Source organism: Trichomycterus rosablanca, chromosome 7 (genome assembly GCF_030014385.1).
Source record: "Trichomycterus rosablanca isolate fTriRos1 chromosome 7, fTriRos1.hap1, whole genome shotgun sequence".
Classification (NCBI taxonomy): domain Eukaryota; kingdom Metazoa; phylum Chordata; class Actinopteri; order Siluriformes; family Trichomycteridae; genus Trichomycterus; species Trichomycterus rosablanca.
The window spans coordinates 5912682-5973818 of NC_085994.1; the positions used below are offsets into that span (position 1 = coordinate 5912682).

The following is a 61137-nucleotide window of genomic DNA, read 5'->3' on the forward strand; positions in this document are numbered from 1 at the left end:
TCGATTTTTTTATTTTAAATTAACAAGGACACATATACTCAGTCACTATTAAAAATGTACAAATGTGTTCACCCAGCAAACACAACTATGAGTTAGCCACTTGGTGGTGATATGCCATGATGGTAACGTTGTGAGAAAGTAAAGCACCAGAAATAAGAAATCGGAGTGCTTAATTATTAAAAAGTATCGGTATTGGATTGATATCGTTGATACTGGCCCTGTATTTACTTGGTATCGGATCGATACCAAATTTTGCAGTATCGCACATTACTAATGCCTACCAATGTACTGATGTCTGTTAGGATTATAACAATGTGACGGTACCACAACAAAACACAGCAGAGCAGGAGGGGAGGAGCGAGGTGAGCATGTAAGATGTGAGAGGAGCTTCTACTGTCTGTACAGACATGGTCTTAATTTTCTGATGAAACGAGAGAAACGTGCTGAATGTAGCGGAGAAAAAGTTAAACTAAAGTATCGATCCCATCACACTAGTATCGATCCGATACCAATACCAGTATTGGTATCGATAATATCGATATTTGGATCGATCCACCCACCACTAATGGTCACTCACTTAATCTCATATAACACGCTGTAACTTTACACAAACTTCAGTCTCTGAATCAAGTCAACTTATAACTTAATTGCAAAAACACGGGTCACAGCAAATAACAAATCATAATCGCACAAATGCAAATATTTAAAGCAGTGAAGCACCCTGCAGTTTAAAAGCATTAGCTTAAGCTTGTGTGACAATAAAAAAGAGGATCTACGACCTGCACCTTTTCTTGTTGTTGGAAAAAGGAGAGAGTGACTGATCCCTGAGAGGCTTTACTCTACTCTACCTTATCCAGCCTGAATATGCATTAATGAACATTGAAATAAAAGTCTAAGTAGCAGCCATTTGTTCTGAAAAGCTCTTAAGGAAATATGGATTTGAAAGGCCGAGTGATACATTATGTGTTTTAAATAGCTTGGAGGCTTTTTTTTCCCGCTCTTGGTCCTTTCTCTTGAAGGAGAAAACCTGCTGAGGTTTCAATATGCATGAACCTCCTTTCATGTTGGGCATTCACTTTCTTTGTCTGGCCCTGCAGGTGGCAGGACGAGGTCAGTCCGCGAGCTGGCATGGCGAGAGGCCTAACAAAGCCTGGCACAGAGCTCTGCCAGCGCGGATGCGTCGCATAGGTTTAGTGTTTCAGTAGAGAATGCTAATTCATGAGTTCAGCTTAAAATAACTTTAAATGCATCTAATTTATCTTGATTTAAAGTATATTCTGGTACATAATAAACAGTTAAAGAAGCCAGTAATGACTTTCAAACTTTTTTTTTCAAGTTCTTGCACTTGATAAATCATAATATAAGTAATAATTGGCATATAGGAGTGGATTTAATGAAATGGAAACATTCAAAGTCAAGGGAAAAGTCAAACTATGTTTAGTTCAAGTAGCTATAAAAATACAGTTGACCTCTTGTCTCTTGAACAGACCACATTGCTGTCATGGGTCTAAGTTTTATGCCTTTTATTCTAAGTAATACAATTTTGCACATTGTTTTTGATTCAAAAGCCCTGGTATAATGTCCAACATTGTGAAATGTACAAAGTATAGTTTGTTTGAGAGGCTTGTTAAGGTGCTTATTCATTTTTATAGGCGTTAAATAATTTAACTTTATTGGAACTCAGTTGAGTTGGGTTTGAATCCCAGTTTCTTTCTCTGAGGTGTTGGAATGTTCTCCCCACCTATGTGTGTTAATTTCATCCTACATTCCAAAGCTCTGGTGCAAGTGAGGTGAATTGGAAATACAAAATTGACCATGACTGTGTTTGACATTAAACTGTGTAACCAGTAATTAACTGTCCTGTCATGAATGTAACCAAAGTGTGTAAAACATGACTTTAAAATCCTAATAAAACAAAAAAATTGGGGCACTCAGGTGGTGCAGGGGTAAAACACACACTAGCACACCAGAGCTGACATCTCGAACTCAAATTTGTTTTGAATTTCAGCTCTGCTATCAACAGGCTGGGAGGCTACACAAACAACTATTGGCTTGTTGTTCATTCAGGGTGGGTGCCGGAGGGGATTCCTCATAGCTGATGTCATAGAGTTGAGGGATAATGTGCATCAGGGTGTGTCTCTGATACACAAAGCTGATCCGCATATGAACTCGCCTCGTGCAGGTGAAAAGATGCAGTCAGCTAATGCCAAGTACACACTACACGACTTTCCAAGTTGTCAGGTCTCTGTACAGTTCACACTACACAACTGGATCTCTTGTAATCGGGAGTTGTTCAAGTCGGTGTGGCTTTCAAACTACACGACTGATCAGTGATAGGAGGTTTCACACTACACCATCTATCACTAACTGGAATCACAGGCGAGCTTCTCTGGTCTCCCAAACGACGTTTTGTCATGAAAACAAAGCGAGAAGTGACGAGGGGTTTAATGATACCACGTCCAAAAATGCACGTCAACAAGTAGTGAGCGATCAAAGTTTGTGCGCTTAAAAAATAAATGAATCTGAGCAGATTTGGCTACGTGAACAGCAGGGATTGTTCTATAGTGAGTTGGAGGTTAATCAATATTTTTTGCAATGCAACGTTGGTGTTTTGTAGAGGACGATAAGGTCAGAAATACTGTAAAACTTGTGTGTGTACTGATGTATTCTGATATAAACAATATTATGCCCCTGTCCCATCTTTTTACAACTCCTCCCCTGCTTTTCCCCTCACACCGTATATTGCGTTCTCATTGGCTGTTCGACATGCTCGCCGAGCCACTCGGATTGAGTTGTTGAGTAGTTCACACATAGCGATTGAGAGCAGAGTTTCAATCATCGAGTTAACGCCGAGTTGCTCCCGAGCCGGCAAATCTATCGCAGACCAGTCGGCGAGCGAAAATCAGGGCAAAAATCATGTAGTGTAAACTAGGCATAAGGAGGGGGTGTGTGTTAGTCATGGCTCTCCTCAGTTAGAGTGAAGGTCAACATCAGTAGAGAGGAAGTGTAATGCAATCAAGAAATGGATATGCTAAAAATCTGGAGAAAAAGAGCAGAAAATGCATAAATAAAATACCAATAAAAACCCCTAAACAATTAAATACATGATATTAGTTAACAATCAACCAAATCTTATTCTGTGAATCTGATCAATCGTTATTCAGTCACTTCAACGTAAAGAGATTTTTATTATTATTATTATTATTATAAGCATTTGGGGTCTCACTCAATACAGCCAGTGCTTTTGCTTTACATATGCCCACACAACACATCATACACTACACCCCTCAAGGATCGGGCCAAGAGAGTAACACCGAAGAAGACCGACCCCACGGCGAGAGAGTCTGCGGCTGCTATTAAATCCTGCAGCACAGGCTTAATTAAACAGCATCTCTCTCAGTCTTTCCTCTGCTACACTGGTCCTTAATGAAGCAGTCTCCTTCATTGATCCCGCTGATGGTGGGGTCTCTCTATTCTGCTGGGCTGGCTTGCAGCCATTTGGCTTTGCTCCGTCAGCTCCACGCGTCTAATTAGCTCTGTTGTTCTTTTGCTTTCCTGAGATTTCCTCTCTGTTTCCAGTTCAGGAGTAAAGTGAGAGCCGGGCTGCTTTATGCTCAGCTTATACAGATGACGCACCGCACAGCTGGCGCTTTTGAAGTGAGGTGTGTGTTCGACCCTGTAAAGACTCCAGTTTTGCCACCGCTGTCAACATACAGGTTGAAACACTGAACTCTACATTGAGCTAAACAACAGTGGTTCATGTGTAGGGCAAGCAGTAGCCTAGTGGTTAAGGTACTGGACTGTAATCAAAAGGTTGCTGGTTTAACCGGGTCCTTTCTGTGTGGAGTTTGCATGTTTGCCAGGTTTCCTCCAGGAGCTCCGGTTTCCTCCCACAGTCCAAAGACGTGCAGGTTAAGACAGTGAGTGAGAGTGTTTGTGTAGACTTTATTGTAGTGGTGGTGGTGGCAGAAGTAGCAGACTTGGAAAAAGGGGGGTTGTAAATGACAAAGAGGTCTCTACTTCGTAAGCAAGGCTTTGTTTTGTGCTTTCCTGTCTGTGAGGGTCGAGAACCAATGCATCGTTAACACACACCAAAAAAAATCTATGTAGAAATGTAATTCACACTTTCAAATGTGATATGTCAAATATACATAGCTCATCCTGTTCAAATGTCTATCATGAAAGATGTAGTCATGAACTGAACTTTGAGGCAACCAAATCTAGGGGTGGGGGTGGGGTTCGGGTCAGTGATGGATCCTACCATGATGCAAAGCTACTGAGTAAAATATTTATAATTAACCATTTAAAATTATTTATTTATTATTATTATTTTTACATTAGGATTTTGGGGGCATATCTGAATATGGGGGGGGGGGGGGGGGGGGTTCCTCCCAATATACACCGATCATAACATTATGACCACCTTCCTAATATTGTGTTGGTCCCCATTTTGCTGCCAAAACAGCCCTGTAACTGTGATACACTGTGTATTCTGACACATTTCTATTAGAACCAGCATCAACTTCTTCAGCAATCTGAGCTACAGAAGCTCGTCTGTTGGATCGGACCACACAGGCCAGCCTTCGCTCCCCACTTGCATCAATGAGCCTTGGCCGCCAATGACCCTGTTGCGGGTTACCACTGTTTCACCCTTGGACCACTTTTGATAGATACTGACCACTGAAGACCGGGAACACCTCACAAGAGCTGCAGTTTTGGAGATGCTCTGACCCAGTCGTCTAGCCATCACAATTTGGCCCTTGTCAAACTCGCCCAAGCCACTGTGCCGCCCTAAACAATGTAAAAAGACCCCATAACTAATCCAGTATATCACCACCTTACAAATAGAACTGTATATGTGCCAGTGTGTGTTAAGCACGCTTCACACACACATACAAATTCAAACAAACATGCATTGCTTTACAAACATCACAGAAAAAATTTAGCCAATCCACCTTTACATGTTTTTGAGAGGATGGAGGAAACCGGAGTACCCGTATAAACATGTACTGGGGTAGAACTGTGTGTGTAGTGTTTTGTGTGTTAGGCTCCCTCAGGCTTAATTTGAGCCTGATTTAAACTATCCCCATTTCAATCAGCACATCAAATTAAAACAATGAATCAGGTTAATTTAAAAAGTAACCAAACCAACCAGCACAAACACACCAGTATTTAACCACTAGCAAACACACAATGCCTTCTACGCATCAACTTAAGCAAATGTGGATTGTTTAGCTATATGTGTTCTTTTCTCCAGTAAAAGATAGTGACAGAAACGGTGATAAAGAAATATGCGGGGGTTACCTCAGATCAGACAAATTGCAGCCGAGTTGTCCTCGGGGCTTCGTTCACACCCACCGAGCCAATTTAGCATGTGGAAAGCAGCCTAATAGCCAGATACACAATTATACGCTGGACTGACTGCACACGAAAACACTCAGTTCATGTGCTATGTATGTATTCAAATTCCTGGTGAGAAATCTCCATATGTGGGCAAAATGAGACGCTGACAGGCTGGGGAAGGATCAATAGGAAGAGAAGAATTGGAGCTTCGGTACACTTCGCCTTTCGTGCTAAGGCTGTGGCTTTTGTAAACTTAATTCCAGTGAGATGTAGCTGTGAATATTTTAGCTTTATTGGCGGAGCTCTATTTTACCTTATTAATGTCACAGAGTCCTGAATAACTTCTTACAGAAATGTTCATTAAATAAATGCCACATTGTAAGACAGTAAGGATTTAGGATTCTTTTATCTTTTCAGTCAGCAGGCCAAAATTATTCATTCAATACCAGAAAGAACCAGTGCTTTTAAAGTTGAACTGTAACACAGTAAAAGTCATATAAAAGGAATATTTACTGAAGCAGTCTGTCATGAATTAGCCTTTATATTTAGAATTAAATGCAGAATTAACTTCTAAGGAAATCATCACAAACTGACCTCATTATTTTAAGGCAAGGCAAGGTTATTTGTATAGCACCTTTCATACACAGTGGCAATTCAAAGTGCTTTACATAAGGAAAAATTAAAATAATTCAAAGATTCCTGAGATCTAGAACCTCAGAGAGACTTTTTGCAAATATGAAGTTACAGTTAAAAGAACATGACATTAAAACAAGATAGATAAAATGCTTTAAAAATTAAGAACATGAAAAACTAAAAGAAAATATAGTAAAATAGCTTACAATGTAGGTGGATCTCTCTAGTATAAATACAGTATACAAGCAATGTATGCATTAAACATTAAACACAAAATATACAAACTATAAGACTTTATACAGGCAATATGTAGAAAATGTATGGACGTGTGCATGTATGTATGTACAGTATTCAGTGACCAATGTATGTATGTACATACAAGGAAAGGTACACAATATATGTGTAAGTAATTTATTAAATAAAGTAATATATTAAATAAACTAATTGTACAAGTACAAAACCAAATCCAAAAGGTTGGAACAAAGGTTGGAAATAAATATATATTTAGGAGTGATTGTTAAATATTTTTGTATTTTTCATGTGCTCAGTTTAAGGCAGCACAAAATCCTTTTCATTATCTTATTAATCCTATAAATACTTTTATTCTAAATTTGATGGCTGTAAAACATTTTAAAATGAAGACAGTGACTACTACTACTGTTTACTACTGTTAAACTACGTTCTATAAATGGTTGAGAACTGAGGACAGTGATGGTTGTAGTTGTAAAAGTACTTGTTCGAATATCTAATCTGTCCAGAACCATAAGGTGCCACATACCTTCACTGACAGACAGGTCTGGATTAAAGCCTCACTGTAAGGCCATGTGAGCACAAAACATGTCAAATGTGGCTTAGCATTGTGTTTCTGAAACAAGTAGGTTCATCCTTAAAAAGATGCTGTTTAGATGGCAGCATATGTTGCTCCAAAAGCGTGTGTGTGTATCCATCAACATAAATGGTGCCTGCACAGATGTACAATTTATTCCTGCTACCGGCACGTACCATGTTTTTTTTTAATACTGGAGATACATAAAGCCTTAAACACAGCTTAAAAAAAGTTAAACACAGCTACCAGCATTGAACAAAAATTTATTTCTGCTTCTTTGCTGGTTTTAATGTCAGTTTCGAGTTACATCTTTTGGTAACGGATGTGGGGAAAATTGTGGGGCTGTGTAAAAAGACCTGAAAGGTCAGACAGAGGGATGTAACGATACAATTCCCACAATGCAATACGATTCACAATACTGGGTTCACGATACGATTTTTTCCTGATTTTTTAAAACAAAATGAAAGGAAATTTTCAGTTTATTATTTATCTTAAAAAATAAAATACTGTATTTGTGCTTATCTTTTATTTATTTAAATAATGAATGTGCTTTTATTTCTGAGGTTGGTACAAACTATGCAAAACAATGCTGCACATTTCCCTTTTAAAAAAACTGAAATTAAATTTTAAAACAAATCCAACATTATATAAATAAATGAATAATAAGTCAATAATACAAATAATAAGGAAAGTATCCTCACATAAATAAATTTGGCTGGAAATCCAGGCAAACCTGTAGTGACGTCAACCAGGCGAGGTGAATTGTGCCAGCGCCCTCTGCTGTTTAAAGTGAATATTGTTTCATCTTAAATGAATAACCGATTCGAATCGTGGCACATGTGCACCAATTTTTTACTGTCTTGTGGTGCATCGTTACATCCCTAATGAGACTTTTTTTGTTTGTTTATTTGTTTTCTTTGTTTTGTTTAAAGTACTCTCGTTTTGTTTAAAGTAAGTCTCTGTTTTAAATTAAATGTTCTACAAAAATATTGTATAATGTCCAAAATGCCCCTTCCTTGTGGACACAGGCACAGTTATCTGCAAAGTTCCTCTTCTGACCTGATATATATTTACTTGCACCTTCACACTTGTGTCCAAGTGAAAGAGAATAATTTTAAACATTGCTTGTAACTTGCAAAAAGTCCATCCATGTTGAATTTCTAAAAGTAAATATTTCACAAGGTATTGTAGCTACACACTAAGGTGTGGCGGCCAATATAATTATAATGAAAATTTAAATTAAAGTAACGATAATAATAATACTCACTCACTCACTGTCTTAACCGCTTATCTACTTAGGGTCGCGGAGGGGTGCTGGAGCCTATCCCAGCTTTTCAATGGGCGCAAGGCACACAGTAACACCCTGGACGGGGTGCCAGTCCATCGCAGGGCAGACACACACCCACGCATACACACCCATTTACTTAAAGGGCAATTAAGTGTCTCCAATTAGCCTGACTGCATGTTTTTTGGACTGTGGGAGGAAACCAGAGCTTCCGGAGGAAACCCACGCAGACACAGGGAGAACATGCAAACTCCACACAGAAAGGACCCGGACCGCCCCGCCCGGGGATTGAACCCAAGATCGTCTTGCTGCGAGGCGACAGTGCTACCCACTGAGCCACCGTGCCGCCCTAATAATAATGATAATTATTATTATTATTATTATTCGTATTGTTTATTATTATTTTTATTACATAAATTATTAATAACAATCAATAATGAATAAATTATAATAAATAATGAAGAAATAAATAATTAACAACATGTAATTTTGAATGCAACAGTGAAACAATTTTTAACATTGATCAACGTTTGCCAAAGGTATGAGGGTTTAGAAGTGTCATTTTGTGACTGTATGTACTCTAAATATAAAACCACAAGCAGTCTGATGATAGATGTGCAATATTTCAAACGTTTTTAAACGGTAAGATAAGAGAAATGTGGTATTACTGCACCCTGGTGGTAAAATGAATACTTTACTTTTCACCAGCCTGCTCACTGTGGCGTAGACTGTAGGTACCACTCACTGATCGTCATGCCAAACAGTATCTATAAAAGGGTGATGTGCACTTAAAATAAATAGTAATACTTTAAAATAAGTGTAAAATGTGTCATTTTTTACAACATGAGAAATGTTTACTTTAAACAATAATTATAAAATGATTTAATAATAAATAAATCAATTATTTTGAAGCTACACAGTCGCCATACTTCACTACAACCATACGACATGTACAGGACGTCCCTAAGTCTGGACACGTTAGAAATATCACTAACTATAACTAACATGTAATATGTAATGTAATATGTAATGTAATGTTTAATAATGTAACATGTAACAGTAATAATGTAACATGCAATATGTAATATAATATGTAATGTAATGTTTATTAATTTAACATGTAACAGTAATAATGTAACATGTAATATGTAATGTAATGTTTAATAATGTAACATGTAACTAATAATGTAACATGTAATATGTAATGTAATGTTTAATAATGTAACATGTAACAGTAATAATGTAACATGTAATATGTAATGTAATATGTAATGTAATGTTTAATAACGTAACATGTAACAGTAATAATGTAACATGTAATGTAATATGTTTACTAAAATACTCACACACACATACTGCATTACAAATAGTGGAAAACACATTAAAGAAGATGTTATTGATTAATATTCTAATGAAATAAAATGTTTTTAAAAAACTTGAAAAATATGCATTTTGTCTATGTGTTCAGACTTTAGAGACACCCTGTATATGATTTCTCAATCTCGGTTTAACCAAAAAATAGTGAATGTCTCATAAAAGTAGCATTAAAAAGAAAAAGATACAGGATGAATGATGCCAGGTGAAATGAGTATGATTATAAATATGATGAATTTGAATGCTAATTAGGCTAATTCCTTTAGTAAAATACCTCAGTGCATATTTAAGACTGTGCTTAAGTCTGAGATGTGTGTGCTCTCTATAAGATGACTTATAGATGATACTTGAACATTTTGATTTGATAAGTTTTAGTACTTGGTCTAAAAAGTCTGAGAATGGAATTAAATTGAACTGAATTGGTTCAGTGATATGGACGGTCTATAATGCAACATGTTTCTACTGCTTTATTCATGAGTCTAGGTTTTTAGGGTGATAGTCCTTGTGTTCTCAAACCAGGATTATTATGTTATTGATAACACCAATCAGTCATAACATTAAAACCACCTCCTTGTTTCTACACTCACTGTACATTTTATCAGCTCCACTTACCATATAGAAGCACTTTGTAGTTCTACAATTACTGACTGTAGTCCATCTATTTCTCTGCATGCTTTGTTAGTCCCATTTCATGCTGTTCTTCAATGATCAGGACCCCCACAGGACCACTACAGAGCAGGTATTATTTAGCTGGTGGATGATTCTCAGCACTGCAGTGACACTGACATGGTTGTGGTGTGTTAGTGTGTGTTGTGCTGGTATGAGTGGATAAGACACAGCAATGCTGATGGAGTTTTTGAACACCTCTGTGTCGCTGCGGGACTGAGAATAGTCCACCACCAAAAAATATATCCAGCTAACAGCACCTCATGGGCAGCGTCTTGTGACCACTGATGAAGGTCTACAAAATGACCAACTTAAACAGCAGCAATAGATGAGCGATCGTCTCAGACTTTACATCTACAAGGTGGACCAACTAGGTAGGAGTGTCTAACAGAGTGGACAGTGAATGGACATGGTATTTAAAAACTCCAGCAGCGCTGCTGTGTCTGATCCACTTATACCAGCACAACACACACTAACACACCACCGCCATGTCAGTGTCACTGAAGTGCTGAGAATGATCCACCACCCAAATAATACCTGCTCTGTGGTGGTTCTGTGGGGGTCCTGACCAATGAAGAACAGAGTAAAAACAGGCTAAAAAGGTATGTAGAGAAACAGATGGACTACAGTCAGTAATTGTAGAACTACAAAGTGCTTCTATATGGTAAGTGGAGCTGATAAAATGGACAGTGAGTGTAGAAACAAGGAGGTGGTTTTATTGTTATGGCTGATCGGTATATAAATGTAATATAATAGAAGAACATGTATCCTTGGGAAGATAAAAAAAAAAAAGTACATGCAATACTTTACAATTATTACAAAAACAGACCCTGGGTTATCATGGTATCCTCAAATATCATGCCTACACACTCATTATATCATTCAGTCATATTCCTGTCCACCTCAGTAGCGATGTAGTGCCATTTAGCCTGCCAGAGCTGAAAATTAAACTTAGCATTGTCTCAGTGTAGCATCACACTAATGCGCCGACAGTGACATCCTGTTCCAGTGGTTCCTGCCTCATCCCGACATCTCTGGCGCTCTCTCCTAAAATCCTCGTCTCACACTCTCTGGCTTTACATTGTCTTCTTCCTGACAGCCGTAGCGTTTCCTTCTCTTAGTGTCAATTAAAAAGAAACTATCTGCATTTGTCAACATATCATTTCTGGGCCGGCTGATTTGTTGGCCATTTCTGACATGGCGTGGCGAGAGTGGGAGACGCAGCTCTGCCTCATTAGAGAGAGAGCGCAAGCCATCATGTCTGACATGATACTTACCCTCCGAAAGCCCCTGCAATCGTCCTGTCAGGCATGTCACACACAACCAGCATGGCTCTGGGTCTGCACACACACACACACACAAAAGCAAACACTCACACACACCAGCGGGAGGTGGCAAATTGGTAAATAGCGATTCACTCAGCTAATAAGTCATTTTTTATGGTTCTCTTAAACTAAATGTGAATAAAGAAATATAATTATGTAAAACAAAAAAAAATTTTCATAAAGAATTTGAAATCAACTATCAGCTATCTGGATAACACATACAGAATCATAAATAGTACACATACAAGAGATTTTATTTCTAAACATAGGTATTTAAAGAAAACCTGCTGTGTTCTTGTATCAGTTCTACATGCTAGTGTTCACAATTAAGACTCAGGACATGGCCATTAAATGAAATTCAGCTAAGTTGCATTAACTAAGGGTGGCACGGTGGCTTGTGGGTAGCACTCTTGCATCACAACAAGAAGGTCCTGGGTTCGATTCCCAGGTGGAGCGGTCCGGGTCTTACCTGTGTGGAGTTTGCATGTTCTCCTCAGATCTGTGTGGGTTTCCTCTCACATTCCAAAAACATACAGTCAGGTTAATTGGAGCTACTAAAATTATAGTGTGTGTGTGTGTGTGTGTGTGTGTGTGTGTGTGTGTGTGTGCGTAAATGTGTGTATGTGTTTGTGTATATGTGTGTGTAAATGTGTGTGTATGTGTAGGTGTTTGTGTATATGTCTGTGTAAATGTGTATGTGTAAGTGTGTGTGTGGGGGGGTGTATGTGTAGGTGTTTGTGTATATGTGTGTAAATGTGTATGTGTAAGTGTGTGTGTGGGGGGGTGTATGTGTAGGTGTTTGTGTATATGTGTGTGTAAATGTGTGGGTGTGTATGTTTAGGTGTGTGTGTAAATGTGTGTGTGTGGGGGGTGTATGTATAGGTGTTTGTGTTTATGTGTGTGTAAACGTGTGTGTATATGTGTGTGTGTGTGTGGGTGTGTATGTGTAGGTGTTTGTGTATATGTCTGTGTATATGTGTGTGTGGGTGTGTATGTGTAGGTGTTTGTGTATATGTCTGTGTAAATGTGTGTATGTGTGTGTGTAAATGTGTGTTTGTCTGTTTGCGTGTTCTCCCCATATCTGTGTGGGTTTCCTCTCACATTCCAAAAAGATGCAGTCAGGTTAATTAGAGCTACAAAAATTATAATGTGTGTGTGTGTGTTTGTAAATGTGTGTGTATGTGTTTGTGTATATGTTTGTGTAAATGTGTGTGTATGTGTTTGTGTATATGTGTGTATAAATGTGTGTGGGTGTGTATGTGTAGGTGTTTGTGAATATGTGTGTGTAAATGTGTGTATGTGTGTGTGTAAATGTGTGTTTGTGTGTTTGCGTGTTCTCCCCGTATCTGTGTGGGTTTCCTCTCACATTCCAAAAAGATGCAGTCAGGTTAATTAGAGCTACAAAAATTATAATGTGTGTGTGTGTGTGTTTGTAAATGTGTGTGTATGTGTTTGTGTAAATGTGTGTGTATGTGTTTGTGTATATGTTTGTGTAAATGTGTGTGTATGTGTTTGTGTAAATGTGTGCGTATGTGTTTGTGTAAATGTGTGTGTATGTGTTTGTGTAAATGTTTGTGTAAATGTGTGTATGTGTTTGTGTATATGTTTGTGTATATGTTTGTGTAAATGTGTGTGTATGTGTTTGTGTATATGTTTGTGTAAATGTGTGTGTATGTGTTTGTGTATATGTTTGTGTAAATGTGTGTGTATGTGTTTGTGTATAGGTGTGTATAAATGTGTGTGGGTGTGTATGTGTAGGTGTTTGTGAATATGTGTGTGTAAATGTGTGTGTGTGAATGTGTGTGTGTGTGTGTGTGTGTGTGTGTGTGTGTGTGTGTGTGTGTGTGAAAAGGAAAATTGATTAAAGAACCTTTTAAAAGGTGGTTTGAAATGTGGTTAAGAAACCATGTACAACACTGACAGAACTTCAGGCTGAGCTGGAAATATCCAAGGTAATGGTTTCTACTCGTACCGTACACAACACCCTGAACAAAACAAGGCTCTCTGGATGAAGGCCAATGAAGATCCCCATGCTTAAAGAAAGGTCTAAAAAAGAGTTGGTGAACTTTACCAAAACTTGCATAAACAAACCACAGTTGTTTATGGGAAAATGTTCTTTAGACAGTTTAAACCAAACCTATGGCAATGCATACAAGAGTTGTGTTTATTGATGACAAATTAAAGCCTATAAGGTAAAGTGCACCCTACCTACAGTGAAACAAGGTGGATGATCCATAATGTTGTGAGGCTGATTTGCATTTACAAATGCACAGATAAGAAGGAAAAAACATAGTTAAAAGGGAAAATGCACTGTTTTAAACTGATCAGCAATGAGTCCTGATCTCAATCAAGCTGAAAATCTGAGCTGAAATCTGAAACCCTGCAAACATTCTTAGAGCTTGAGGGGATTGCAGTGGAAAGGTGGAAGAAACCACAAGCTGACAGGTGGATGAAGCTCACAGATAGTCTGGCATAGTTGCCCAAGAATGTGTGAGGTAAGGGTGTCTTTAATCCTGTCTAGTTCATATACTATGTTCTTTATTTTTTTAGTAATGACTGCTTGTATGTAAACAGGTTAACTTTTTTTAAAATATTTAAATTAATTTAAGACATTTGACTCAATACTAAACAATCAAGGGTGCCAATAAGGTTGACCACAACTGTAGCAAGCCACCCACAATACAAAATGTTGTTTTAACATTCATTTATCTTCACTAACAACTTTTATCATGGTCAGGTCATGGTCAGGTCATGGTCAGGATCACAGTGGGTCTGGAGTCTATAATAAAACATTGGTGACAGAAATACTTTGGACAGGGTGCCTTTCCATCCCTGGGCAGCTCAGATCAAGTTACTGACATTCTGTTTTTGCTAGGGCCAATTTAAAAAAGCCAGTTCACCTACTGGTATATTTTTTTAATGCAGAGCTACAGTAAATGCCAAGCTTCTAACAGCCATTAACTAACCTGGTTCTCAGGATCTGTGGGACAACAACCCTGCCTGCAGTGCATCTAAGACACCAAGCTCTGTGTACAGTACAGTTATCGTTCACACTGTGGCTTGAGGTTAAATGTGATTGGTAAAAGCATATAATTTTTCATACTGTAAATTTTTATTTTTATTATAGAATCATACTGTAAATTTTTATTTTTTTTATAGAATCATACTGTAAATTTTTATTTTTATTATAGAATCTTCATCTATCCACCGTATGTGGGTTAATTTGTATGAATGTGATTTCTGTGAATCGTACTTGGCTTTTACATTATTAAATACCTTTAAAATAGAATAAAAATGTTGATATTTTTCTGTTTTTATTGTAAAAAAACTTTCATTAAGAAAATTTGGCTGCCCAACACTGAGAGCTATACACACAGTGGAATGTAAAACCACCGAGGTTTCCAGAGAGAGGAATTTGTGGGATCACCGTGTAAATGGATTAAGATTTTCTGCCCACAATGGCATTTTTCCAGCTGCGTCATCACTTATTTTAATGTTTGTGCTCATAATCTGTGTCAGCATCACCTTTTAATGTGTGCATGATTTATTGTTATGCTCAAATTAAATGCCTACATCAGTAAGCAGCCTTCATTTTTTTATTGCTGAGGCATTAAATCCTAGGCAGGGTCTGTCTGTCATTATTCTCCATCGACATAAAAAAATGCAAGGTCTGAATACATACAAAACAGACACTTACATCCTGCCATATTTATTCTTAAATACCAGGGTAAGAGTAGTAAAAGCTCAGTCGATACAGCTGAACGATCTGTTAAGAATATATTCTTCTTTTTCTTCCTGTTCTTCTCCCTCTTCTTTATTATTATTATTATTATTATTATTATTATAGTTTTTGTTGTTTATACTGATTATATAATAATCAAATTATAAATCTTGCTAAATGTATTAAAATATTTTTATTAGTTTGTCATTACAGCAACGTTCCTCATTTTCTGGCACCTCTGTAATAAAGAATGTAGCCGAATCTGAGCTTATGAACTTATGTACTAACAGTGTTTACTAGGATTTTGACGTCTTGCTTTGATCCCATTAATGACAGGATCGGTAGTTACAGATTACCCATGATTCATCAGTTCAATTTCAATGCCAAACGTCGTCCTGCCAGATTGTAGTATCATTAAGAGAACATCCAAACTTCGCTCTACCTGGGAATCAAACCCAGGACCTTCTCGGATGTGAAAGTGCTACCCCCCGAAGCATCGTGACGCCACCCATCGTTCTAGCTTTTCATGTGACGTCATGAGGAGGGTTTGTCTCGGAAAACCTACATTAGCTTCCTTCATTCACTGTCTGTTTTACCAGCGCTTTATCCTGGTCCGGGTCGCGGTGGGTCTGATTCAGTGGGCGAGAGGTAGGAAACATCCCGGACAGGTCACCAGTCCATCACAGGGCACCACACCACCACCCCTTTTTCACTTTCTTAATTCAACTAATAAAGCATGTTTGAGGTCAGACACTGACATGTGACCAGAAGGCCTGGCTCGCCATCGACATTCCAGTTCATCCCAAAGTTATTTCTCTTTTTTTCCCTATTTTATTTCTGCATTTTTTTTTCCATTTTAGTGTAGTCAATTTGTCTTCCGCTGCTGGTGGATCCCTGATTGTAGTCGAAGTGGGTATATTGCTGCTCACACCTCCTCCGACCCACGAGCGGAACCCTTTTTCACCTCTCTATCTGCTAATCAGGGTCATTACACAGCGTTTGAACACCCCGCCCATATATGCTTCAGGCACTGCCAATTATGTAAGGATTTAATAAGTTAATACATGTAATAATTAAATAAGTTAATACATGTAATGATTTAATAAGTTAATAAATGTAATAATTTAATAAGTAAATAAATGTAATAATTTAATAAGTTAATACATGTAATAATTTAATAAGTAAATAAATGTAATAATTTAATAAGTTAATACATGTAATGATTTAATAAGTTAATAAATGTAATAATTTAATAAGTTAATACATGTAATGATTTAATAAGTTAATAAATGTAATAATTTAATAAGTTAAAACATGTAATAATTTAATAAGTAAATAAATGTAATAATTTCATAAGTTAATAAATGTAATAATTTAATAAGATAATAAATGTAATAATTTAATAAGATAATGAATGTAATAATTTTGGCTCTCTGATATTTCCTGGCACCTAAAATAGAAACTAATGCTTATATTTCTATGGATTTAAGACTTTACTTCTTTTTAAGATTTACCTTCTTTTAAAATAAATGAAGTGATTAAAGAAGACAAACTCACGACATTTGCAATAATTTTCTTTAATCACAAAGGAAGAACATAAAGGGACGGGTGGTGGAGGAAACAATGAGGGTTCTGAGCAGTCAGGAGGAGAGGGGATCTCCACAGTGCTCAATTTTCTGCTAGTGGGGCGTGTACGGGTGGTGAGTTTGTAAACAGGGAAAAGTTACGACTGTTTAATTAAGCTACAAATGCGAACAGTGATCTGTTAGCATTGCTACACACGCTAAAAGGTTTCTCTAGCGCAGGACACACCCTGTTTCGGTGACTTTATTGCTGATCGTGTGAACCGGACATCGTCTTGTACCTCAGCCTCAACGAGGTCAGAGGTACAAGACGATGAGATCTGCAATAAATGAACAAACCGAAGTGAGAGGACTCACTTAAAGTTTTGTTCAAACCAGTATACAGTATATATATAAAACTACATGCATGTGTGTGTCTCTCTTTCTCTGTGTGTGTGTGTGTGTGTGTGTGTGTGTGTGTGTGTGTGTGTGTGTGTGTGTGTGTGTGTGAGAGAGAGAGAGAGAGAGAGAGAGAGAGAGAGAGAGAGAGAGAGAGAGAGAGAGAGAGAGAGAGAGAGATTTTAAATTGCACATTTTTGACACAAAGAGGCTACTGATAGAGGCTACTGCACATTACTGACACAATCATGACAGTAAGCATAGATATTCTGCTTGCTGATTAACTCTGCTGTTATTTTACTTTAGTAACAAAGTAAAGAAAAACTATTTCAGTGTTTCATCATTTGTCTGTACACTCCTTTTTGGTGTGGTGCTAAACGTATGATGAGAAAAGTAACTAAAAAATCCATCTAGTGTTGCACAATGAGACAACTGTGTATGATTAAAATGAGCTTAAATCTTTAGGTGTCCTATCAATTATGGAAACATTCTTATGAGTTCTCTGTGTTCATCCAACATATTTACATAGACATTTGAAATATATGAGGACAAGTCTGACTCCTGATGACATGCCTTTGGTTTAAGCTTACATTTACTTTTATTTACAGTGACTTTCAGTTGTGACTGATACAATGCCAGCAACTGTGTGTGTTAAGGTCCTCACCCAGTGGGTCAACACTGGTAAATCTGATAACCCACCACTAGATTTAGTTTTTTGCAGTAACTTTTTGATCACAAATCCATTACATTTACCAAGAAACTACTACTGGCCTCCTATCTGCTATCTGATAAAGTGTTTTAATATAAACTATAGAGGTTTCCAAAAACTAAAGTATAAACTGTTTGAATCTGGAAAGTTTCTCAGTTTTCTGACATCAATCTTTTCCCACCAACCCGAAGCATTCTGGTCTCTTTTTTAAAAGTGTAGGACTCGTAAATCTTGATGTAAACCTTGTGGAATGTGTTGCACCACACTCCCTGCTTAAATTGGGTCACTGTGGTTTTGCAGTAGGGCGGTTTGACAGCTGGAGACTACAGGAGTGTGTTTGTTTTGTGGGCAGATCGTTGACTTCTCTTAATGAGTTGTAGTGTGTGGTGACAAAAGATTTAGAAACAATTTTCAGATTAATTCAAGTCAAGTCAAGTCAACTTTATTTATATAGCGCTTTTTACAATAGACATTGTCTCAAAGCAACTTTACAAAATCCAGGACCAACAGATACAAAACCCCCTGTTGAGCAAGCCGAGGGCGACGATTAGATTACATTAACAAATGAAAGTACTTATTGTGGTAAATTACTATAACAAATACCATCAGATATATTCAGATGATTAAAAGATTAGAGTGCACTGCTTACTGCAGTAAGCTATTAGAACCTTGTTACCTGCTCGCTCTCCCTTTTAGTCATGCTGTAATAATTAGGGGTGCCGGAGTCTAAAGCTACTCTCTGTAAAACTGATATTTTACTCTTAATGATTTCACATTGTAACTACATCTTCTGTTGTTTTACCCCGAGGTGGTTCTGACGGAAACCTGTTTACCCTTTCGAGGTCATAGACTGCAAGTCGAGACTGCAGTGCCAACAATGCTGCTCCTACTAGATGGGATGGGTACCTGGCGTGTTTGCACCAAAGATGTTCAGAACTTACAACTGACTTTATCACAGACTGGATTGAACAATGACGAACTCAAATTATTATTATTATTATTTTTTTTGCTACTTTTAGTTCAATTTAATTTTGTGTTTGTATGATTTGTTTAAATCCTATTTATTTAAAGTATCCTCCAGGCCACCCACAGAGGATGGATCCTTGCTGAGTCTGGTTCCTCTCAAGGTTTCTTCCTGTAATTTAAAGGGAGTTTTTCATGCTACTGTTGCCCTTGATTTGCTCAACAGGGGTTTTTGGTCTGTTGGTCCTGGATTCTGTAAAGTTGCTTTGAGACAATGTTCATTGTAAAAAGTGCTATATAAATACATTTGACTTGACTCTTTAAGGTGAAGGCATTTATTTAGAGATAATAATACAATTTAATGTAGAGAGCAGACATACAGATAAAAATTTAAGTGCTCTTTTAAATATTTTTAATCATCTCTGTTTATCAGTGAACAAAAATAACTTCCTCATTATACAATACAAAAACAGCATACTTATGTATACAAAAAATCTACAACCAAGTATACGAAAACAAAAAAATATCTTTAACAGCACAAATATACAGATCAATAAAAAACAATTATTGCATCTCCCATTATTATAAACCACAGTGGGAGAAAAAGTCATACTTACATTCAGTCTTTCAGTATCACAGTGTCCAGTGAAGGTTACATGAACAAAAAGCATTATCCAGTGTTAAACATAATATTTACAGTGTCTAAGAACTAAACTAATCAAAAAGCAACTTGTACACAGCTTTATTCAGTTACTTATTGTTCAGTGCAGAAAAAGAAACTAATAAAATGGCAATACTTAGTTTTAGAAATTTGCCAACTTGTGACTTAGAGAATAAAAAAGCATAATTTATCTTGCTGAAGAATAAGAAAAATTTACATTTCAAATTTGACATGTATTTAAAATACTAAAATGTTTAAGGGCTGGTAAAAGGTATGATCATAATTTATCAAGACAATAAAATAAAACTTTTATTTCTTGATACGTAATATTACTTGCTATTATGGTTATTACAAACGTGTTTACTTTTGACCTTGGTGCTTTTATATGAATAAAGTGTAAAGAATTAAGGAAGATAGATAATGAAGCAGCATGAGCATGAGTGAACCTTAAGAAATTAAAGAGTAAATTAAACAGTCAGAGGTTAAAAGGTAGATTTTGTTGTTCAGGTGAATGAAAGGTTAAAAAAACAAATGTTTGTGTACTTCACCAACTTACACCGATCAGCCATAACATTAAAACCACCTCCTTGTTTCTACACTCACTGTACATTTTATCAGCTCCACTTACCATATAGAAGCACTTTGTAGTTGTACAATTACTGACTGTAGTCCATCTGTTTCTCTGCATACTTTTTTAGCCTGATTTTACCCTGTTCTTCAAGGGTCAGGACCCCCTCAGGACCACCAAAGAGCAGGTATTACTTAGGTGGTGGATCATTCTCAGCACTGCAGTGACACTGACATGGTGGTGGTGTGTTAGTGTGTGTTGTGCTGGTATGAGTGGATCAGACACAGCAGCGCTGCTGGAGTTTTTAAATACCGTATCCACTCACTGTCCACTCTATTAGACACTCCTACCTAGTTGGTCCACCTTGTAGATGTAAAGTCTGAGACGATCGATCATCTATTGCTGCTGTTTGAGTTGGTCATCTTCTAGACCTTCATCAGTGGTCACAGGACGCTGCCCACGGGGCGCTGTTGGCTGGATATTTTTGGTTGTTGGACTATTCTCAGTCCAGCAGTGACAGTGAGGTGTGTAAAAACTCCAGCAGCGCTGTTGTGTCTGATCCACACATACCAGCACAACGCACACTAACACACCACCACCATGTCAGTGTCACTGCAGTTCTGAGAATGATCCACCACCTAAATAATACCTGCTCTGTGGTGGTCCTGTGGGGGTCCTGACCATTGAAGAACAGCATGAAAGGGGGCTAACAAAGCATGCAGAGAAATAGATGGACTACAGTCAGTAATTGTAGAACTACAAAGTGCTTCTATATGGTAAGTGGAGCTGATAAAATGGACAGTGAGTGTAGAAACAAGGAGGTGGTTTTAATGTTATGGCTGATAAGTGTATATCTATATAAGTTGTATCTAAGATCTAGCAATATTTATCTAATAGTTCATATAATAAGTCATCATTTATTTAATTAAAAAACAGTTAGTATAAACTATAAGGCTCTAAAAAGTGATTTAGTTCTGTATCTGTATCTATACAGGGTGACTGTTGCCACTGTTACTAATATACTGACCTACAGACCACTCTTGGAGACTTTTGTCACAAGTTTTGTCACAGTGCTGGTGCCAAATACTGATTGGTGTAAAAAAAATAACTGAGTATCTTTCTTGAGTACTTTGCAGCACTCCAAAGGCCCAAGATTGAAGTTTATATCAGCCTCTCTTCTGGAGGCACTTTAAGTACGTTGCCCATCTCGAGCCGAGCTCCTGCCACCTCTTGTGCGCCAGGGCTGTAGGTGCCTTCAGACTGGCGCTTCCTTCGTGCAGTGAGCACCATGCAAGCCAAACCCACCACAGCCAGCAAAGCACCCAAACACATCAGTGGGATGGCCACCACCAGCCAAGGAATACGTTCTCTCTGATGCAGTCTCTATAAGAGAGGTAAGACAGCGAGGAGGGCAGGATAAAGAAGATTTAGACAAATGAATTAAAGGTGACCCATTCATCTCTTTTTTACTTCATGAGCTTATTCATATTTACTCATTATTGTTTCAGAAAGTCTACTGTATAATATACAGCAAATACTGAAGTATATAACAGGCAAACAACCAGATTTAGAAAATAAGGCTTGTTACTCACAGGAGTCTCACATTTTTCTCCACTGAAGCCTGGCAGGCACTCACACAGGTAATAATTCTGTCTATCCAAGCAGGTTCCTCCATTCAGACAGGGGCTAGACTCACATTCATCTATGTCAATCTCACATCTTTAAAACAAACAGAAAACAGGCTTACAATCAAATTATTAATTAAATTAGTGTAAGTATTACTACAGATAAGCTAAATGACAGACATGTTCTGAATCCATTATTTTTTCCCCAAAATGATTCAGGAATTTAATAATCCAATTTGCATGTTTTTACACAAGGGCAAGCCATAGCCTAGTGGTTAAGGTACTGGACTAGTGATCAGAAGGTCGCTGGTTCAAGCCCCACCACTGCCAGGTTGCTGCTGTTGGGCCCTTGAGCAAGGCCCTTAACCCTCAATTGCTCAGATTGTATACTGTCAGTGCAATGTAAGTCACTTTGGATAAAAGCATCTGCTATATGCCTAAAATGTAAATGTACACAAATTAACTGGATTTATTTTCAAAAACAACATACCACAACTTTTAATAGATCAATAACCCTAACAAATAATCATATGTATGCATGCTTTATTAGCCTTTATTGCTTTATTATGTAAATAACATAACAGAGTTTTGTTATGTTAAGGCAGAGATGGAGGGTATGACATAAATAGTCGTTGACTAGTCGACTAATCGAAAAAATAATCATCAGATTAGTCGACTACTAAAATAATCGTTAGTTGCAGCCCTAGTTTATATGACTAGGGCAGTTCTAGCCTAGTGGTTAGTAGTGGCCTAGTAATCGAAAGGTCGCTGGTTCAAGCCCTACCAATGTCAGGTTGTCACTGTTGGGCCCTTAAGCCTCAATTGCTTAGACAATATACTGTACTGTAAGTCACTTTGAATGAAAGCATCTGCTAGATATGACTTCTTCTTTATATCTGAAATCCCTTTTACATTTTTAATTCACAATGCCTGTGTTTATGTCAGTTTTACAGTCCTAATTTAAACTCTACAGAAACCAAAATGTCACACATAGACCCTAATTCAAATACAAATTCCTCTACAAACTCACCTATCTCCAATGTACCCAGGACTGCAGGTGCAGTTGGCCCCCCACGGTCCATTCATGCACACTCCTTGACTGCCACACTGCACATCAACTCCACACAGCAGTGGAGGAAAAGTCCATCTGGTAAATAAAGACTGAATTAGTGAAGCTCTACTAAAATCCACAGCTTCATAGGTTATGTGGATGCTGATTCAGATCTTACTTACTGGCACAGCGGACCACTGTATTCAGGTGGACAGATACAAGTATATCCCCCAACTTTGTTCACACAGGAGCCTCCATTCGAACAGGGCAGCTCCTGGCATTCATCTATGTCCTCATTGCAGCGCCTGCCTGTGTAGCCCCTGGCACACTGGCACTGGTAATCCCCAGGCAGATCCCTGCAGATCCCGTTCACACATGGCCCAGAGGCACACTCATCTACATCATCCTGGCAGTTTTCACCCTCCCAGCCTGGGGCGCAGTTGCAGCTGTAGAGATTGAAGAGGTCCTGGCATGAGCCGTTGTTTAAACACGGCTGCGAAAGACACAAGGGGGCGCCTCGGCACCCGAGCTGTGGCTCTTTTGTTCCCCAATAGGTGGTAAATCGTGAAAACTGGGGCACTTCTTCCTGAGCTCCTTTCACCAGCGGCAGGTACACACCTCCTATTCTGACTTCACCAAGACATCCAGTGTAATTTTCTGCCAGCCAAACGATGGAGTGGTTTAAAAAGTCCAGATTGGCACTAAATGCTCGGCTGAAACTGGTAGCTTGTCCATCGATTAAAAGGTGCCATCGCTTTACTGAGTAATATGTACCCAATTTCCTTAACTCCACGTGGTGCCACACTCCATCTGAAACCTCTACTTCGCTGGTGAAGGCCAACACTTCCTGGTTGTTGCTGCTGTGAATCTTCAGCAGTATGGACGAGTTCAGGAGGCCCATACAGAAGTACTCTGGGCCATTAGAGGTTCGAAGAAGTATACCACTCTCCTCACGTGTCCGCAGTTTCATAGACACTGATGTGACTGGGGCAGGTAAAGAGCCGTTGGCGCTGTACTTCAAAGCATTGTTCTCTAATGTGGCACTGGCCAAGCCTAGGGAAAGAGGAATTAAAAAATAATAATAATTATAATGATACATTAATTAGATTTACTTAACTTGCAAACTCATAGTGCATATGAAAATGTACAGAAGTTGTAGCTTATCACATATTTGACCTGGTTTAGCCTAATTATTACACTTTGCTGAGGTAAAAGCTGCTAAAACCATGTTCTACAATTACTGACTGTAGTCCATCTGTTTCTCTGCATGCTTTGTTAGCCTCCTTTCATGCTGTTCTTCAATGGTCAGGACTCTCCCAGGACCACCACAGAGCAGGTATTGTTTGGGTAGTGGATCATTCTCAGCACTGCAGTGACACTGACATGGTGGTGGTGTGTTAGTGTGTGTTGTGCTGCGCTGATGGAGTTTTTAAACACCTCACTGTCACTGTTGGACTGAGAATAGTCCACCAACCAAAAATATATCCAGCCAACAGTGCCCCGTGGGCAGCGTCCTGTGACCACTGATGAAGGTCTAGAAGATGACCAACTCAAACAGCAGCAATAGATGAGCGATCGTCTCTGACTTTACATCTACAAGGTGAACCAACTAGGTAGGAGTGTCTAATAGAGTGGACAGTGAGTGGACACGGTATTTAGAAACTCCAGGAGTGCTGCTGTGTCTGATCCACTCATACCAGCACAACACAACATTAAAACCAAGGAGGTGGTTTTAATGTTCTCAGTTGATCTCAGTTCCTTGTCTAGTTTCTTCCTTGTCCAGTGATAATAGGAACCCCAAAAAGCATTTTAAAATCCATTTTAAAAACTGAGAACTAAACTTACACTCATATCCATCAGGCAGGTCCACACACTGGCTGCCCGTGATACACGGGTCACTGGCACACCACACCCGGGTGTCGCACTTCTTCCCAGTAAAATTAGCTGGACAGGAACAGATGAAGTCATTCCATTTGATCAGACACTCTCCTCCATTTAGGCATGGCTTAGTCTAAAAGCATATACAGAAAAGAGTGTATAAATACTCAGGGTCTGTCTGAAAAACCTAGCAAGCTGTGTATATAGATGCATTTTATGTCATCCTATGCATGCTCCCACAAAAAAGGCTGTCTTAATTCTTAGGGTCTGTCTGAAAATAGAGAGACACATTTTACGTCATTGTAAGCGTGCTCCTAAGAAGAAAGCATGTCTAAATTGGAGGAATAATGCGCTAATCAGGGTGTGGCTCTCCGTGCACAAGGCTGATCCGCATATGAACTCATCTTGTGCAGGTAAAAAGATGCAGTCGGCTACTGCTCACATGTCGGAGGGGGCGTGTGTCAGTTCGCTCTCCTCAATCGGGGCAGGGGTCAGCACCAGTAGAGAGGAAGCATGAAGCAATTGGGTAAAAAATTGGGCACGCTAAATATCGGGAGAAAAAGTGAGAAAATGCAAAAAGAAATGCTCATACTGAGGTGCCTTAATTTTAAGTTATAAACCAACTGAATAATGAAAAGAAGCATCCGATACTTTGGTGAAGTGGTGAAGGCAATCCCAGCATTCAGTGAGGCACAACTTTTCTCACAAAAATTGCAAATATGGCGAATGTGGAGCAATTAAGAGTTCTTTTTGAATGTAAATACATTCTAATTGATTTTTTATTTGTATAAAGGTGTACAAGTGTAATTTATTGCTAATTCGGGCTTATCAGTTACAGTTTAACAGTTTTTGGTACACTGAGGAAGATGTTAGCTGGCATGCTAGCGGGTTGTACCACCTCAGTCTATTGGTTTGAATGGCCTGAGGCTAACTGTGTTAGCTTAGTAAGCAAAAACTGCGGTGACTGTCAAAGTAGTGTTTCTAAATAACCAGCTTTATGAGTTTGATGTCTTATTAGAATACTCTCTACTTAGGCAGCTGCCCAGGTAGGTAGTAGGCAGCAAGGCAGCTTGCTAGGTTTTCAGACAGACCCCTTAGATATTAAATACTTAGATAAGATTAATATTTTATGCATGTATAGAACTAAATCCAATACTGTATACAATGATTAGGGGCATTTGAGTTTTTGAGCTTGTATCTTTGGTAGTTTAGTGTTCCTCCTTTTAATTCTAACACCCCCTAAGTAGGCAATCCTATAGATGGATTCACTCACTCACTTTCTTAACCGCTTATCCAATCAGGGTCGTGGGGGTTGGGGCGGGTGTTGGAGCCTATCCCAGCTTTTCAATGGGCGCAAGGCACACAGTAACACCCTGGACAGGGCGCCAGTCTATCGCAGGGCAGACACACATACACACACCCATTCACCTACAGGGCAATTTAGTAAACCTGACTGCATGTTTTTGGACTGTGGGTCGAAAACCGGAGCCCCCAGAGGAAACCACGCAGACATGGGGAGAACATGCAAACTCCACACAGAAAAGACCCGGACCACCCCACCTGGGGATCGAACCCAGGACCTTCTTGCTGTGAAGCGACAGTGCTACCCACCGAGCCACCATGCTGCCCTCTAGATGGATTCAGAATAATAATAATGATAATAATTAAAACACATGTTGACTACATAAATGACTATACAGGAACTTACCTTACATGCTTGGTCACTGACACAGCGCTCCAGTATTTGATGAGAAATATTTGGTAAATAGCTTGGATGTTCAAATGTTTTAAGAGTTTTGTTCAATTGCATGTAGAACTGAGTGTCATCCATCCTTACATCCTGCAGACATCCTTTAAAGTAGCCTCCCCACTTTATGGCATTATCTTCTTCAGGAAGTCCACCGAGAAACGCCACGTCTCCCACCTCTACTTCAAATTTAGAAAAAGTCCCGGGACTGAAAAGTAATTTAGTGCGATTGAAGTACAAAAATCCTCCCTGACTGTCGATGGTTACGAGGAACTTTTCTCCGCTGGTGATGAAGGTAGAAGTTTCTCTGATGGCAGAGTAAACAGCGACGTTGATTGCGCCTCTCCTCAGGAACACGGTGAAATACGCCTGATTTCCTCGTTTCAGTTGAAAAACAACACCATCGTACTTGAGTGATCTCAAGAAAAATGAGAGGCTGATGTTCCCAGCGTGTCTCTGAGTTATGGGAAACGCAGCAAAGCTTTTGTTGTACTCATGACTGAATGTCCATGAAGAGTACTCTGGGGAGACAAGAAAACAAATATATATTAAATGATTTTAAGACTTAATTTTAAATTGACTGTATTGTATTTTGCTAATTATGGGTTGATGGCATAAAATATATCCAAATCAGGATCTACTACATACTTTGTTATTCCTATATATACACAATTTTATTCTGCAACACATCCTTCATGTACTGTAATACCTTCAAAAGCTAGCATCTGTCATTGTACTGTATGTGGGTGTCTTTGTGCCAGGGGCATGGGTTACTTGTGCAGCTGTGAAGGCACCATTACGTACAAACGGGTACAATTGGAAATATTCAGCCCTCCAAAGAAAATAGGGATTTACACTGACAAGGCATAACATTATGACCACTGACAGGTGAAGTTAATAACACTGATTATCCCTTCATCACGGCATCTGTTAGTAGGTGGGATATATTAGGCAGCAAGTGAACATTTTATCCTCAAAGTTGATGTTAGAAGCAGGAAAAAAGATCAAGGGTAAGGATTTGAGTCAGTTTGACAAGGGCCAAATTGAGATGGCTAGACAATTGGATCAGTGCATCTCCAAAACTAGAGCTCTTGTGGGGTGTTCCCGGTCTGCAGTGGTCAGTATCTATCAAAAGTGGTCAAAGAAAGGAACAGTGGTAAACCAGCGACAGGGTCATGGAAGTCTGACCCGCGTGGTCTGATCCAACAGACGAGCTACTGTAGCTTATATTGCTGAAGAAGTTAATGCTGGTTCTGATAGAAAGGTGTCAGAATACACAGTGCATCACATTTGCAGGGCTGTTTTGGCAGTGAAAGGGGGACCAACACAATATTAGAAAGGTGGTCATAATGTTATGCCTTGTCGGTGTATAACTCTAAACATCTCTGCCTCAACACTAAATTAAGACTTTATCAGTTAAGTGATACAGACAATTAACAAAGAAAATAAATGTAGTAATTTACATAAGCTAGATATCCCTACATAATACTGCTGATACTGAAACCTACTGCTGGTCTGTATGACCTAAAGTTGGGGTACAACATGATTAAAACACTGGGAACTCAATAACAACCCTTAATTTGCTTTGGCTATGACCTTCTTCCTCATCTTTTACATTTGGCTGCTAGATCATTCATCCCAATTTGCCCCTGTCCTAAACATCGTCCTCTGTCACACCAAACACCTGCATGTTCTCCCTCACCACATCCATAAACCTCTTTTTTGGTCTTCCTCTCCAACTCCTGCCAGGACTCCTTTAGATGTCTAATGTTTGTTTATTAGGATTTTAACGTCATGTTTTACACTTTGGTTACATTCATGGCAGGAACGATAGTTACTCATTACACAAGATTCATCAGTCCACAAGGTTATATCTAACACAGTCTTGGACAATTTGGTGTCTCCAGTTCACTTCACTTGAATGTCTTTGGACTGTGGGAGGAAACCGGAGCACCCGGAGGAAACCCACATGCAAACTCCACACAGAAAGGACCTGGACCGCCCCACCTGGGGATTGAACAAAGGACGTTCTTGCTGTGAGACGACAGTGCTACCCACTTAGCCACCATGCCACCCCAGATGTCTAATGAAATCTCTCTCAATGGATCAGAGCTGCTTTGACACCATATTAGGTGGGTGGTCCTTTTTGGTTTATCAGGGCAGAAGCTTCCTCATTTCACAATACATTAATTATAAATGTATAGATTTTAATAAAGAAATAATAATAATAAAATCATGCTGCACAGCTTCAATTATCTATGTTTAATCATTGGCATTGGTTTCCATATATTTTCTTTTAAATAATTGACTTAGAGAATAAGGCATAATATTTCGAGAATAAAGTTGCAATACTTTGATGTCAAATACAAATGAAGTCAAAACATTTCAAGAATAAGAGAGCCACAGTTTAGGAGTCAAGGTTTATAACTGAAACATACAGGATGTAATGGTACTTGCCCAGTGGTGGATTTGAACACAGAACCCCTGCGTACCACACAGGTGCCGTTACCGAGTGAGCTACCTGACCAATTAGGAATAGGACCCAAATGCTTAGTAATCGGATCGTGGACCTGATAATTTAACTCAAAAGACAAAAGACTCTCGAACCCAGGTCATTGCAGCTCTGAGCAAACGCTCTACCACTCAGCCAAGCAGACTCTGTAGAAAGTGCTTTAACTTAGGTGGATAAAAAAACAATGAGCCCAATCAGGTACAAAAGAAAATACAAAAACCACCTGTTTTGGGGAAATGTTTGAGCGGGAAAAAACTGAGAACAAAGGACTGCCAGGGGAAACACTGGCCACCTCAAGATTCACGAGGAAAAGAGGAAATTATAACAAAAGGCTTTCCCAGCAAAAGAGTAGAACTACAGAAGAACTAATATTTTAATTTTTACTTACTAATATATATTTATATATTTTTTTTTTTATTATTATTTTCTTTTGCAAGAGAGAAACTTGAGACAAGATAAAATGAGGGTGAGGGTGAGGGTGAGGGTGAGGGTGAGGGTGAGGGTGAGAGTGAAAGCTCTCAGTCCTCTACCCAGAATACCGGCTGTTCATGTTTGCTCAATATGAGACAAAGACCCAGCAATTTCTGCCTGCTTCTCTGTCTCTTTATAGACCTGTGCACAGGTGTTGTGCATTAGGCCTGATTGCCAGCTCGCTGTTGACCCCTAGTGACTGGAGTCTGCCTAGCCCCAAGGCCACCCCTTACACAGGATGCTTTAAAAAGGACGTTTGGGTGGCGAGGTTGGCCGCTCTTTGCAGGATGTGTTACTGAATTGTGCCTAGTGATTCTAGAAACTGGACTCACCACAATCCTGACCAAAACAATGCTGTGGTAAAACTTAAAAATAATAAGGGAAAAATTTGAAAGGCATGCTGCTTACCATGGGCACAGATATTTCCATAAAATGGTCTGTGACAGTCACATCTGTACTCCGTCCAAAGATCTACGCAGTGGCCCCGCTGGGAGCAAGCATCTGGTTGGCACCATTCAGGCTTTTCGCAGCCAAGTTGAATGTTTTTGGCCTGGTCTTGAGAGAGATCCTGGGGCAAAATAACCCAAAAATCAATAACTAGATCCTCTATGCACCCAACAAATTCTGTCCGAGTCTTTGTTTTCCCCAGTAATTCAGGTACTGGAACCCCACCAATATAAACTTTTTCCAGCCCGTGTTTCTCCAAAAAGAAGAGCTGATTGTGACCTCCATCTTCAACACGTGAGTTATTCTTATCCAGTAAAACCAGAACCAACTTCTCATCCACAGAAACAGTCACCCCGTGCCACAGCCCATCATTAAAATGTCCATTAAGCTTTACATTCAGCTTAAAGTCCCCTGATTCTGCTGTGGCTATGAGATTTCCATCTTCTATCTCCAGAGTGAAGAAATGCTCTGCACTTCCTCTGAAAAACAGCACCACGTCGGGTAACGTTGTTCTAAACCTTAGCGTCACATTAGGTGTCTGTGTGTCGTCTGATTTGCTTTGAGGAGCGTCCACAACCACATAGGCTCCCCTGGATGTGAAAAAAGTGGTGGACACGCTGCAGTCGGGACCATAGAAGCCAGGAGGACACCAGCAGGTGTAAGTGTGTTCGTCTCCATGTAGTGATGGCTCACACGTGCCTCCGTTGTGACAGGGTTCACTCACACAGCCGGTCAAAGCAACGTCACAGTTCCGGCCACCCCACGGCAGCTGGTGAGGGACGGGGTCAGGGCACAGACAGATGTAGTTATTAATGTCATCCTTACACACGGCATTATTTTGGCATGGTGCACTTTTACATTCGTCAATGTTCACCTCACATGTGGTACCTAGAAAAGATCAAAGTAATCAGTTATTACAAAGAGACTATTGACTGAAACTTTACAGCACTCTGGGATAATGTGTACGATTGGGCAGTGGTAGCTCAGTGGTTAAGGTACTAGGTTATTAATCAGAAGCTTGCCAGTTCGAGCCCCACCACCACCGCGTTGGCACTCTAAGGCCCTTTACTCTTGAATTGTATTTAGTTGTAAGTCATCTTGGATAAAAGCATCTGCTAAATGCTGTAAATGTAAGTGGGTGCCTCCCAATAACCCATACCCATTTCCAAAGTGTCAATCAATCAAAAGGCAAGTTCTAACAAAAACATATAATACAGATTTATGTTTGGCCCACCATGACTCCAATCAGGATTAAGTAATTAATTAATATAATTAAAGTTGCCCAGGTAGGTGCACTGTGCTGGGTTTGATTCCCTGGGGGAGCGACCCTGGTCCTTTCTGTGTGAAGTTTGCATGTTCTTGCATGTGCTCAGGTGGCGCAGTGGCCCACCACAGGATTTTGGCCCACCACTCTGAATTTTAGCGGTCCTATTGGCCAGCGCATATACAGACATGACTGCCCCATGTCCTGATGGCCAAAGCCATGCAGTGGACTGGCACCTTGCCCTACCCTGCCCAGGTAAAAAAAATCATATACTGTAGTTTACTTTAAGTCACACAATCTGTTGTCTTAATTTTAGTCAGCATTATTTTACAGGTACTGTATATGTACACTTTTGACTCCAACTGTATACAGAATTTGTGAATTATGTAGTATTCAGTCTTTAATATTTAGTGACTGTTTTATCCTGATCAGGTTCATTGATTTGATGTCTGTTCTGATTCACAGTGCAGGTATACCACACTGAGGAAAGCACGTATGATGTCATGTATTTACTAGGGATGTAACGATGCACCATAAGACAGTTAAAAATCGATTCACATGTGTAACGATTCAAATTGGTTTACATGTATAACAATCGTGGGTAGAATGTATCGTTACATCCCTAGTATTTACCCATGGAAAGTTTGTGTACTTGTGGAAAAATATTAACAAAATATAAAATATTTAAGTAAATTCTTTTTTTATGAGGACACAATGACAAATATTAACAGGAAAAATTTCACATTATTTTAAATGATATGACACAGCCTCTAGCCATAATATATTAAATGTTGACTGACTTTTAACTGATATTTTACACAACTGTGATTTTACACAGCTATAACAATTAATTAATTAATTAATATTGTAATGTAGTAAAAATACAACCGTTCAACCCTGAAACTACATGGTGTATACATCCGCCTTTACACTTCAGTAGGTCTAAATATTGGACACATTGATATTTCTAGTTAAAAAAACTTAACTGAGTGTTACAGTTTTTAGTACTAGTGCACAATAACTATATACTTAATATTTATTTAATAAGGTACCTAAATACATATGCTAATTCCAACCTAAAAAATATTCAATTAAATTTCAGGAATGACTATGTAAAAATTAAACCCAAACTTGGATTGGACAACTTTTTAAGGTCCACATTTCTAAGTCTTCCACTCTCTGCTAGTACAGTCAGCTTGTGGCAGCAAACAACCTGCCAGTGAATTTTACCTGTGAAGGAAAGCAGCCCACAGCATATCAGTGCCACTCTTAATCCTCTCATCACCACAAAACATCGTAGCCGAAGAGACATTCCTCAACGAGCTTTGGCAGATACTGACAGAAAGGTGGCAGGTACCTAGACAGCCATCAGAGCAACATCTGTCTTTCTCACTGCTGCTTTTCTCACACGCCCTCTCATGCTCCCTCTCTCTCTCACATACAAAAACATACTCGCAATCACAGACACGAAACCCCACGCACCCTTCCCCTCAGTACCAGGCAAGCAGGGATTATTACGGAATGAGCCATTACCACTCCCCCACAGCCAAACCGCCCTGCCTGGAATAATTATGTATCAAGCCTCCCTTGGCTGTCCCTCCATCTATCTTCCTATCTCTGCTGTCCCAGCTGGCTCCTGTCTGTGCTGACAACAGGAATGCTTGTATAAAGGCCTGTAGGAGTGATGGGCAACTCTGCCAACCTGTGAATTATTACTAAGGATGTGATTTTAAACAAACCCTGCAAGATTGCCTTAAGCAAAGAGTGAAAAGAACCAATTAATTATGTTTTGTGCCACAACAATAAGCTGTTTCAGGTTATTCCTTTTGACAGCCTTTCGGCCTTTAAGTGAGGTCGGGAGTCAAGTTTAACGGTTCAGCTACATTATTTTAATCTGTTGATCTATAAATAAAGTCTAAGTAAATGGCATTATATAAATGTAATGGTCCTAAATTTCAGACCACACACAATATTAATGTAATTCATTTTGAAATTGGTGACTAAAACCTATCGATTCCAGTGACTCCAAAAGTATGAATACTTGAGGGTGTATAGAAGGGAATATAGAAGGGTAATCTAGGGCAAATGAAATGCCTTTATTAGTCATATACATGTACATATACTGATCAGTCATAACATTAAAATCACCTCCTTGTTTTTACACTCACTGTTCATTTTATCAGCTCCACTTACCATATAGAAGCACTTTGTAGTTCTACAATTACTGACTGTAGTGCATCTGTTTCTCTGCATGCTTTGTTAGCCCTTTTTCCTGCTGTTCTTCAATGGTCAGAACCCAGCTCAGCACTGCAGTGACACTGACATGGTGGTGGTGTGATAGTGTGTGTTGTGCTGGTATGAGTGGATCAGACACAGCAGCGCTGCTGGAGTTTTTAAATACCGTGTCCACTCACTGTCCACTCTATCAGACACTCCTACCTAGTTGGTCCACCTTGTAGATGTAAAGTCAGAGACGATCGCTCATCTATTGCTGCTGTTTGAGTTGGTCATCTTCTAGACCTTCATCAGTGGTCACAGGACGCTGCCCACGGGGCGCTGTTGGCTGGATAATTTCGGTTGGTGGACTATTCTCAGTCCAGCAGTGACAGTGAGGTGTTTAAAAACTCCATCAGCATAGCTGTGACTTGTCCACTCATACCATCACAACACACACTAACACACCACCAACATGTCAGTGTCACTGCAGTGCTAAGAATGATCCATCACCTAAATAATACCTGCTCTGTGGTGGTCCTGTGGGGGTCCTGACCATCGAAGAACAGCATGAAAGGGGGCTAACAAAGCATGCGGAGAAATAGATGGACTACAGTCAGTAATTGTAGAACTACAAAGTGCTTCTATATGGTAAGTGGAGCTGATAAAATAGATAGTAAGTGGTAGTAGTAAACAAGGAGGTGGTTTGAATGTTATGGCTGTATTTCGTTATTTGCATATCCCAGCTTCTTTGGAAGTTGGGGTCAGAGAACAGATGCAGCCATTGTACGGCACCCCTGGAGCTGAAAGGGCTAAGAGCCTTGGACCGTGTTCATGTCAGACCAGGAAAAGGCTTTTAAGTTACCCATAAAAACTTTTACAGACGTGTCACTGACAGACTAACCTGTGAATCCCAAGGGGCATAAACACTTATATGCATTGATCAGGTCCTCACAGCTTCCACCATTTTGGCACGGCATGGACTCGCACTCATCTATGTTAACTGAGCAGTTTTCCCCTGCAAATCACAACACATTACCGGTCAACACTCTGGTCCCAAATACCTTTGAAAATATATAAAATCTTTAGGATGTAGAAAAGTTGTAGTAAAACTCACCTGTAAAGCCAGACAAGCACTGGCAGAGGTAGCCAGCAGCATGCTGATAGACGAAGGCTGCATCTAGCTGGGCCAGGACTCCGTAATGGCTCTGGTCTGAACGCTGGAAACACTTGCCATTATTCTCACAGGGCTGAGCTGCACACTCGTCCACATCCACCTCACAGTTCTGCCCCTCGTAGCCTGCAGCAGCAAAAAAAAATCTCTCAGTGAGGCATTAAAGGATGCATACAAATACTTCTCATGCATTATGTTTGGACATAAAGACGCTTTACTACATTGCATTAATGTCATGCTCCTTTATGAACTGCTGAGCACCCTGCTGGTCCTTTCTGTGTGAAGTTTGCATGTTCTACCTGTGTCCATGTGGACTGAATTTCACCCAATAAATCAGACCCACTGCAACCCTGACCAGGATAAAGCAGTGGTATGTTTAGCCAAACATATTGCTAACAGGTGCAATATGTGCAGACATGCCATTTTTAAGAACAAACACTGACTTTACAATTCGTCAGACCGAACAGCACTGTCATGTTGAAGCTACCATGAATAACTAAGTGTAGTTAGTTTGAATTAAAATTGTTTGTAAGCCAAAACAACTTCTCTAAATGCCACACAAAAGTCCACAAAAGTTTAGATAAGGATTACAGAAGTCATTGGGTAGTATGTCTTTGTTGGCAACAAAATTGGCATTGACTTCATTATTAAGTACTTAATTATTTGTGATCCTTGCTGAATATCCACACACAAGTCTAAGATCTCTATATACAGGATGCGAAGAATCAGATGCAGTGGTGTTTCACTGGTTTGGACTGGAACATTTATTTATTGTTCTAGTTCTACAATTCTAGAGTACTTTGTGCAGCACCTGGCATGAAGAAATGGATTGTTGAGTTGGGTGTGGAAGAACTTGCCTAGGCTGCACAGTCATTGCTATAGATCTCTTCAACGTGTTACAAAAGTAGTGTAATTTCTTTAAATTACTTTTCAGTATACATGTGGGACACACCAAATACTGATTCACATGGTTTAGCAATAATATATTATTATATGGAACTCATATTTAGGTGTCCACATATTGATGGTTCTGTAGATATTTTCAGTCTTTGCTCTACAGGTAATATGTTATCATTAATACATTTAATATTCCATGCATGAATTAAATGTGTTACACCATGTGAAAAAAAAAATATGTAGTGCAAGCTGAAGAGAGTAAAAAAATCACTGGTTTGTCAACTTCCTATTTACTCCTCTAGAGGGCAGTGCTGGGTAATACATGAAATACCTGAAGCTCTATTAAGGAAATGTATGGAACAAGTTAGACCTACTACACCCAAATGGTGGTTTTCTAGAAGAATGTTCAACATTTCCTTTATTCCCCCTCCCAACAGGAATGTCTTTAAATATACCATTTATTACTAACTTTTACTACTAATTAATTAATACTACCCATGTACCCTTCATAAAATATCCTTTATTTGTCATATATACATATACAGGTGTACAGTACAATGAAATTCTTTCTTCTCATATCCCAGCTTGTTTGGAAGCTGGGGCCAGAGCGCAGGGTCAGCCATTGTACAATGCCCCTGGAGCAGAGAGGGTTAAGGGCCTTGCTCAGGGACCCAACAGTGGCTGCATAGCAGAGCCTGGATTTGAACCGCCAATCTTCCGGTTGATAGCCCAAAGCTCTACCCACTAGGCTAGTACTAACCAAAGTCCAAAAAAAATGAGACAGTAGGAAAAACATCAAGAACACACAGCAACATTTGTTCTTTTTGTATATATAATTTAATGGCTGTTCCAAAAAAGATGGGGCAGGATGATGTTTATTACTGTGTTGTCAGCCTTTAACATGTTAATTCTAAGCATATTTAAAACCCAAGTTTTAAAGAAGCTTTTCAGTTTATAATGCACAGCCATCTGAGACATCAAAGGTTAACGGCATTTGATAGACGTTATTGTTCTTGCTGTTTACGCCAGAGATTTCTCTGAATTTTCTTAATCTTTTAATAATGTTATGAATTGTAGATGGTAAAATGTCTTCATTTATTTTAACCATGCAGTGGTGAACTTGTATTTACTGTTAGAGTATTTGCTTACACAGCTTTTGCAAAGACAAAGAGGTATACCTTAATCCATCATTGCTCAGACTGAGCCATTTGTTAACGTTCCTTTAATACCCTACTTTTTCTTCTCAATATTTGCCCTGTCTTATTTTGCCCCTGTATAAACTGCCCATACAAGCATCCAGTTGAGAAATAGCAAATATTAACAAAAAAGTAAAACCTGAAATATATTTTGTGCTATTTTTAATTCATACCTGCTACCTGGGGGCATTTAACAAATGTTAAATGTCAAAATAATAGAAACGCCCAAATTTGGACCCAAATACATTAACCAATATTTCAAGAATACATGCAACAGATATACTTTATGCAACATGTTTTGGCCCTTAGTACAACAGAAAAATGTAGATGATTACCTGGCCAGCACTGACAAGTGTATTGATTCACTCCTTCGATACATGTGGCTCCATGCTGACAGGGGTCAGATGCACATTCAGGAATGTCCTCTTCACAGATTTGTCCAGCAAACCCAGTTCCACTGCAGTCACACTCGTACCTCGAATTTGACCACAAAAATCAACTTAATTCCCCATTAAAAGACAGTCCAGGTCTATTCCCTCTTTAATTATCAATACTTTTCCCTTTATCAATTCTCAGATCCTATTGCCCTTTAAATTCACTAATGTTTTGAACCTTTTGGCTCCCCAGATATTCATTAAGTTAAAAAATAGTATTAATGTAAAATTCTTGGAGCTGCCTATAAAACAAAGTTCCTATGTAATACAGATCTACACATTATTTAGAATATAATAATATTTCATATTAAATTTTAATATTAATATTTAATTTCATTCGATTTTCATAGTTTTCACCTTATCTTGGTCAGGGCAGGCTTGGTTTTACCAGGAAACACTGGGAGCAAGGCAGGAAAACCTTGGTCAGGCCGCCAATCCATCGCAGGGCTTCTGCCACCCCCCTCCTTATACATAGCCAATCATGTCTGTGTAGAAACCCAGCTAATATTCAAACCTGAGTCTCATCAATGGTGGGCTAACCAGGATGCCATAGTAATGATAATAATAATAATAATAATAATAGAAGAAGAAGATGAAGAAGAAGAAAGGGCGCTCAAGTTGCACAGCAGTCTATTACGCTGGCCCACCACCAATGACACCCAGGTTCTAAACTCAGCGGTGCTATCTGCCTAATTGAACCCACTTATCACTTACATTTGGTTAAATAATTTACAGGGCATTTACTTTTTACACAGGAGCCGATGTTATATCAAACTTTGTTTATCTAAAACAAATACTCAAAAAGGGGGTAAATATTTTTTTTACTACACTATATGTGTAATTGTTTATTTACATATAATTACTTACATATAATATAATTATGTCAATTACAGATAATTAGGTAATGTACATATAATTATGTAAATTTATGGTCTAATTCTTCTTTTATATTAAGTGCTTGACTTTATCCTGATTAGGATGACAGTGGGTCTTGAGTCTATTTGGACAATTAGGCAACACACTTATTTATTCAAACATACTCATACCTAGGCATATTCAAGTAGCCATTAAACCTAATAGCATGGGAAGATGTGAAATTAAATTAGTCCAATAGAGTAGTCCAATCCAGATAAACATAGATATGGAAATGTTATTGACACAATTTTAAACATGAAAAGTGAGAAACTAAAGGTTGCTGCAGTCACCACATACTCCTGAAGCACATCCCCATCCCTTAAGAACTTCCACACACACACTCCCACAATTAAGGGTCCTTCACAACTATGGGTCAGTTTGAGTACTGCCTGTTAGAAATTGTTTTCTGGCAGCTTTAGACATTCCGGCCCTTGGTATAATTGGTGGTGTGTTTTGTAAAGCTGCTAAACCAAGGCCCCTGATTTGAACAGATAGAGGGCTGCCCCAGCTCATCAACGGTGTAAATCCCCCCACAGACAGATTAGTGTAAGATATAAATGAGTCATATTTACTGATAGTGGGCTCTGGGTGACTAATCAGTCAAGATAAATCCATCTTAATCTAGCACGTCAGCAGTAAGACAAGTTCTCAGTAGCCTCATTTCATTCTAAACTCCTAATTAAAGTTCTATAAAGATCACCAGTACATTATTTTAAATGTAACAAATGATTTGGTGTTCTATACTTCCCCAGGTCCAGAGCAGGGTATGAGAGAGAGAGAAAAAAAAACCCAATGTAATCACACTTATTTTCTCCAGATAAAGAAGAACACCTAACTCTTATGTGGTTCTCCAAAACCTACAGAGAGTAACTCTGGTATATGTCATTATCACACCTTGGGTCACATGCCTCACATACCAGGAGATTACAACCCAGACATCGTGTGAGCTCTAGAAAAGAATTTAAGCCACTGATCATGTAATTTTGATAGTGGGGCACTTGAACACTAGGCATTTGCATCTAAATTTTTACATTATTTTAGCATGGCTATATTAACATATGAAGTCATTTGAGGATTAATAGATGGCAACTTAGATGGAAAAGGTCAAGAAATGTCAAGATCAATAAATGCATGAGAAAAGTTAGTTGTATATTAAGTTATTTGTATTAGAGATACTGAAAATCCCTGCATGCAGGACACACCTCTGATGCTTTTTAAAGGACTATTATTTGTTGTTTGTTTTAAGTGAACAAAAGTATATATTTAAATTAACAGACAATTATTTAACAATTAGTTGTCAAATGTTAAAATCTACATAAAGGTTTTATCAAAGGAAAAGCATTTAAGACACAAAACAAAAAGTACAGCTTAGGTTCCTGATAAAATTTAACTTAGTGCCTTAACATATTTTTGTTTATATGATATGAGACATTGACTCTTCTGCCATGATGAATTATTGCAAAACTCAATGTTTGTAGGTAATTTATATGGACTCAAATTTGGCTGTTATAGTAATACTGTGGATACCACATAGTGTTGCACAATGACAACAGACTTTGTACTGATGTTCATTGGAGTTGATATTGCACTATTCTGAATACGGTTCCAGTCCTTTACATGTGTCATTTACACACCCCAAACCTTGCCAAACAACACAAAGCTTCAAAATTAAAATACTTCTCTAAACATTTAAATCTAACTACGCTGAAAACATTTACATTAACATTAACAATAGTTTCTTTTCTACAGTTTAGTTTGTCTTTACTTTGAGCTCTTACCCGTTCACCATGTCGATACATAAACCGTTGTTGAGGCATGGCACGCTGGCACACTCGTTGATGTCCACCTCACAGTTAATGCCATCAAACCCAGACAGACACTCACAGGTGTAAAAGCCCACATGGTCATGACATGTAGCACCATTCTGACACGGTGTTACTTCACATTCATCTATTTCCACCTCACAGTTCACTCCTGCAAATGAACAAAAAATGTCTCATTAACTCTGATTAACCCCCAATTTGTTCTATTTACTTCTTAGCAACTGATGACCAATTTACAAAAGCCATTCCTTGTAATCTTATAAAAAATAAATAAAATAAAATGTTAATATTGTAATTAGGAACACATATTTCGCCAGTGTCTTTTACTTGATAACTGATTACCATTAGTTAACAGTTAACAATCAACCGACAGTTATAAGTAATAATACACTGCACACCAGTAATGTAGTATTCTAAGTGTAGATTTAAATAAAGCCAATAGTTCAGTTCAGTACAAGTGCTAATTGACACCGGTACCTTAACATGCAATAACAGTCAATACTGATGCAAAATACACTGACCAGGCATAACATTAAAACCACTGACAGATGAAGTGAATAACACTGATTATCTCTTCATCACGGCACCTGTTAGTGGGGGGAATATATTAGCCAGCAAGTGAACATTTTATCCTCAAACTTGATGTGTTAGAAGCAGGAAAAATGAGCAAGCGTGAGGATTTGAGCGAGTTTGACAAGGGCCAAATTGTGATGGCTAGACGACTGGGTCAGAGCATCTCCAAAACTGCAGCTCTTGTGGGGTGTTTCCGGTCTGCAGTGGTCAGTATCATTCAAAAGTGGTCTAAGGAAGGAACAGTGGGGAACCGGCGACAGAGTCATGGGCGGCCAAGGCTCATTGATGCACGTGGGGAGCGAAGGCTGGCCCGTGTGGTCCGATCCAACAGACAAACTAATGCTGGTTCTGATAGAAAGGTGTCAGACCTCATGCCTCGATGGGTCAGGGCTGTTTTGGCAGCAAAAGTGGGACCAACACAATATTAGGAAGGTGGTCATAATGTTATGCCTAATTGGTGTAGCTTCCACTGATGATGTTTTCTGTGAACACAACAGGCGCATACACACTGAGAGTCATTAAGGGTGCATCAGAGATTAACACTTTCTATAATGGATGCTGGATTAAGAATCCTGTATTTAATTCTAAAGGTCGCTGTTTTATTAACATTTAGGCCATTTGTTGTATTATTTACTTCATGAATCTTCACTGATCAATAATGTGCTTTCTTATTAACTATAGTGCATTATTTGGTAGTAAAAATTTATATTTCTTCAACCATGTTTGACCACCCATGGAAGCAATATGAATTTCCATGTATGCTCATTTAAACAGTATTAAAGATGTGGAAACAATTCTAGATCTGTTTCTAGTACATGTCAAATACTAATAGATATATACAGTACATTTACGGTAATGTTGTTCAATTTTCAAATGAAAGCAATAAACTAAATAAACTTAAACTTAGATTACCTTTCCACCTAAACTTAAATTTTAAATTTAAGCAACAAACCACTTTAAACCCCTAGCAACAAAAACATTAATGTTGTATATTGTGTGTTTATTAGCAAGATGGCTATTAAAGTACACATTAAGCAACATCCTTACCTGTGAACCCATCGAGACACTTACAGATGTAGCGATCCTTGCCATTAATACAAGTTCCGTTGTTTTCACAGGGCCGGGATGCACACTCATTAATGTCTATCTCACAGTTGTAACCTTGAAACCCAGGTACACAGAAGCAGTGGTACACATCTACACCCTCACGGCAGATGGCTCCGTTCTGACAAGGCTGGGATAGGCATTCATCAATGTAATTTTCACACTGGTTCCCCTGGAAGCCAGGGGCACAATGGCACTCATAGCCACTTGGTGTCCACATGCAGGAAGCATTGTTAAAGCATGGATCATCTGAGCAGTCCATCACCTCTGTCTGACAGTCCTCACCACTGTAGCCCTTTGGGCAGTGACAGGAATATCCATTCGACTCGTCCACACAAAGGCTCTTAATTCCGGTGCATGGGTTGCTTTCACATTCATCCAAGTTATGGGTGCAGTAAGGGCCCCCGAAGCCATCCGGGCACGGGCAGTAATAGTTCTCCATGCCCGGGGTACTGATGCAGTTGGAGCAGTTGACATTAGCACATGCATCATAAAGATGATCACAGTCTTTACCCACATAGATAAGTGGCTCTTTTGGGCATAAGCATGCATAATCATCCACTGCTTCAATGCATGTGCCTCCATTTTGACATGGTGAGGACAAACAAATTTCTGTCTTCGCCGTGCAGAAGACTCCTGGAATAGGGTTAAATGAAATAGGGTTAATTATTCACAAAACAGTTTACATATTAAATAATATTTGGCATGGCTTTTAAATAACAAGTCTAAAGAATTTATTATACTGTAGATCCAGTTTTTATAAAACCATCTTTTATACCAATGCTGACATTTTATAAAAGCAGACATTTGAGGGGCAAAAAAGTAACTAGTAAGCTTCAATCCCAATTTCCAAGCTACACAAATTTTAACCAGGTTCAACAGAGCAACTTTTTAACTTGTGTTTTGCCTAAAGAATTCCTAAAACAATTCACACCCATACAAACAACAGCTTAATTTTACTGCACTACACTACTAATGTGTGGTATATAAAAATGCCACCTGAGCAACAAGTACAGTCGTGACATTTCCTCACTACTAAATATTCCACATTCATCTGTCAGTGGTATTATAACAAAGTGGAAGTGATTGAAAATGACGGGAACTCAGCCTCCAAGTGGTAGCCACATAAAATGACAGGGCGGCAGATGCTGAGGCAAATAGTGCGCAGAGGTCACCAACTTTCTGCAGAGTCAATTGCTACAGACCTCCAAACTTCATGTGGCCTTCAGATTAGCTCAAGAACAGTGTGTAGAGAGCTTCATGGAATGGGTTTCCATGGCCAAGCAGCTGCATCTAAGCCTTACATCACCAAGCGCATGGTGTAAAGCACGCCGCCACTGGACTCTAGAGCAGTGGAGACGTGTTCTCTGGAGTGACGAATCACGCTTCTCCGTCTAGCAATCTGATGGACGAGTCTGGGTTTGGCGGTTGCCAGGAGAACGGAACTTGTCTGACTGCATTGTGCCAAGTGTAAAGTTTGGTGGAGGGGGGATTATGGTGTGGTCAAAAATTCCCATAAACACACTCCTAAACCTTGGATTAAGAATGGGAGTCACTTAAGTTCATATGCGTGTGAAAGCAGACAAGCAAATACTTTTTGGCAATATAGTGTAGATGAAAAACTGGTAACCAAATAATGTGATTGACACAATTACAGAACTTTTTTTTGGAATGACAAAAATATTAGCAGGAAAAGGGTTAGTGAAAGTAGACAAAACAGTATTTATGGGCACCCAGGTGGCGCAGCAGGGTATTACATTAGCACACCAGCACACTCCCCGAATCTCAGCTCTGTAAACGTCAGCTGGGCTGCCCTCAGCAAGTACAACTGGCAGTGCATGCAGCAAACAAAATTGGCTACTAATCTGCTGGGTGGGAAAAGAACAGAATAAAAAGGAGGGTGGGGTTCTCTACACTGTCTAAGGACCCTGGTTAGTAGCCTGAGGTGCCTGTACAGAAGTGGAGGAACGCAGTGATCAGTGCGCGACATTCCATGCACGAGGCTGGCCTCACATGCGAATCCACCGTGCGTTGAAGAGAGCATGTATCAAGCAAATATAGCCTCCTTGGACACAATTGAGGTCCCCAGAAGCGGAAGACAAATTGGCTGCACTAAATTGGCAGAAAAAGGGAGAAAATGCATTAAAAACAGTAACTATGACAAAGGGCATTAATAACCTTTAGGACCCTACATTCTTGAATCCTTTTTTGTTATGGGTCGGCCTGCACTGACCGCTTCCTTATTTAGTCACAGTTATCTCTGTGTCTATCTGTTATTTACTGGTTCATTCACCTTTTGTTCTGTTCAGTCACTGTATTTGTGTCCAAAACCTTTTGGCTGATGAGTCTGGCATGCAATTGTTTTTAGTTTAAAAGACTATTGAGAACTAGGGCACCATCCTGGGCCAATAAAAGCAGGTCCTGTAACAGATCCTGGAACTAGTGCAAATTCAAGTTCAGAGCCAGCCTGGTAACGCAGTACCTGACCCACATGTGGTGCCACCCAACAGTAAGACCTATGCTACTACATCTGAAAGTCCCCCATGTAAAGCAAAATCTGTCTGCTCCTAAAATGTATGATGGGAACTGGGGCATTGTTGGGTGTTCCTTTTGCAATGCTCAATGGTGTTTAGGCTCCAACCTTTACACTTCCCTACTGAGAGGTCAAAGGTCACCCCCATAGTTGCCCTACTCTCAGGCTGGAACCTTAAATAGGTCCCCTCTATTTGGAAGAACCAACCCTTAACCCGCCATGACTGTGTCAACAACCTTTTCCCGAGCACCATAAAAAGCTCAGGAAAGTTGGAGCACTTAGACTGAAAAGGGGCGTGGCCATTCTGAGATAGCTTTGGTCCTGGCTGGATTTATTTACACTCTACTTCTGAAAAGCTCAAAGCCCAGAAAGGTGATGGTGTAAAACTGTGATTCTCTAGTTTCACTTATAGAAGGTTGGAGCTGGTGAGGGATGCACCTGCTCCATCTAGGAAGAACAACCTTCCAAGAAGCAGAAGGTTGTTCTTCCTGTTGGTTCTTTGTGGTTTAGAAGGTGTGGTTTAGAAAAAACCTTGCATCTCTAAACTAAACATTGTTAGGGAACTTAACCCCTGCTTTAAATGAACACCACTTTTGAGTCACTGCAGCAGGCCTCAGGTTTTACCAAGCCTGACCTGTGTAGTGCGTACAACTTGGTTAAAATCATGTAGGAGCATGGGTTGAAGGCAGTCACAACCCCTTCAAGGCACTACGAATATAAGATAATGCCCTTTGGGCTTATGAATGCCCCAGCTATATTCCACTGGTTCATTAACGAGCTACTCCAGGTTAGGGCTGGGCGATTTTCACGATTAATTCGGTTAATCAGAATGAACGTTTTCACCCGATGTTAGAATGTGACAATCGCGATTGTTTACATACTTTATATTTTTACTAAAATACCAACATGACACGAGCCAGAAACTGACCAGACGCTCGCGGAATATAAATCAGGGAAAGTTTAATATAAAAAGGCAAAAACAGTGTACAAAACCAGGTCAGAGTCCAAAACCAGAGGATAAACTAAAACAGTAAACGGAAGACAACAAGGGTTATACACGGTAACGGTTAGATTCAGAAATAAGGAGCGTAAACACGATCGGTAAAACGAGACACAAACAGAAGAGTTTAATTAAGATTTCCATTTTGTTTTTAATTATTGTGATCGTTATTGTTATAAATTTTTAGATCCTTAAAAGGATAATTATAGGTGGTGGTGGGACTATTTTTGCACTTCTGCAGTCATTTTAATTTACAATGCAAAAAAAAGTAATCTGAGTCTTATTTCAATTGCATTATACAAGAACTAAAAAAAATCGAAATCGTAATCGACAATCGGTTATAATTTTAAAATAATCAAGATTTTTTTTTTGGGGCAAAATCGCCCAGCCCTACTCCAGGTGGCACTGGGTGTCTCGCCAGCTCCTGGACAACCACCTATAGGTAAAACTGAAGAGGTCAAACTCAAACACCATCCCCTTTCTGGACTTTAAGCTTTCCTGGAGTAGAGTGCAAATAAATCCAGCCAAGAGAGTGGCCATGCCCCATTATAGTCTAGGTGGTCCAACATTTTCTGGGCTTTGCCACCTTCACAGAACAGCTGACTAACCTAAGAAGAACTCTGGTTGGAAGGGACCAGACACCAGGTCCAGGACTGGAAAGACCATAAGAACATGGTGTTTATTTAGGACACTAAATGCTTAAATCCACACTACGCCGTGTGGGTTTTGTTCTTCAGCTGTTTTGACTTCATCATACCAGCCTGGCTCAAGGAATATTAAGCCAGATTCCCTCTCCAGACAGTGGAAGCCTCCAACCTCTTCTCCCAGCAATCCTATTATTCTAGGGTCATGAATTGTGCCTCCCTTATATGCAGCCTTGAGAAGTAAGTTCACGAGGCCAGACCCCAGCAATGGGCCCCCTGGGACTACGTACCATTAACAGTAAGAGTGCTACTTTTACAGTGGGAGTATGTCTCCCTAATTGCAGAACACCCAGGGGCCACCCATACCTTGATGTTTCAGAGCAAGTGATTCTAGTGGCCTTCAATGGATAGGGACATGCAAGGACATTCTAATTAGGAACCTATGGTATTCTCCAAAGGCCTACTAAATCATCTACTCATCCCAACCTGTCCTTGGTCCTGTCTGTCCCTCTCTTTGTCAAGGGCCTGTCCATACCTCAGGGCAATACCATGATGCTGGTCACGGTAGACCAAATACTAATACTTTTTGTAACACCCTCAACCTCAAATCCAGTCAACTATAGGGTACAACTTACCCATTTGATGCAGATTACCTTTCCTACCTTTCATGTATCGTGCCTCGAGCCAGTACTATGTTACCTCTAGTAATATGTTTGCAAAATCAAGGGTGGGATACAGTACTTGTTTGACTGGGAGAGATACTGTCCTGAGAAAAAGTCGCCATATTCTGGACCTAGACCTTATGCGAGAGTTCCGCTGCAACCTACTGTAGATATAGGTATGGAAATGTCAAGAGCTCATAAGCATTATTTCACTACACTGAATTATAGGCAGTCTTGTACCCCCTACTGTTTGTCAACCTGCACTGCTTGACCATGACTAAAAGCACTTTCATTAAGATTTGTGGTATTTAGGAGAGTCCTGTACCTTAACCTCTGAGCTACCACTGCCCTGGTCTGCCTAGTCCAGTACCTTAACCTCTGAGCTACCACTGCTTTAGTCTGCCAAGTCCAGTACCTTAACCTCTGAGCTACCACTGCCCTGGTCTGCCTAGTCCAGTACCTTAACCTCTGAGTTGCCATTGCCCTGGTCTGCCTAGTCCAGTACCTTAACCTCTGAGCTACCACTGCCCTGGTCTGCCTAGTCCAGTACCTTAACCTCTGAGCTACCACTGCTTTAGTCTGCCAAGTCCAGTACCTTAACCTCTGAGCTACCACTGCCCTGGTCTGCCTAGTCCAGTACCTTAACCTCTGAGCTGCCATTGCCCTGGTCTGCCTTGTCCAGTACCTTAACCTCTGAGCTGCCACTGCCCTGGTCTGCCTAGTCCAGTACCTTAACCTCTGAGCTGCCACTGCCCTGGTCTGCCTAGTCCAGTACCTTAACCTCTGAGCATACATACAGTGTATCACAAAAGTGAGTACACCCCTCACATTTCTGCAGATATTTAAGTATATCTTTTCATGGGACAACACTGACAAAATGACACTTTGACACAATGAAAAGTAGTCTGTGTGCAGCTTATATAACAGTGTAAATTTATTCTTCCCTCAAAATAACTCAATAAACAGCCATTAATGTCTAAACCACCGGCAACAAAAGTGAGTACACCCCTTAGTGAAAGTTCCTGAAGTGTCAATATTTTGTGTGGCCACCATTATTTCCCAGAACTGCCTTAACTCTCCTGGGCATGGAGTTTACCAGAGCTTCACAGGTTGCCACTGGAATGCTTTTCCACTCCTCCATGACGACATCACGGAGCTGGCGGATATTCGAGACTTTGCGCTTCTCCACCTTCCGCTTGAGGATGCCCCAAAGATGTTCTATTGGGTTTAGGTCTGGAGACATGCTTGGCCAGTCCATCACCTTTACCCTCAGCCTCTTCAATAAAGCAGTGGTCGTCTTAGAGGTGTGTTTGGGGTCATTATCATGCTGGAACACTGCCCTGCGACGCAGTTTCCAGAGGGAGGGGATCATGCTCTGCTTCAGTATTTCACAGTACATATTGGAGTTCATGTGTCCCTCAATGAAATGTAACTCCCCAACACCTGCTGCACTCATGCAGCCCCAGACCATGGCATTCCCACCACCATGCTTGACTGTAGGCATGACACACTTATCTTTGTACTCCTCACCTGATTGCCGCCACACATGCTTGAGACCATCTGAACCAAACAAATTAATCTTGGTCTCATCAGACCATAGGACATGGTTCCAGTAATCCATGTCCTTTGTTGACATGTCTTCAGCAAACTGTTTGCGGGCTTTCTTGTGTAGAGACTTCAGAAGAGGCTTCCTTCTGGGGTGACAGCCATGCAGACCAATTTGATGTAGTGTGCGACGTATGGTCCGAGCACTGACAGGCTGACCCCCCACCTTTTCAATCTCTGCAGCAATGCTGACAGCACTCCTGCGCCTATCTTTCAAAGACAGCAGTTGGATGTGACGCTGAGCACGTGCACTCAGCTTCTTTGGACGACCAACGCGAGGTCTGTTCTGAGTGGACCCTGCTCTTTTAAAACGTTGGATGATCTTGGCCACTGTGCTGCAGCTCAGTTTCAGGGTGTTGGCCATCTTCTTGTAGCCTTGGCAATCTTCTTGTAGCGCAACAATTCATCTTTTAAGATCCTCAGAGAGTTCTTTGCCATGAGGTGCCATGTTGGAACTTTCAGTGACCAGTATGAGAGAGTGTGAGAGCTGTACTACTAAATTGAACATACCTGCTCCCTATGCACACCTGAAACCTAGTAACACTAACAAATCACATGACATTTTGGAGGGAAAATGACAAGCAGTGCTCAATTTGGACATTTAGGGGTGTAGTCTCTTAGGGGTGTACTCACTTTTGTTGCCGGTGGTTTAGACATTAATGGCTGTATATTGAGTTATTTTGAGGGAAGAATAAATTTATACTGTTATGTAAGCTGCACACAGACTACTTTTCATTGTGTCAAAGTGTCATTTTGTCAGTGTTGTCCCATGAAAAGATATACTTAAATATCTGCAGAAATGTGAGGGGTGTACTCACTTCTGTGATACACTGTACATACCAATGTATGAGTCAGTGAGGCATTGCCAGTTAAGCTCAAAACTAAAGGAAATTGGTTGCCACAACCTCTTTTAAAAATCCCATAGCATTTATGTCTTTATAAATAATATTTTTCTAGACAAAATTAGACAAAAGCTTTGTCTTTGAGTAAAAACATACTGAAAAGCTTTAGTGTACAATATCATAATTCTCTGATCTTAACCCCCCAAAGACTGGTGTGGTATGCTGAAGCCTCCAGGACAGAACCATCCTGTACTCCGTTCTGAGAGATACCCTCCACTTCAATTTATTATCCCACATTCCTAAGAGACTGAGGGTTGTAAACACAAAAACATAGTAGTCCAGGTGTACAATGAAACATTTTCGTAACAAATAGCACTAAATATTGTAAATAGTAAATTATTTCTTCTAGTAAGGAACTTGACTAAATGCTGAGCTGAAAAAAGAGTAGAAATAGGTGTCTTTTGTCAGACTGGTCCCAAATTAAGCCTGTTTTGGGGGGAAAATGGCCATCAAGCTGTCCAGGTCATAGATAAAAAGAATCATCCTTACTGTTATCAGCAAAGCCAACATCTGCCACTGTGTGGGGGTGCCCATGGCACTTTAGAAAGTTAAGAGTAAATTACATGTGTAAATGTATCATTGACACAGAGGTGTATACAGTATTTAAATTTCAGAAAGATGAACTGCCTTCAAGCCAAAGTCTTTTCCCAAAAGGTTTATGGTTACTACAGCAAGACAATGCCAGGTTACACAACAGATTTGTTGTTTTTGAAAATATACAATCAGACAACGCGACCACAGACTGTTAAGCAGGTAAATACTTGTAATAAACAAAAATAAGCAATAATGCAAAAAAATGCACATAAAAATTACCATCAGTCAGCTATGACGTAACAGTAATCAATTTGTTCATTTATTCACATACAGTGGGGCCAAAAAGTATTTAGTCAGCCACTGATTGTGCAGGTTCTCCTACTTAGAAAGATGAGAGAGGTCTGTAATTTTCATCATAGGTACACTTCAACTATGAGAGACAAAATGAGAAAAAAAATCCAGGAAATCACATTGTAGGATTTTTAAAGAATTTATTTGTAAATTATGGTGGAAAATAAGTATTTGGTCAATAACAAAAGTTCAACTCAATACTTTGTAACATAACCTTTGTTGGCAATGACAGAGGTCAAACGTTTCCTGTAAGTCTTCACCAGGTTTGCACACACTGTAGCTGGTATTTTGGCCCATTCCTCCATGCAGATCTCCTCTAGAGCAGTGATGTTTTGGGGCTGTCGCTGGGCAACACGGACTCCACAAATTTTCTCTGGGGTTGAGGTCTGGAGACTGGCTAGGCCACTCCAGGACCTTGAAATGCTTTTTACGGAGCCACTCCTTCGTTTGCCCGAGCGGTGTGTTTGGGATCATTGTCATGCTGGAAGACCCAGCCACGTTCCATCTTCAATGCTCTCACTGATGGAAGGAGGTTTTGGCTTAAAATCTCACGATACATGGCCCCGTTCATTCTTCCCTTAACACGGATCAGTCTTCCTGTCCCCTTTGCAGAAAAACAGCCCCAAAGCATGATGTTTCCACCCCCATGCTTCACAGTAGGTATGGCGTTCTTGGGTTTTTCTTCTTCCTCCAAACACGACGAGTTGAGTTTTTACCAAAAAGTTCCATTTTGGTTTCATCTGACCACATGATATTCTCCCAATCCTCTTCTGGATCATCCATATGCTCTCTGGCAAACATCAGACGGGCCTGGACATGTACTGGCTTAAGCAGGGGGACACGCCTGGCACTGCAGGATTTGAGTCCCTCTCGGCGTAGTGTGTATACTGATGGTAGCCTTTGTTACTTTGGTCCCAGCTCTCTGCAGGTCATTCATCAGGTCCCTCCGTGTAGTTCTGGGATTTTTGCTCACCGTTCTCATGATCATTTTGACCTCACGGGATGAGATCTTGACCCCAAGGGAGATTATCAATGGTCTTGTATGTCTTCCATTTTCTTACAATTGTTCCCATAGTTGATTTATTCACACCAACCTGCTTGCCTATTGTAGATTCACTCTTCCCAGCCTGGTGTAGGTCTACAATTTTCTTCCTGGTGTCTTTCGACAGCTCTTTGGTCTTGGCCATGGTTGAGTTTGGAGTCTGACTGTTTGAGGCTGTGGACAGGTGTCTTTTATACAGACAACGAGGTCAAACAGGTGCCATTAATACAGGTAATGAGTGGAGGACAGAAAAGCTTCTTAAAGAAGAAGTTACAGGTCTGTGAGAGCCAGAAATCTTGCTTGTTTGTTATTAACCAAATACTTATTTTCTACCATAATTTACGAATAAATTCTTTAAAAATCCTACAATGTGATTTCCTGGATTTTTTTTCTCATTTTGTCTCTCATAGTTGAAGTGTACCTATGATGAAAATTACAGACCTCTCTCATCTTTCTAAGTAGGAGAACTTGCACAATCAGTGGCTGACTAAATACTTTTTGACCCCACTGTATGTTTTAGGTAATGAAAAGAAATCCAAATACTCTGAGGAAACCCATAGACAGAAACCAAAGTTGAGGTTGGAGCAAAACACCAAGACTCTGGAGTTGTGCCACCCAAAGTAATTGAAGTAAAAGTTCTCACCTTAAGAGAAATCAATGACTACTATTGTTACATTCTGTAACAAAAAGTGTAAAAAAAAAAAAATAATTTAAGATAAACTAATGTCAAATGATTATCTTCAAATGTTAAACAGTTCATTAGCTGTGTAGGCTGTGTGTCGAATTAAACCTAAAAAATAAACATATTAGTCTATTGGGAAGAGCTGTGGCATTTAAGCACACAATCATAATTTAACATAACATTTTACAATGAAGAGTCTGTTAGGTTTGTTTTACTGTTGGCTAGGTTTTGTAGTGGTTATATTAATACTGGCTATATGGCAGGAAGCCAGGGCATGCTGTCACATTCACTAGCCCGAAGACTACTAGGCTGTAGCCACGAAAAAAAACTATTGTTTCTAACCCATCCATGTTTCCAATACTGGCATTACAGTAACAGTTAAGTGGCAAATGTTGTGATGCTAGTACTGCTAGTATCTGAAATCGCATGCTAGATTGTTATTACTCTCTTCCATCCTCGCTACGTTCTACGATTTTACTAAAAACCCATCTCTTTTCTCTGCACTTTTCCCCTTCCTCCCCTGCTAGTTCGTTGGGTTTTGTGAAAGGGGCTATATAAATGTAACTTATTATTATTATTATTATTATTATTATTTTGTGGTTTAAACCTTGCTGTGGGTGAGGGATAATCTGAAGTAGCTGATCATCTTTTGGAAATCAGACCAGACACTAGTTCAGGATTAATCCTGATTAGTAATAGATTGCTAATTAAAGAGCAGATGGTAGCCAGGTCCTGTTCAGCAAGTATGCTTAGATTTGCAGGGGATTATACTTAATGCAAAAATAAATCCTGATTGGTTGGTTAATCTTGCTGGTAGAAATAATTGTTGTATATAAATTATATAAAACATTTGTTTTTTTAACTAGGAACAACAAGTGGCAACTTGGGGCAGATGAAAAGCAGAAGACCACATCTTGTTCCACTCCTTTTAGCCATTACTTTAACATACACATGGCTGTGTAGAATATGGCTAATATTGACTGCTTAGAAATTTACCCATCATTCCCTTCTCTCCGCCTTGGTAAATACTCCCAGGCAATTCTATAACAGGATCTTACCACCTATACTTCACATCAGAAACCATGCAGTTTCACAAGATGGATTTTAACATTCAAGCTTCATATAAGAGACCTCTGCCAAAACTGCCATCCTCATGGCCACTCAAGTATCTCCCAAAATCTGTCCCTATCACTAAGATTGCAAGAGCTCTGTGACTACCCAGCAACTAACATGACCCAGGATCTTCGCACTGGCAGCACCACGGACTCTTTACACCCGGCAGCGCCAACAACCGTGAAATCAGTAACCTAGCCATTAATCATCTAGATAACCACACAATGTGCAATAGCTTCATTCATGCCATAGGTTTTGCATCAAAATGCAAACTTTTCCATGCATGTCTATACCATGGCTACGACACCACAACACCCATCGTCCTGTAAAACTCCAAACACTATACCAAGAGCTATCTGCCACAACCAAAATCCCTGCTGACATCAACAACTGTCCCAAACAATCACTTGTTCACATGCTACCTGCCACATGCCTCACCTTCAGCACTTCCAACTCCAAGAGGTATCCAAAAAGCCCACAGTCAGTCCCTTCTCTCTTCTTCATTAAAACTCCACATAAATACTGGAGCACAAAGAGGATCACCATCAATCTGCCAGCACGGCACGGCACCTCAAAACCCCTCATTAAAAGCCTGGTACCAAGCTCAAAACCTCCCTAAGAAATACCACGAAGCCACCATAAATTAATCAACCTAGCTCAGATTAAACCCAACAATCACACAATCCTAACAAGTCCACATATCTACAGCCAAGACTCCCATCACCATGACCTACAAAGCCCTGTACAGCAAGACCTACACCTTCTGCTTTAATTACAGCATGTTTGGATATGTCACTACTAGCTTTGCACAACTAAATTGGGAATATTTGTCTATTCTTTATTGTAGACTTGTCCAAGTTCAGTCAAATTTCATGACTCACGATTCGTGACTGGTAGTGCACTGCTCAAAAGTACATCAACAGATTTTCTATCAGATTTAGATCATGGCTCTGACTTGGCCATTGAAATATATTCACCTTCCGATCCATAAGCACTGCTTTGTTTTATCGACTGTGTGCAATATCTCATATTGTGTTTCAAATAGAGTCTGGTTTGTATACAACACATAACCTAGAAATGTCTGTTAGCGGAACAAGCCATCTTAGCCCCCCTTAGTACACTAAACCCAACTGCTTTTCTTCAAACTTTAGTTAATGCTTTTGTTAAGGCCTTTTAACTCTCACATGCCTACCATCCTGTTATCGGCAAGCTGTCTATAAAGCTCTGATGCCCTTTGGCCTGCCAGTGGCCCCTGTGAACCCTGAGAGAGTGCAAACTTAAGCCATAATGTGGGAGGGAAAACTGCAGTATGCAGCAGCATGGGGTGAGAATTGTTTAAAGCTGGATAAAGACAAGCCTTTAACTTTTGAAATCATTTTACAAAATCGTTTCCTCTTTAAGTGTGTTCATACTAAATGTTCTGTTTAAATGCCTGACTAGGATCAAGTGACGTGTAAGGAATGCGCTTAATGCCAATATTCCTCCAGTTCTCCAGCAGTTCCAGTGTTCATACAGGCTTTTACTTAAACTCTTAGTCATGCTAAAGGCATTTTTCTGGTAATGCCTTTTTCGCTGAGCACTTTATATATCAGTGATGTCAACTGATAGCAATCCTACTGCACTTTCTCAAGACCCATAAATCAAACCCCAGAGAAACATGCCAAAGTAGAACCATTTAGGTGCAAAAGCTTTGCTTAAAAGTTCCACACTGAATTTGACCACCTCTTTATACAAGTCAGTGGATCTGATTCATTGGGCGTAAGGTAGGAAACCCCCGGACAGGTGGCTAGTCCATTTGCAGAGCAAATACACCCACATTTACACCCACATTCATATTCACACCCTAACACTTAGTGCAGTTTTATTAGCTCTAATTGGCCTGATTGCCTCACTTGTGGGAGGAAACCAGAGCACCCAGAGGAATCCCATGCAGGCACAGTGAGAACATGCAAATTACACTCAGAAAGTACTTTGGCCACCCAACTGGGGAATCAAACTCGGGCCCTTGTTGCTGTGAAGCAACAGTTCTATTTAATTAAAAATTAATAATTAAAAAATGTAATTATACAGTATTATAATATTTTGTAGAATTAGTGCAGACAAAATAATGATGTAATGTTATAATGTCGTTGACGTTGTTGCTTTTTTACCACTGGTCAGTAGTTTGCTCTGTCACGGACAGACACGTCACTAAGGTCATAAAACCGTGCATAATTTACTGCTGTTAATGGCGGCTTTATCTTGTACGTACGTTGACCGCAATCAATCAGATTTACTGCTCTCAATTCACAGTGTGCACAATGTGTATTATAATACGTGTCAGAACTGTCACTAAAATGCTCAGTCTGAAGTTTGGTATATTCTTTCTGTGGGTCGTCTTGTCTTCCCCTATCAACCAAACAGGCAAGAAAAATGACTGGCTACTCTAAATTTCTTAAAAAAACATGACTAAAAAGCAGTTACTGAAATAAACCAAACACAGAGAAAACAAAATGTAGTTTAGTAAAAGTTTTTGTTATCTGTCTATGGGAACATAATGTCACCATATTGTATTTTATCTCAGTTGAATGGTCAGCTTAATGATACAAACAGTTACGTCATTGAATTTGAATGTTTTGTATGCAATTAGTAGGAATCTGGCATCTCTCACTTTATTACCAGGCCACACAGAAAGAATAAATAATTCGAGATCGCTACAAGAGCAATTAAATTTCCAATACTCTTCGGGTGTTATTGTCTCCAATCACCACTAGGTGGGAGCAGCGTCTCGTTGCAGCAAAAAAAGCTCAGGATTCACAATGATTTATACTTAAAGTTGACATATGTTGGTAAGAGAGATGTATATCAGTGATGTTCTATGACTTCTCTGTGTTCTTTGCAGCTGTTTTGTTGACATTTGTGAAATTTGTCAGTCATACATAAAGTACATTACAGCAGAGTGTTAATGTGCCTCAAAATGATGCCTTAAACTGATCATATGTGCATAAGAAAAGCAAAAACAGTTTCTTTCTTGCATGGCAACCACTATGCTATGGCAACCACACTGGCCACTTTAGTATGACCACTTGTGGCTTTTTCATTTCACTGTACCCTACCCTATTTTTATAGATAGACTGATTTGAGTAGACATTGACTGCCTACACACTGTAGCTTTTTCATTTTATGTTCCTGTTCTGGGTTGTGGTGTTGTAGGTTTCACCGGGAAACACTGGTCACAATGCAGAAATACTCCAAACAGGGTGCCAGTCCATCGTACAGGCCTGCAGTATAACTTGTATATATACACTTTATTCACAATTAGAATCCTAACTGGCTCTAGGGCATGTTTAACACAGTCATGTTTCACATCAAGGAATCTCTGATAATAACAATAATACCACGCATCAATGCATCATCCCACTTGTGTCAGAAACCCCCTCCACACACACACACACACACACACACACACACACACACACACACACAGGCACTTGCTATTCAGCACATAGACAAAGAGAGACCGCGCAAGAGGCTCGCAAGTTGCCAAGGCAACGCAAAACTATGGCGTTGCCAGTACAACACAGATTCCCCAACTTTAAACGGTGAAACTGAGAGAAAATGGGTCAGTGTCTGATTATGATGGGGGACACAAAATTCTTTTACCCCCCTCCAAAAACAGTTATTTATTTGCAGAGATAACAAGGCTTTAGGGCTACCTAAGAGGCAGGGGAATATGTTTAACACATTGTTTTAATTACTTGTTTTTCTAAAAACAAACAAGAAATATTCCACTTAATTACACATTCACTCTATGATATAGTGAAAGTGTATGCAATATATACGTTGATGTGATGTAGTTACATCATGATAACACTGTATGTTTAATCAGTGTAATGTTACTTAAAATTGCAAAATCAACAATATTAGTGCTGCGTAAATATGCGTAAATTCGCAGCGTTGCCAGATTGTCTAACCACTTTCTGTGTTTTGTTTTGCTTTGATAAAGCAAGTTAAGCAGAACAGTTCTGACCTGGTCTGTGTTTACTTACGACGGGTGAGATAAATAAGTGTAGGCTGTTTTTACTATCTCTCTTGGTGATTGGCTTTTAGCTTATCGTCAGAGTAGTGCCAGCTGGCAAGGCTTATGGTTAATTCCCTAATTTATTGTACATCTAGTGCTCTTTAACCCACACACGATGTAATGTAATTGGTCCTGCCTAATTTTACAACCACAGCTACAGTCCACGACGCATCTGTGACTCTGTGTTAGACTTGTTGTACACAAACCTACTGTATATAATCATGATAAATCAAATAATTAAGTATACACACATATGAACAAATACATAAACAGCAGCTTTAAATACACACATGCACAGCAAATTCACCATTGATCAGCTCTCCTATAATCTCTGCAGACACCTGCCAAACACCGCTGGTACTACATGTGATAAAATCATTGAAATATTTTGGAATGGGTGTAAATATACCACATCAAACACACACAATGTATTTTCCTCCACCTCTGTAACACACCTGCCAAATGCAGCTGGATCTTTATAGTAACAAGGCGTAAATATGACACAACTTTTTTAAACCCGAATGTGCCCAAATTAGCCCAATTAAACAAATCATATAGGCTGCATATAAATTAACAAGCAGGAAAAAACAGCTATCACGTTTTACAACTCTACACAACTCTATACACATCCATAGCCTAAATAAAGATGAATTCAGTTTGCTCACTTACTACAAAACACAATTGCGCAAATCAAGTGTTTAATTTTCCATTACCCCATTTGAACATCATCATGGTGAGTAGAAGAGCCCTGGAGTTTCTTAAGTAAACTCGGCCAGGCTCCATGGCCTCCTGGGATTTTCCAGCGCCAGTTCCAAAATATTCAGTGCTCGATCTGTTTGCTCAGCATCTTCTCTGGTCTCTGCGGTTCACACACACTGATCAGAAGTCCTGGATGTGTGAGTAAGCGCTCCATGCCAGCGGCGCATCGGATGGACGGGCTGCTCCTGTAGGGTTCGAGGTAAAAGGTGGAACGGAATCTGCTGAACCGTCAGTGTTGAGAACTAGAGAGTCATGTGACCAAAGCACCTTATCAAAAATTGTTTAACGAATTAACAAAATTGAACGAATCTTTTAGTGTTCACTGCCTTTTTTATGTTTGTTTGTTTGTTTGTTTATTAGGATTTTAACGTCATGTTACACTTTGGTTACATTCATGACAGGAACAGTTACTCATTACACAAGGTTCATCAGTTCACAAGGTTATATCGAACACGGTCTTGGATAATTCAGTGTCTCCAATTCACCTCACTTGCACGTCTTTGGACTGTGGGAAGAAACCGGAGCACCCGGAGGAAACCCACGCAGACACAGGGAGAACATGCAAACTCCACACAGAAAGGACCCGGACCGCCCACCTGGGGATCGAACCCAGGATGTTCTTGCTGTGAGGCGACAGTGCTACACACTTAGCCACCGTGCCACCCCCTTTTTTATATTTAAGATCATTATATATTAGTTATATATTTTATTTTGTAAAACTATACACGTCTCAGATTAAAATTTTATTACATTAAGGAGTCTGTTTTTTATTTTGTTGATCTTTATGTTAAAGGACTACTACTGGTCACTTTAACACAAATGTCTTCTTTAATTGAGGACATTTGTAGCCTAGTGGTTAAGATACTGGACTAGTAATTGAAAACTCACTGGTTCAAGCCCCATCACTACCAGGTTGCCACTGTTGGGCCCTTGAGCAAGGTTATTAACCCTAAATTGCTTAGACAATATACTGTCATAATACTGTAAGTCGCTTTGGATAAGAGCGTCTGCTATATGCCGAAAATTTAAATGTAAATTCAGGACCTTGACACCATTTTCTTTTTGGAATGGGCCCAGAATCATGCCCACCATCCCCTACTCTAATGGTATTTGTTTCTGATGGTTTACATGTTGGCATTTATTGTTTTTATTCCAAGGAACTCAAGCAATGTTACAGCACCCTTTGGTCATCAGGGAGTAACCGCCCTGGACAGACAAGTGGCCTTCAGAGGCCCACGGTCAATCCACATTGAACTTAGGCTGTGCCAGTGATGGAGTGGATGCTCCGCTTGTTTTTAATAAGCCATTAAGTGTATAATGAGTCCCTTTGTCTTTTATCATATTGTTATAAAATTTAAGTTATGATACACTGATGGGCAGAGTAGCTAGTGCTGTGTGTTTTAGTAGAGGACTGTCGCTGATGTCCAAGTCGGGCAAGCACATTGTCCTCTGAAGACCTGGAAGGATGAATACAATATGCAGGATGCTTAGCCAAGGCAAAACAAGGCTAAAGAGCCACAAAAGGGGAACTACACAATAACAAAAGAGCATAAGGCCATAAGAGCTGAACCAAAGCATGAAGGTGAAAGAACAGGTAGACGTTCAAGCAAACTGTTTGTTGCTGATCAAAATGTAAGCTCTAATTAAAATATATATTAAAATATATGATGAATTGTATATTGTACGGGCGGCACGGTGGCTTAGTGGGTAGCGCTGTTGCCTCACAGCAAGAAGGTCCTGGGTTCGATCCCCAGGCGGGGCGGTCCAGGTCCTTTCTTTGCGGAGTTTACATGTTCTCCCCGTGTCTGCGTGGGTTTCCTCCGGGAGCTCCGGTTTCCTCCCACAGTCCAAAAACATGCAGTCAGGTTCACTGAAGACACTGAATTTCCCTATAGGTGAATGGGTGTGTGTGTGTGTCTGCCCTGCGATGGACTGCGACCCTAATTGGATAAGCGGCTAAGAAAATGAATTAATGAATGTATACTGTACATACAGTTACAGTAAAGTTCATGACTAGTGTTATAGTGTTACTGTAATAAATTCTGTAAGTTCTCCTAATTTTGTCCTTTAATCCCATTATTCAAATATCTCACCAGACTTTTTGACTGTAAATACTGCTTAAGTTCAAACTTTTTGATCATATAGAAGAAAGACAATCCGAACATTCCAGGCCAGATTTGGTATTTGTGCACTGATTCATCGGCTGACTGGCCAACTCTATTGTGTACTTAGGGTTTATCCCCCATTCCCCCAATGCCCTGTTGCTCTTCTCTCTCACTCACGTCATTAGGCCTGCGCTGGATGTAGTCTAGCCAAATCTACACCATGCTGAGTCTGGAATAACCACGTTATTATTAAACTACCAGACACAGGATGGCATTGAAGAAAAATTCTCTGTTCCTCAATTCAGTCAACCCTAGTCACAAGTTCACAGTCTCCGAGGGTTCAGGCTGCATTCCGCATTCCCAAGTGGCAGTTTGTTAAGGACTCTGATGGGGTGGGTTTTTTTTGAGAGGAGGCTTAATGCTTATGAAGCATGCCAGATATTTCACAAGAAACTAGACGAGTGTGTGGTAAAAACTTTGATTTCAATTTGGCTCCAGATGCGGTTACAGGTATGCATTATTTTCATTAGTTTACATTGTTAAAGTACAATGTTTTTTGTATCCCAGAAGAGAAGCAGGATAAAACTGACCAGAGCACCTTTTGTATTTTGAGAGTAAGCTTTATCAGCAGTGCCCTCCTGGGGTGCTGGGGTGTGCATAACGATAGTAGGAGATGACGGACAAAGCTCAGGTAGAGAGAGGCACTAATCCCCCCAAAACATTGATCTAGATAAAATTAAATTTTGCCATGTAGCAAGTGATGAGAAACGTTCCAGACGAAATTCCTTACCGCATTGCATACAAACGTCTGTGGTGTTCTGGACTGCAGTTTGCTGGTGGTACTGCTGTCAACAAAAACTGTCACAAAGAAAACTGCTTCAATTCATAGGCAACTGCTTGGTTTCCTGTAGTTTTTCTAACCACACTAAGTTTCCCAAACACACAACACACTTTTAGAAACAGTCTAAAAAAAAGTCAAAAAATCTTTATTATTTCTGAGGTGGTACCCTTAAGGTTAAATACTTTGTTCCTTTAAACAGGGCAGTTGTAGCCTAGTGGTTAAGGTACTGGACTAGTAAACAAAAGGTTGCTGGTTCAAACCCCACCACTGCCAGGTTGCTGCTGTTGGGCCCTTGAGCAAGGCCCTTAACCCTCAATTCCTAAAATTGTATACTGTCACAGTACTGTAAGTCGCTTTGGATAAAGGTGTCTGCTGAAAATGTATTTGTAAATTGTATACAGTTTAAAATGAGAAAGTACATTACTGTACAAGCTTATTTATTGTACAAACACATCAGAAAAAGTTGGGACAGTATGGAAAATGCAAAAAATGTAACTCTGTATTGTAGAGCTTGACAAAGACTTGCCAAAGTAATCCCTTGCCATGTGGTTATTTCAGCTCTTAATGAATTATGGTTCTTAATGCAGTGCTGTCTGAAAGATCAGGGGTGTTCACCTTAGAATCGAGCCATATGCGCACTGAAATTCCTTAAGATTCCTTCAATTGTTTAATGATGTTATGCTCTGTAATAGGAGAAATATGCAATTCTCTTTCAATCTTTCTTTAAGAAACATCATTTTTAAACATTTCAATAATTTTCTCACACATTTGTTGACAAACTGGAGATCCTCTGCCTATCCTTACTCCTCAAAGACTGCTGCTTTGTACCAAATAATGATTACAATCACCTGTTAATGTCGGCTGTAAAATTCAGTTAATTATTTAGTTTTTTTACCTTGTTACTAGTCCTGAATTGCCACCATCACAACTTTTTTTAATGTGTT

The 61137-nt window shown here is 39.6% G+C and overlaps 1 protein-coding gene across 1 annotated transcript; it reads right to left on the minus strand.

The window, feature by feature from the left end:
• Positions 1-21196: 21196 nt before the first annotated feature.
• Positions 21197-57271, minus strand: crb2b (crumbs cell polarity complex component 2b). The gene is made up of 13 exons (XM_062998301.1): positions 57202-57271; positions 41304-41996; positions 39639-39834; positions 36847-36986; positions 34362-34544; positions 34149-34262; positions 29728-30654; positions 26298-26857; positions 24557-24722; positions 22894-23764; positions 22691-22807; positions 21628-21754; positions 21197-21418 (listed from the first exon to the last, which is right to left on the minus strand). Exons 1-13 carry the CDS (start codon positions 57269-57271, stop codon positions 21197-21199), a joined length of 4386 nt encoding a protein of 1461 aa, XP_062854371.1.
• Positions 57272-61137: the final 3866 nt, after the last annotated feature.

Coding starts and splice junctions, on each gene's coding strand:
- crb2b (XM_062998301.1), bottom strand. CDS start 57,271: ATGGAGCCTGGCCGAGTTTACTTAAGAAACTCCAGGGCTCTTCTACTC. Junction 34,545..36,846: donor CACTTGTCAGTGCTGGCCAG/GTAATCATCTAC, acceptor TTGCTGCTGCAG/GCTACGAGGGGCAGAACTGT. Junction 26,858..29,727: donor TGGAAATATCTGTGCCCATG/GTAAGCAGCATG, acceptor TTGTCTCCCCAG/AGTACTCTTCATGGACATTC.